Source organism: Varanus komodoensis, unplaced genomic scaffold (assembly GCF_004798865.1).
Source record: "Varanus komodoensis strain SLA01 unplaced genomic scaffold, ASM479886v1 scaffold90, whole genome shotgun sequence".
NCBI classification, from domain to species: domain Eukaryota; kingdom Metazoa; phylum Chordata; class Lepidosauria; order Squamata; family Varanidae; genus Varanus; species Varanus komodoensis.
The window spans coordinates 1,737,339-1,809,427 of NW_025336599.1; positions in this window are offsets into that span (position 1 = coordinate 1,737,339).

Sequence of the window (72,089 nt, forward strand, 5' to 3'; positions counted from 1 at the left end):
TTAGCAAAGGAATCTGTGCATCTGGACCATTTTTCAGATTTGGTTCAGAGGAGAGTCCAGGGGTTTTCTCGGAGGTGCCTCTGTGTTCTTCAGTGAGGAGGTTGCGCACCATGGCCAACGGGGCCATGTTGAAAGCAGTCCAGAGCGCACCTTCAGTTCACATGAGGAAACAGAGATGCCCCAGTACCTCAAGCCCATGTGTCATGTGAAGTGTGTACAGCCCAGGACATGCTCCAAAATCATCAGCCTTGTCCAGACATTCTGTGAAAATGAGCTGTGCTTCCTCAGTGAACAAACTGATATGGGAATTGTTCACGGGAGGCAGGAAACTGTCAAGGTCCGAGTTTGGATCTTTCATTTGTCTGCAGTGAGACCGTTTCTATGTATGGGTGAAGTTGGCTAATAAGCTGGTTTATCCTTTTCACTCTATGGACTGATGTTTTGTTGTTCTTTAGTGTTGTAGTTACTGTTAGTGTTATTTGTACAACTCCCTGGAACCCACTTTGTGGGTAATGGGTGTTACAGATATTTTAAAACAGATTAATTGATCAGGCAATGAAATACCTTTCAATTAATCCAGGAGTAGGGAATAATTCTCCTGCCAAGAGCACACTCCTGCTGGATAATCTGTGGCACTTCATGCTAGTGTATCACTGGTACTACAGTCAGACCTGAGCAGAGCCTGGCCACACCTTTTCTGCAACCCTCCCTTCCTGGTAACTATTTCTCCCCCTCTCCATCCCTCTTCTTTGCCAGCTACTGAGCTGCTGGGGAAGAGAAACTGTTAAAAAAGGGGGTCCTAAACTGATGACTTAAAGGGCTTTCCAAACTTGTGGAAAACACCATGAAATCAAGCTGAAGACTGCAAGTTTCCTACCTCTACTTTAAGTGGCCAAACTGAGGTTCAAATGTCATCAGAGCCAGACTTCCAAGCATGGATCCAACCAAGGGTGCACGAATCCCTGGTCCTCTTGCCCCTCAAACCGCAACCCATCCTGCCCATGCCCAGAAAAAGATTTGGAGATCAATGGAAAGGAGCATAATGTAAGACTCCATTCTGTGAATGGCCAGAAGTGCTTTCTATTTGTACATGAGGCATTTTGGACATAGACATGAAAAACATCATTCACCCGGTTGAACTACTGACCCATCTAGTTCAGTCTTGTTGGCTCTGAATGGCAGGGGTTCTCCAGGGTCCTTCCAAAGTCCTATTGGACAATGGTATGGGCTGCACAGGGGACCTTTTTGCATACAAACCATAGAAGCATAGAAACGGAGTGTGAGAGAAGGGGTCTCCTGGGCCATCCAGTCTGACCCACGGTTCCAGCCGGCTCTGCACATGACATGCCTACCATGTGCACGTCCAGCCCATCCATAGAAACCATGTGCAGAACCAGTGAACAATGGTTCTTTCCCGCACTGTGATTCATCCATACCTGAGCCCATGCTCTGCTCCCACAACTTGCGGAATTGATTCTGATTCATTGTGCAAGAAGAGGGAAGCAGTCAGAGACCGCTTGCAACATGTTCATTTCTTTTTTCTGAAAACCTTTAATGGATGATCCTTTACTGCAAGATATCAGAACATTTTGTCACTACTGGTATATAATAGTAATTCATTCTGCTGAAGCAGCTCACCAACACACAATGTTCAAAGTGATACATTCCAGAAAGACAGGAGGAAACACCAGCTTAATCCAAAACTATTGTGCTACATCAAATCATTTCACATATTTTCAAGAAGGCAATCAACTGAGAAAAGGCACACACACAAATTGATACTGTCCCAAATACCAGTATAGTAATTCATTGTATTAATCCAGAGAAGCAAGATATCGTGGTATAGGAAGCATGATGTTCAACTGTGTTTAAGAGATAAATGCGCACAGGTGCAACCCTAAAATAAAACTGAGGGATGTGCAAACAACCCATTACACATGTCAACCTATTAATTATATTCTAGTCTCTCAGAAACGCAAACACAACTCTAGAATGAGACCTGAAAGCCATGCACACCCAAACAGAACAGTACCAAAGTAACGACTGGACTTACAGAGCGGATGCTTCTTTCCAGAAAACTGCTGGTTCTGCTTGCATGGGGTTTCTGTGTGGATTCCTAAAAGGAACACAAAAGGAATGTTTTGTGCTTTCTTCCTCCTCCTGTTTCCACATTATCTCCTGACCCAGTTCCTCCACTGGTGGGAGCGGGGTGGGCATATGCATGTGTGAGCTTTTCCCAAAATCAGTAATTGATCCGTGGTTATTTTATCACGCAAACTGACACACTGCACACACATTCTGCTTTCAGTGGAATACAGGATCATCAAGGTGTCACGAATATTCTCCGATGGCCAGGAAAAGCAATATCTGACCGAGCACAGAAAGCATGCACAGTTCAATAGTCATTTGGATCATGAATTCAGTCTGTAACCATTCAGCAAAAAAACTGATTTGCACGCAGAGCCTTAATTGGAGCAATGGATTATATGTATATCTTGAATGTTGAAAATCAGATTTCAGCTCAAAGCCATTGTACAAGAATATGTTATCTGAAGAATCACCTCGTCCCACACGTACCTACCTGACCCTGAGGCCCTCTTCCAAGGTCATTTCTCTGGGAGCCCCGTCCAAAGGGAGTGAGGCAGCTGGCAACCAAAACAGGGCCCTTTTCTGTTGTGGAATGAGCTGCCCAAAGAGGTCTGACTGGCACCTACTTTGTATTCTTCCAGGTGTCAGGTGAAGCCTATTTTATTCTCCCAGAAATTTAACAGATTGACTTTTTAACTTCATTTTAAATATTTCATTTTATTCTGTACCACTGCTATGCTTCTATGCTGATTCAAATGAAACAGCAAAACCACAATAGCATCTGTTTATTTATTTAAAGTTTTTATTTGCCATCCAATACCACAGTCTCTGGACAGCTTACAAAAAACAACAACATACCAACAAACGACACACAAGTATAAGTCAATTTCATCCTCTCATTCTCTCTCTGTTAGCATTGGCTAGCCACCCAGATAGTCTCGTATAAAAATGAAATAAATATTTCTGGACAGCTGTTTTCAAAAATCATAGTTAACTATTTCAATTGGAATGTCCATGTGCTGTTTATTCTTTTCTTTTTGATTTGCAGATTTATGTGGAAACAGGACGGAATAGGACTCCAAAGACTCCTAGGTGAAAGAGGCATGGAACAGAATTTGAGCAAGTCATCAATCCATAGAAATGGGGGGGTCTCACAAGTGTCCTCATCTGTTCCCTGCACAAGATTACCCAGCATGCATCGTAATCAGCAGTCACTGGATGAACACCATTGCCATTAAACATGAAAAACTGCTAAGAGTGGTCTGCCTGTGGCCCTCAGGAAACCTGGAGTGGGCAATGGTTGAAAAGCTAAACAAGTTAAGCACCCATTCTCAATACAAGGAATGGCTAAAAAGTAACCCCTCCTTCCCTCACACACACACACACACACACACTCACTCAGAGAGAGAGGGGGGGGATTATTACAGAGCTGTGATGGCCCCCAGAGAAGACTAATGCCAGTCAGGCATCAGACCTGCATGCAAAATGAACTCTGCATTTCATTCATGGAATCCTTCTGTTTTCAGAAAGAGTTGTAAACAGGTTCAAGCAGGCAATTGCTGATAATTTAGAATTCCAGTTCTAACATACAAGAGATTTCTAATGTTTGGGCTATAGAATAATGTCTGATGAAAAATAATCCCCCCAATTACAGCTTGGCGTGAGCAGAGACTGACGCGTGTTCTCTGGGCTATCCTCTGAGTTTCTGTCAGGATGGTAATTGTGTCTTTAGCAGCCCCAAATGTAAATGAAGACCCAGGGGACACATCTGGGGATCCTGCTTCCTCAGCCTTAAACATCTCTCTTAATTTGCACTGCCTGTCAAAAGGCAATGCACTCCAATGTACTAAAAGGAAATGCTCAGAAGCAGCAGGTCAAACAGGTGAGGGGAAAGTGCCATTCGGTGGTGACAGGGAGGTGGAAAGAACAGGAAAAAAAATGGGTTGCAGAAAAATATCACGGAGCCCAGGGTATTTAAATAAGTTGGGGACATATTTCATTATATTTTTACTTCCATGAGCACAGCAGAATTTTCCAATACTTTCTGAAGCAGTCTGTTCTTTTCATTCAATGCGGAAGTTCAGTGCCAAGATGGCGAAAAGAATAAATCCATGCTTGTGCCGTGTGTCATTGTCCTTTTGTTTTCATAATTCTACAGACAACCGAAATGAAAAAAGCAGCCAAGCTCCTTATTTCAATAGCTCAGGCATTGTGAAGGAATGGCACATATGCCCAGTTTGAGTGAATAAGCCATTGCATTCCACCAAACTTGACAGAGCTTTCAAAGCCACCTCACTAAATAAACATGGTGCCTCCACTCTCCAGTGAATACAAGTCTGCACAACTGCCTGCAAATGATGGACCATGGATACTTGATTTTTTCCTTCCCCAAATAAAATTAATGAACGATGTAACAGTACACTTAAAGGACAGCAGGAAAGGACCTAAGCTTCAGGTCTGGAAAGGCCTTCCATGCCCATCATCATACAGGATCTTGTCAAATGGACAATCTGCCCGTCAACTTGTTTCATGATCCTACTAGTGCTCATGTACCTCTGGGATTTACTGGCATGAGAGGTATTTGACCTAGGTATTTATCTCCCTGAGCAGTAACTTACAGCTCCATAACATCACCTTCCTTTTGATAAGGCGGTACTGGTACTCTAGCCATACTTTTTTCAAATTGTATGACATTCTTAAAAGTGCCTCTTTGTTTACATATGTTGTCATGTTTGCTTACCAAGACACACAAATGATACAGTTTGAAGACTCATTTGTTCCATGCCTGATTTCCTCCTCGCATATTTCAGGAGCTAGGAGATCTGGGTTGGCAACTGTCCTGGCGCCCTCTCTCTCTCTTTTCAGATGTACATGCTGTTGTTGTTTATGTAACAGTAAGAAGCATGCTTACAATCCTGTTAAGCGAGCTAAGCCGAGAGAACCTTGGAGCAGGCCCAGGAGGTCTGTGTTCGAGCGCACATTCTGCCGTGATGCTCACTGACTGGGCCCATGTGCCACGGCAAGCATCTGTGGATCAATTCACCCGGCACCTGCTTAGTAGTTGCTCCTGCTCACCCAGCTTGGCAAGAAGGGTTGTCGTCACGGTTCACAAGCCGCCCACATCCCACAAACTGGTGGCCAGGCTTGCATGACACACGACATACCTTTTCCGTGCAAAAGATGCCTTCTTTTCCCTGCTAAGAGGCCCATTAAGATAGACTGATCCAGTTGCTGTGCAAAAACTATGCCGCACTGGCTTGGATAAATGCACAGATTCTGTACCCGTGGTGAACCACATGCCATCTTGATCCTTGTCAGTCTTGGCTGTGAGCAGCTGGCTGGAGGGAGGGAAGGCATGGCTGGGGAGGGGCTCAGGATGCACTGAGTGAATCTTCTGTGCTGCCTTAGGGAGTCAAGAGCATGCCTGCTCCTAAAGGGACCTAATAGCAATTGACAGCTGCCACCAAGAGGGGAACACTCCTGTTATCCCTTTCAGAAGGCTCTTGACAGCACAACCAAAGAACCAGAATGGGGGGGGGGGCATCAGGCCCAACCCCCCGTTCAATGCAGGGCTCCAGCTAGAACATCTCTGACAGGTGGCTGTCCAGCTGCCTCTTGAATGCCTTAGTGTGGGAGATCACCACCTCCCTAGTTCGTTGCTTCTGTTGCAGTGGTGTTCTTCTGATGTCCGGTCAGAATGTGGCTTCCTGTAACTTGAACCCATCACCCCATGTCTGCACTCAGCCAGACTGAGAAGCAATCCTAGCATGAGATCTCAAAATCCCTTCAGAGGATCATTCCAGGACTCCGGAAAGCTTTCTGGGAAGATACCAATTATCTAGAGCCAGTTCAATTCTAGGATCAGGCCCACTTATTCAAGTTTGGTCACCCTTTACTGCGAGCAGACGGGGGGATGCATTTTGGTGCAGCACTTCCAACTTTCCCTGCCCACTGACATCAGGCAGGCGCCAATTTGCATGTTGTCCAACCTCAGCTAGGTGCTCTCCAGTTAACCAGCTTGACTTTCATCAGTATAACTTGGTTCTAGAGACAGCCATTCTGTATCTGTATTTTTTTCTTTATTCTTCCTACCTGTAAGCAGTTTTAGAACGAGCCTACACTCAAGCCTTAAAACAGTTTGCTAGTCATGCCATCTTTCTAGGAAGGGTTCGGAACTGCAATGCCAAGTATAGAGAAGGAAGCTGGGGACTGTCTGGAATCTGTACCAGCACATCACCAAGTCACATCTCACAGAATTCGGTGGTGGAGAAACCATAACAGTTATAACAGTTGAAATGTTTGCTCCATAGTATACAGCTCTATGTTTATAGTGCAGAGACAACCTAACAGCTATTGGATTAAGGTATAATCTGTGCAGCCTCCACACCTTTTGGTGTAAAAACAAAGCATTTACTTTAGGTTTTCATATTCATTTTGCCCAATCTACCTTCATTTTAATGGAAATTATGCGCAGAGGTGATAATACAATGCCATGTGGACTCAATACACTGAAGTTACAAGCAGGAGAAAACTTGGTATCTCTCCCTTGGGATGAAGCAGAGCTTGTTCAACATCCCAATTGCCTCTACAATTGAGACACTTTGTTCAATTCACCTGAAATGTGGCATGCAAGTCTGATGCCTAAAAGGATAGAACAACAGCTGCAAGATTCATATTTGGATGCAAAACATCAAAGTTGCAGGAAGAAACCACAGAATGAAATCTAAGGCAAATGATACTAAATCCCAGTATCATTAAAAGGTAGATAATAATGGAAAGGGTGATTTTAAAAGAAGAACATTTGAAAAAATCAATTCCCCCTCTGATTTGGGTACTATAATAAAAAGTAAGGTTGGAAAATATCTTCTTATTTTGACAGGTTGATACTGCTGCTCTACAGCTATTTACTTTTTACCTGTTCCACTTGGAAAGCAACAAACTCAAAAACAAACTCCAGGACATTCTGCACCTTGCAGAAATGGACACTGTTGAGTTACCTTGGAACATCCAACCAGTCCTTGGAATAGTGATGTGCGAGACAAGTCTAACTTTCTCTCCTACCCATAACCCATGCAGAGGTCAAGAAAAGCACTACTGTGATCAAGGGTACAAGTTTAGAAAGCAAATAAGGCCTGCAGCTCCCAGCATGCACCAGTCAGTCATGTTCAAATGCATCAGGAGTTTCATTTTCTGGCCTCACAATTTCAGGTCACACCACCACATTCACCTTGCCTGAGCATATACAATTGCAAAATAAATAAATAAAAGAACTATTGCTTCCTAAGTAGCTTTCAATTTAGTGCATTATGTGACAAACTATGGCAAAGATAAGGAAGTCACAATTGTTTTGTTCGTTCATCAGCATTTTAAATCAACACATATTTTTCAGTGCAGTGTTTTCTTTCCCATTTCTATTATCAAGATTAATAACTCAACAATGCACAAAAACAGACTGGACTGGGAGAAAGAAGAAAAAAGGCAGGAGGGAGAGAGAAATGACTATGATTTACTTCTTCTGATTACTGTTTTATTTACACAGCTGAGAACATTCTATTTTAATGCTTCATAATTCAGCACTTTTTCCATAACAGAACATTAAAGCAAATCACCCCCTCACTTTAACTATTTCTGCTAAGCTGAACTGTAAAATAACCCAGAGTTCACACACCATCATCATGACATGCCTTTCCCCTGTTCACCTGTGGCAGGTAAGCATCAATCCTGGGTAACCAGGTGGGCCTGGAAAGGACCCTGAGCCTGCATCCTCAGAGGATCTCAACCTCTCTTCCCACAAGGAAGATACGGAGCCCAAAGGTCCAAAGGAGGATTTTAGTCATGAAAAGGTACCATGTGGCACAGGCCCAGTCCCTCGGGGACAGATTCAAGCACTCATGATAGTTCTCATGATAGCAGCTCACTGGCTGCACTCTTCAGTGTTAATTGGCTATTGGGTCATAGGTAATTCCTAAACAAGCTGAAAATAGTAACTCAAACTGTGTCAGTGACCCTGACACGTCTATTCTGTGGCTCAAAATAGAGGATGAAAGCTTGAATGATGCTGGGGCAGCCTTCCCAAACAATCAAGGGATAACCTCAAGGAATGATGGACAAGTGAGAGTCTTTGTTGGAAGATCCATGTTGCATAAGCCCAGGGTTATCGTACCCCAAAGTCAAAATAGGTTTATGAGTAACTGCAAAGTAATTCCACAGAGAGAGAAAGATGGACAACTATAGCTTCCACTTTTAAATCTCCACCTATGGGAGATTCTGCAGGTATGGTATGGCATTGAAAATTCCAAGAATCAATCCAAGATTGATTCAGCTAATGATAAGGAAGATACTAATGCACACAATCCATAAGTGTTTCAGTGAAGAGCCGTACTTTCATGGCAGGTTCTTACCAATACAGAGTTCAACAGGTGAGAGACCAAACTGGAAGGAAAACCCATGTGAAGCACCTCCAATGGTAGGAAATCCAAACAGAGGAGCTCACATGTAAGGATGATAATATTCCTATCAAAGGCTTGCTGCCTGAGCACCAACTTAAAAGCAAAGGTGTGGCTTCTCCTGAAAGGCTCCAAATGAAACCGATCTCCTCCTTTGGTTTGCTACTGTGCTTGGAGTAGTTGCCAGCAATTCCATGGATGTATGAAAAATCTGCTTCAGGTCATTTCTGACCAGAATTTACTCAGTTCACACATACCACCCCAATCAGAATGGAGAAAGAAAATGTTTCAGAACCCCTGTAAAAACTGAAGAGGCAAGCTTTAGGGGGCTTCACAGAAAGAGAGTTCCACAGCTGTGAAATTAGCTTAGCTTTAAGTAGTTGAGTAAAGGAGATATAACAGAGGTCTCTAAAAGAGTATGTGGTGTGGGAAAAGTGGAAAGGGAGGCATTTTTCTTCCTCTCTCAAAATCTGAGGACAAAAGGCCATCCCATGAAGCTGAATGGTGGGAGTTGCAGGGCAGATGAAAGGAAGTACATGGTGTGTCACATCACTCAAGGCTACTGAATGCTTTCCAGGACAAGTTAGAGAGAGGGCCACTTATTCGGATGGGATTAGAGAGGGATTAGATAAATGCCTGGAGGTGCAAGCTATCAATGGCTACTAGTCTTGAGAGGTATACGGGATCTCCAGGATAAGGAGGAGTAGACATAGATCATTTCTGGCCCTTGCATTTTGCCATTATTGCAAAGGGTCTGCCCTTGGTATGAGCCATTTTGATCATGGCTGTTGTGAGAGCTGCTGGGGCTGAGTATATAACTTGGATGAGTTTACATAGGATCAAGCATGAGTTTATAGAAGCCTACCTTTATAACATTTAAACGTATGGAATGGATCCAAAATCTCCTTCCTTGAGGGAATTATTGGACTGAACCGAAAGCTTAGTGTTGGCCTGTCCCAAACAACGGAACACAAAATTTGGCTTATTTTGGAAGCACAATATTGCATGCATGGCTCTTGTCTTTCCAAGTAGGAGACCCAGACCAGGGGTGAGCAAGATGTGGTCCTCCAGATGTTTTGGCTGATACCTCCACAAGCTCTAGCAAGCATAGCCAATGGTGAAAACTGATGAGAGCAGAGAACAAAACAGTGGAGGGCAACATCCTGCCCAGCTGTGAATCAGAGGCTTAGCTTTCCCCCTCTCCTGCAGTGTAAACTGAAAAGCCAGAAAATGGGCCTAAGCCATCTAAGATGAACAAGATCAGCATGGCTAAGAAACAGAACAGAATAACTTATTTTCCCCTATAGATAATCATGCAGAAACAACCTTGATTTTATTATATACACACACACACCTTTAAAAATGGAAAATCAGAGGGGAGCCTTACTGCTATGCACTTAAACATTTTGCCTGTTCCCAGGCAGAAGAGACACAACTTCATTAAGCTTGCTCCTTCAGGAGTTTTACTTACAATCCATATTCATTTTTAAACAATCAATGAAATAATACTTAACTTACATCAGTAAGAAGAAATTCTATTGTTCCCAGATTGCTTGATGGAGAGCATTAGAAAAAGATCAGATCCACTGCCAAACAATTGATCAATACTTCCTTTACTTGATCTCTCTCTCTCTCCCTCTCTCTCTCTCTCTCTCTCTCTCTCTCTCTCTCAAAAACACATGCTTTTCAGAGCAACTTTCTCTACTGACATCTGTCTGTGCTGCAGTTCCCAAGCCATCTTAAATATGCTACTGTTGCTTGAAGAACACCCTAAGGTGTGCAACAACAGCGATCAATCTTCTAACAAGCCACTTATACTATTGGGCATCTCCTTCAGCTTTTGGACTACATACGTCTAGCAAACCATAACATTTGCTGGCCTTATGTCAAGCACGGCGCTGTAGGACTTGCTTCAGATATCAGACTGCAATGTATTGCAACATGTTCCCCCATGCACCATATGGGGCTGGAAATCAAAGTCGTTCAGTGGGAATTCAATTCATCAGCATTAAGCCCCACTGATTCAAGGCACAGACGCTCATTGTGACTAGGTCTGCATCCAGCTAAGAACAAGGATGGGAAAGCAAACGGGGGCAGAACCTGACTACAATCTTACATTGGCCAGTGTTCACACACATATATAAGCACTCGCACACAAATGCGCAGGGGCAGGGAAAGAGAGGCGGAACTGGAGTGGTCACAAATATTTCACATCAACTGAAATCTAAAGCAAACGTGTGGGTTCTGTCTCAGGCAAAATACCTAAGAAATTGGACAGCAGGGTGCCAAAAAGAGGCTTGATATGAGTTGCAAATTTGTTCAGGGTTTTCACACATTCTGATTTAAACAGATGAAGCAGTAACATTATTCATAACATTAAGACAGTCCTTGTTGTGACAGTTTGTACCCTAACCTTACAGCCAGTAGCCCAACCATGAAAACTTATCAAAGCATGGATTCAATTATGCCAAATTAATTTAGACATTAATAATTTTAATAAATGTTCTGGCACTGTTTGTGTGTCAAAATAGTTCCTGGTTCTCAGAAAGCTCCACATGTAGTAAGTCAGATACCTCTGAATAATTCAAGCTCTTCAGCAGTAACTTATTTGAGCAATCCCTTTGAAGCAAGGCAGGAGGAGAACATTAATTATAAGCAGGAAGATGAGCCCATATAATTAATATTTTGATACACTTCACCTGCCTGAATGTTTGCTCTTACAATATTGGCTTGGTATGAAATAAACAACACTTTCCTGACAACTAGTTATCGTAGTTTTAGACAAGATGCTTCAATTTATATAATTAACTTGATCTATTGCTGCATCCCTGTTTATGCTGTATATTCTGCTAATATGCTATCAACGCAATTAGTTGTTTCTTGGCAAAAATGACCAATTTTTTACCAAGCTAGCATTTTTATTGCACTGCTTGTTTTTCCAGAATACCCTTTCATGGCTTGACGAGCAAGATCCAATCGCGTGGAGGGAAGTTAATGGGATGGAGTCTTTGCTGACTTGTTAAATCCTCAGAACTTGAGTTATAGTGCAAATGTTTGGAGATCCACTTCAGTCAAACTTCAAGTAATGAGCATGGTGGAAAGCCAGTCATATGCCATCCCTCCCAGGATATACAGCTCCCAGCTTTTGTTTCAGTGTTAGTGGAGCCCCTTTCCCCCAAGGGACAGCATCGCAGCTTTGCAACTTCTGGACCAAATCATTTTATGTAAAAGTTCCTCATAATTTCATTTTCTCCTCATTTTTGTCAAGTCAATCTGATTCACATATCTCAGACTAATCAGAGATGAGGATACAGATGCCCTTCAGATTTTGTCCTTCTCCAGAGTTTGTGCTTAGCAATATTTAACTTAGAAGAGAGGCAACTAAGGGGGAAACATAGCAAAACCATCTGTGATCAGCTGTGGTGTGGAGAAAGGAGACAGAGCAGAGTCTTTCCCCTGTTATAATACTAGAACCCAGTGGGGCCACCCTATGAAGCTAGTAAGTGGGAGAATCAGTAGAGATAAAAATGCTTCTTCACACAGAATATAATCTATAGAATTTACTCCCATGAGATGCAAGCAGTACTCCCAAGGAGTACATGCATGGAGGAGAGCGTTATCCGTGGCTATTAGTCCTGATGGCTAAATGCCACCTCCAGAATCAGAAGAAGTGTACCTGCTCAAACCAGCTGCTGGGGACCGTGGGCAGGACAGTGTTGTTGTGCTCACACCCTGCTTGTAGGTTTCCCATGGATCACCTGCTCACTTCACGGTGAGCATGCTGGATGAGACTGACCCTTGGTTGCTCCAACAGCATAGCTGTTCTTATGGCTTTATATGATTCCATTCTTATTTGCATAAAAGGGCCAAAATGTGATGAAATTTGCATTTTAGGATGATGTGGAAATGGCATGTTTTAAAATTAAATGTGCATAAATTATATACTTCAATATAAAATGCATGCAAAATATGTAAGTATTCAAAGATATATTCATTACATGAATTTTATTGTACATACAAATTATGGGGGGCATCCAAGCCAACATGCATGCCAGTGGGACTCCCAGTTCTCATGATGGGGAACTCAGTTCTTCAATCAGCCTGGAATGTGTGGAGCGATTCACTTCCAGAAAATGGCAGGGCAGCCGAGCTCATAGCAAGAAGCTGCTCTGATTTCTCACAGACTGGACCAAATGTTTCCCCTGGTTTCCAGGGTTACTTTGGGAGATGCTAGCTTTCTGTAGCACAAGTGGCGAGTCCTGCTCGCAGAGCAGACTGAATGACAGTACAGCAATGATACGAATACTGTCCTCTGTGAGTGTGTGTGGGGGATTATAATTATATTATCAACTGATGTGGATTTAAGAAATAGGGGACTTATGATTGCACACATGCTGAATGGGCATGGACTAGTGTTAGGATGGCGTTAGGATTACAGCAGTTCTCCAGGATTTTAATCAGTGGTTTTTCCAGTTGTACCTGGAAATGTTGGAAATTGAATATGGAACCCTATGCAAGCAAGCCCTCTATCACAAAAGAAACGGGAATGCATGGCAACCAAAGTTGTTCGGACTTGTTGTCTATCAGTCTAACAGCTCATCGTCAATCAATCAACCAAGACAACTTTTAGTTAATACAACATTTCAAAATGTTTTCTTCCTCCACTAATTTGCTAGATTAGGTGTGGCAGTTTGAATATTTCTGTACCTAATTAATAGACACCAGGCATTCTAGAACAGAGTGGAGATGGGTGAAATATTTTTAAATGCTGCTTGACATCTATTTGTTCTCACTACTATTTAATTCCTTTGTTTTGTATTGTAAGCTGTTGCAGATCTTGTCACAAAACAACTGCAAGGAATTCAGAGAAGGCCTTATTATTCTAGGTTTCAACTACTGGCACTTCACTTTCCAACACACAGAGAGAGAATTACTGGGAAATATTCAGTGTCCAATGAAGTCAGACAACTGCTAGTTGCATAAAATTGCTATGATTGATAATAATTCCATTATTCTTATTAGACTGTTACTTTCATATGGACTATGTGTTAGTACCCCAAGTGTTTTATGATTGTATGATCCTGCATTGTATTAAACATGTTATGGTGCACTTTATTGACATCTAAGTGCAAAAATGAATGGAGCTTTGGTCAGGCGATGCTTCTCACATTCCTGCAGAGACTCAGTAAATGAGTAAACACTTGGTTGTCCTTGAGAGAAAACGACGAAAAAGAAGGAACCTTCATGAAGAGAGATGAAATTAAAAACTGATAAGGGTGGTCAAAAACAGTTTACAGGTAGGTCTCTTCTCCTAACATTTAGATTTGCGATCGCAGGGCAGTCCCTTCTCCATGGAACTGGCCGCCTCTTGGTGCACACTATTGCTACTGGCTTTCAGCATTGGTGCAGAATCGATTTCTGAAGTTTTTCCTAATACCCAAATTCCCTGGCTAACAGAGAAGGTTCATTTAAAATTAGCTCAATGCAAAATCAAATTGTGCTCCAATCTATTTAACCCAAACATTAAGAGTTTTGTTTGTTCTGTTCTCAGAGAAACAGTGACGGAAACATTAATTGCTCTCTGAATTCTGCTGGTTTATTTAGCCCCAAGACAATCAATAACGCAGGATATAAAAACACAATCAGCGTTGGCATTCATAAACTATAGCTGAAAAAACCAAGAAAGCAACATGTAATTGGGCTTGCCCAATGATCATCGTGGCAATTTATAACAGGACCTGAGGAGAAAAAGTGCCTTTCAGCAGCTGAACTGTGAATCACAGCTTCATTGCTGCAATGATCTTCAGGAAGTTACCCTTACTAATCATGGCTGAACAATAAAGGGATCTTGTGTCACGGAAACTGAGTGTAACAGACAAAGCGCCCCACGCAGCCTCAGCTTCTAACGGGGAAGGCTGTAAATCACATTGAAGCTGGAACGCATTTCACAGGAAGTAAAAGAGCCAGCCAGCCGAACTGCTAGGAAGCCCACGTGGGATTTTGTGCAGGGAACTTCCGAGGTGCACCAAGAAGCTTCTCATCTAGAAGGTAGTCCATGAACTTTGAGGCATCTTTTTTCCTTTTCCTTTGAAGATCTTAATGCTCATGCTGCTGTGGGGGCGGGGACTGTCCTTGAAGACAATCCAGATACGTCGGTTGGTTCAGAGTAGAGTGGCCAGGATATTAACAGGGACCGGCAGGTCTTCACATGTAACTCCAGTCCTCTATCACTTAAACTGGCTGCCAATTGAAGTCCGGGCCCAATTCAAGGTGCTGGTGATGACCTATGAAGCCCTAAATCAATGTATTTTTTGTATTGTTATATTTAATGGTAATTTATTATGTACTATTGTATTTCAATGTATTTTATCATGTTGTAAGCCGCCCCGAGGTTTCGGCAAGGGGCGGCATAGAAATGTTATAATAATAATAATAATAATAATAATAATAATAATAATAATAATAATAAATGGCTTGGGTCCTGGATACCTGAAGGAGCAGCTTCTTCCCTATGTGCCCTCCTGCCTCTTGGATCTGAGGAGGAGGTCCTGCTCCGGAGCCCTCCTTGAAGGAGGTCAGGAGGGTGGTTACCCCGGGGAGGGCCTTTCCTGTGGCTGCACCCCAACCATGGAATATGCTCCCCAGAGAGGTTCGCCTGGCACCAACGCTCTTTTCTTTTCGGCACAGATGCAAACCTTTTTATTCTCCCATTATTTTAATGTTTAATTGGTTTTAATTGTGATTTTATTGTGAATTGCTGGATGCTGTGCCATTTTTATCTGTGCTTGTTGCAAGCCATCCCGAGGCGCTAGTAATGGGACAGTCTATAAAAGTTATAAATAAATGCTGAGGTCCAGAACGGTTCAGGCCTTCCTGCTGTTAACAGGGGTAGGTCGTCTTGTGGGGTCTCTAGGCACATTTGATAAGTTGAGAGACAGGCCAGGACATCGCCATGAAAGGGCTGCCATGGGAAATCGGTCAAGTCACATGCACAAAGGGACCTGCTCAAAGACACAAGTGGGATCTGAAGGACAGCACATTAAAGAACGCCTTTGAGCTCATGGTTCAAAGTCCCGATTTCTTGCTTCCCTTCTGTTTCTGATGACCTCATGTGCTGCAAAGGAAAGCATTGCTTTGCAATGGTCCTCTACATTCATATCCTAAGAACATCTCTGAGGACTACCTGTGCCCCTGAGGCATTCATGGGAACTGAAGAAAGCAGCAGCTAAAGGCCTGTACACTTTGCCTTGAAGTGCTGCCTGCTACTGCAAAGAACTATGATTGCTGGTGTGTGTGTGTGTGTGTGTGTGTGTGTGTGTGTGTGTGAGAGAGAGGGAGGGAGGGAGGGAGGGAGGGAGGGAGGGAGAGGGGGAAGGAGGGAGGGAGGGAGGTATGGAACCTCAATCTGAGGGCACAGTAGTACCCGAGGACTCCAGAGGGCCTAAAAGTAGAAAAGCAGACAGCTGCATATTTAAAGTACCCTCTGTTTTGGCTCTCAATTTGGCTTATAATTTTCATAACAGAGCAGTAGTTTTGACAATGATATTAGTGCTGCCAGAAACTCCTATTAAGTACGAGTTAGAAATGTGTTTGATCTGTACAGCAAATAAGCATGTGTTAAGTTGTCCACCAAGGCCCTCAGAAATTTCAAGGGGTCTTAAGGGGGAAAATGAGAACAGAAAAATCAAAACATTCAAGGCCAAGGAATTCTGGAGAAGACAGCTACAGCATCCCTACATGTAACTTTGCACTGGAGACAGAACAATTCCTCCAGTCCTGGAGTAGAAATGAGCTGCCCCACCAGGGGAGGCTGCAACGGAGTGTGATTTTCTATGAATGACGTGGTCTCATGATCTGAACGACGATCTTAATAGGGTGGGTTTCTTTTAGGCCATTTCCCCTCTAGACGTGTGCACTGAAATTCCCCCCAGAGAGAGGCACCTCACCTCAGTCCTTGGTGAAAACACTTGTCCTTAGCATGGCATTCAGTGTACAATCAAGCTGAGCTGGCAGGGTTTTACCCCTCTTTTTCTCCCATGAGATCATGATGCTTTGTTGTTTTACTGTCTCTTGATCATAGGGATAATATATGGTACCCAAGCTGTCATGCCCGACTCTCTGTGACCCCACAGGCCACAGGATGCCAGGCTCTCCTGTCCTCCACCATCTCCTGGGGTCCCCCCAACCCCATGCCCACTGCACCAGTGACCCATACCACAAACAGAAACCAAGCAGGCTTAATGTAGAACAATCTACACATATTGAATTCCCTCTCTATTTTCGGTCCCCCGTTTTGAGCTTTTCTTGGAATGCAGGACATACATGTTTGTTTCAGCTGTTGTTCTTTGCAAGAAGCCTTCTCCAACTCCAATTTTAACATTGTTATATATAAACAGCATTTCTCAGCTGTCAGAAGATGGGCAATAATGTCACATCTTTATTAATGTGATCCTATTAAAGCTACTGAAGTGTTTGGTATGTTTGACTTGCCCATGGAGGCAGCATGGGAAAGAAAGAGGGACAACAATGGATTGGGCTGGTCAAGACCTAGCTGGGGATGGGGGAGGAATAATGGCAGAAGTCGTGCTATGGCTGTACTCGTTCTACAAGCCTAGTTGAACTGCCACCACAAATGGAGAAAGCGCTACTCCCCAAAGCCCGGCAGATGCCCCCACCCCCTCACAATAACTTGCTGGAAGGGATGCAGCATCTCAGATGGGGGCATCTTTCAGAGAAGTGTGTAACACAGGCACTGTGTACTCATCTTCCAGCACTTGAGAAGAGCACTCACGGAACACCAAGCTTAAGGCACCCTTGTCCTTCGCTACTTGCCTGGCAGATGCTGGAAGGAGGGAGCTGTCTGCATCCAGAAGCCTGCCATCTTTCCATGTGGGCCTGGCAGGATGGCCAGTCACCTCATCTCTGGCCAGCATGGAAACAAAGCAAGCTGGAGTGCGAGAGCGAGAGAGAGCCTTCCCTCTTCTCCTGCTAACCTGCTTGGTGGAACATTTTTTATTTTAATTTATTTTAGTAGGCTGTTTAGTGGCCAGCAACTGTTCTGGTCCTTATGCAATGCCAGCTTAAGGTCCTCAGCTCTATGATCATTTCATGCTACCAACTTCATTGAGGGCTAAGCCCAGGAACAACCTCTCCCAGGTCGCCTCCTTCCTAGAAGAATATGCTGGAGGCCTGCAGAATTCTTGTAACATCCCTTTACAAATATGTGAGTTGCCAAACAAAACTGGCAGGCATCCAGGTAGTTGCATACATTTTAAGCAGCATAGCCATGTAGATTTCCCCTAAATTACTTCCCAGCCAGCTAGCTACATTCGAAGTTGCCTCTTGTCCATTCTTTTTCCGTGGTGTCCCCCACGCCCCGTCCCGAACACAAACCAGGCACTGAGCTCACCTTCCACAAGTTGCCCTGGCCAGGGCTGGTCCTGATCCGTCAGGCACTCAAGGCAGCTCTGGCAGAGCGAAGGAGCTGCCGGAAGTTGTGCTGGGTAACCCACAGCACAGAGAGGCAAACAGCACCTTGGACAGCACTCCGGCTTTAGGCTGGGAGAGGTCTGCATAAATGGCTTGATGGACAGGTCCTCAGCTCTATGATCATTTCATGCTACCAACTTCATTGAGGGCTAAGCCCAGGAACAACCTCTCCCAGGTCGCCTCCTTCCTAGAAGAATATGCTGGAGGCCTGCAGAATTCTTGTAACATCCCTTTACAAATATGTGAGTTGCCAAACAAAACTGGCAGGCATCCAGGTAGTTGCATACATTTTAAGCAGCATAGCCATGTAGATTTCCCCTAAATTACTTCCCAGCCAGCTAGCTACATTCGAAGTTGCCTCTTGTCCATTCTTTTTCCGTGGTGTCCCCCACGCCCCGTCCCGAACACAAACCAGGCACTGAGCTCACCTTCCACAAGTTGCCCTGGCCAGGGCTGGTCCTGATCCGTCAGGCACTCAAGGCAGCTCTGGCAGAGCGAAGGAGCTGCCGGAAGTTGTGCTGGGTAACCCACAGCACAGAGAGGCAAACAGCACCTTGGACAGCACTCCGGCTTTAGGCTGGGAGAGGTCTGCATAAATGGCTTGATGGACAGACAAGGGACAACCCACAGGGAATGGTTAAGCGAGCTGGTCAGAAGCCCCACTTGGCGTGGGCCACAGCCTTAAAGGGTCAGTGCTCAGTGCTTCAGCTTTAATCAACAGAGGAGCCACAGTGGCTTTGGGATAGTCCTTTTTGGGAGCTTCGTTTGATGGGAGGACTGAATCCTGGGTCTGGGAAGGCATCAGGGGTCCCCAGGGGTCCTCTCTGAAGTGCAGTGACAAATAATTTGTTGAAATCTTTGGGGTGAGGCCACACCTCTGGATTCATGCCCATTACAACAAGTATGGCTTTTTAAAAACAATTTTGGGTAGCCCACTGGCAACCAAAGAATCATGCTATTTATTTAAAATCTAGAGAAACGTATATTTGACACCAAGCAATACCATGCACACCATGAAACCTTACACAAAACCCAAGAGGAATTGTGTGATTCTAACCAGATGCTATTTTTATAGGTAAAGGTTTTCCTCACATATGTGTGCTAGTCACATCCGACTCTAGGGGCGGTGCTCATAGAAACATAGAATAGTAGAGTTGGAAGGGGCCACAAAGGCCATCGGGTCCATCCCCCTGCTGTTGCAGGACACCAAGTCACACCATCCCACTCAGATGGCTGTCCAGTTTCTTTTCGAATGTCTCCAGTGTGGGAGAGCCCACCACCTCTCTAGGCAACAGGTTCCACTGTCATATTGCTCTGACAGTGAGGAAGCTCTTCCTGATGTCCAGCCTGAATCTGGGTTCTTGCAACTTGAATTGATTATTTCGTGTCCTACACTCTGGTATGAGCAAGAAGAGACCTTGACCTTCCTCTTTGTGACAGCCTTTGAGGTACTTATAGAGGGATCTCATGTCCCCCCTCAGTCTTCTCTTCCCAAGGCTGAACATGCCCAGTTCTCTCAGTCTCTCCTCACAGGGCAGTGTTTCCAAACCCTGGGTCATCTCTGTTACAAGCCAAAGAGCCAGCATTACTCAAGGACACTTCTGTGGTCATGTGGCCAGCCTGGCTAAACACCTTTGCACACAAAATGCTGCCTTCTTCCCACCAAAGTGCTACCCATTTCTCTACTTGCATTTGCATGCTTTTGAACGGCTAGGTCAGCAGGAGCTGGGGCAAGTAAGGAAAGCGGCATGTGGAGGATGGAACAAAGAATTGGAACAAAACTCTGCGTGAGATTATTGCATTGCATTGTTTCCATCCTCTTCTCCTCTTGTGAGGAATCCAAGGGAGCCGGTTTATCCTCACTACAACCCTGTGAGGTCAGCTGGGCTGAGAGTGAGTGACTGGCCCAAAGCCACCTAGTGAGTTTCAGGGCAGTGTGGGGACTGAGCAGGAAGTCACACTGGCTCACGGGAGAAGGAACAGTCCTCCTCTCGCCACTGTCTTCACTAGCAGCCATTCCCAACTCTGTTCTGAGGGAGATAAGATGGAAAAGCACTGCCATCCCACCAACCCTGCTGAAAGATTTGATGCTGATCTCCTCTTCCCTCCTCATGCTTTTTCCTTGGTTTTGAGATTATAAGCCTGCAGGCAGTGAATCTCTTGTTAAACTGAATATTTTATAGGTAATTATCTGAGGGCCTTTTTTAGCTGAGCAGCAGCACAATGTATTTCAAGTAAATACATAAATAACATGTCTACCAAAGAATGTGCTAAAGTTCTTGAACAGAATCCTCTGTCAATGGATGCTAACCAAATGAACAGATTTAAAATGCAGGTTTGTGGGGTAGTCCTTAATCTAATTTAAACATGTACTCCTCTCTCTAAATCTGGAAATATTTCTGAGAGGCCAGCCTATAAAATTATAAAACTGCACCTTCAAATTATTCATGAGTTAAGATGCCTGAAATTTCTCTCTACAAAATTGAGATCTCTGTCTCTCAAAAAGCACCATAGTTTGGCTGCAAACACACTCTGGTGTATATACTTGTGTTTCTGGGTGAAAGATGCTTCTATTACTGCAAGGTAATATACTCAGAAGATAGCAGGCAATAATTTGACAAATGAGATGGAGTAAGGATTTCAGCAGGAACCTTTCATTCATTTTTATCTGATTGCAGTGCCATTCTTTGATTTCTTAATTAGTATAGGGTACAGGGATACTGTGAATCAGTCTCTTTTGTACAGTGGAAAACTTCCCAGGGCACCCACACAAATGCCAAGACAGAAAGCATTCCCCACTGAATAATATCAACATTCCGGAGGACCAACCTGGGGATTCATTTGCTGCTCTATTGCCTTTTTAAAAATACTCTCTAGTACCTACATGGATATAACTTATCTTCATAAGCTTGTCTGCAAATGGTACATTAAGTATCATACGGTTTGTGAAACAGATAATTAGAATGTTAAGAAGTTTTATAAGTTATCTTCTCTCTTGGGAAACCAGAAAGTTTTTGCTCTCCATAATAGTCAGAGGCCTCTGGGAAGGCACAGAAGCAGAGGAAAATAGAGCTTAGAATGCAGCTTTATTAAAAGGTGTCATGACTCCAGGACTTCTGGGAAGCAGTTAATTGCACATAGCTAGTACCACAGTGGTGTGGTATTCACACCACGGGCAGTGCCATTTACAGAGGGCAAGCGAATATACTTGGCTTGCCAAAGCTCCCAGGTTCAAAACCTGCCATTGCTAGGCCCAGGCATCAGGGGATGCAGGTGGTATGGCAGACCTCTCCCAGGGACTTTAGGAAGCCCCTGCGAATCAGACAAGAAATCTGGCCTTGATGGACCAATGGGCTTAGCTGGTAGAAGGCAGCTCCCACTGTTCTCAAAAGGAATAATATCCATCAGGTGAAAGAACTCTGGCCATGGCAGTCGAATCAAGAAGTACCGGTGAAGAAAGCCTATCACTAGATTTCTTGCCCGTTCAGTAAAAGTTGCTGCATGGGGCTTTTGGAACGTTTCTGAACTTGTGGGCTGAGATAGAAAAACTGTAGAAGCCTCCTACCGCCGCCACATGCAGCCTGGCAAAACACTCTGAGGGCTTTTTACGGAAATCCATACACTTTTGTCAAAATGCAAACATTAATTTACGCTGCTGTGCCTTTTTACAGGTATGCATTATCGCACATATGCAACCACTGACTAAATTTATATTATTTAGAACACCTTAATACATTACATCATAGTCATCATCTTGCATGCATCTTGGAAACTGCACAGCTTTCCTTGCATATATTTCAAATGTACACATGCTTCAAACACATTTTTCTTTTCTTTTTTCTTTGGTATGTGGAATTAGGGATGTATGAGAGATTCATTTCAGCTTGCTTTCAATCCAGATTTATCCAGTTCACACCTTCCAGACTAAACATGGACAGAGATGGAATCTGCATACCTTTCTAAGACTGCAACGATGGAAAGAACATAAGGAAAGGAGAATGGAAGGGCCCGTCAGAGCAAAGCTGACAGAATTACCTGTTCACACAGAAAAATCCTGCTTCAAGTCTCCACGCGTTCATACATCTCTAGGAAGGGACCATGGGTGGGTGAATCCCCACCTCTCCACCTTAGACGTGAAGCTCAAAGTGTGTGCATTGGTGTGTGAACTTTGATACTAAGTTGCACAAGCAGGTGGGGAAATCCTCAGTGACACATGTGCGTGTGTGGATCACCCCACCTCCCATAACAATGGCCTGCCATAACGTCATTCCACTGGCAGCACTACAGGAAAACCAAGTGGTACAGCAAACCCACACAAATGCATTACAGACCTACTCATGCTGTCACTGATGGTCCTTGTCTCTGAAAATATCTCTGAAAAAATGTCTGCCTTTTGGTCCCTCTTCAAAGAAGGTTCTTGACCATTCGCTCTCACCTTCGCACCTGCAAAACTGTCCACAAAGTGTGAGGCCAAACCTCACCCATCTGTGTTTCACCTGCCCTCTCCTTCCTAGCCTAACCAGCCACAACCCTGGTGGGAGCCACAATCCACATGTCAGCTTCCTTCCAGCACATGCCCAGCCGGCACGAGCAGGGACAGGAGCGCAGGGGTCTGGAAAGCGCTGCCCGACAGCAGCCTGCACTGTAGGAGGCAGCAAGTTGCTACGCAGAGCTCCTTTCATGGCCTTCACCCCAGCCAGCCCCACCACGCACGCGAGGCTTTCCCCATCCTTGAGTGTGCCCCCAGGCCCCTCCCCCCTTGCTCCAAGTGGTGCGGAAGTCAGCTGGGCTTCAGCGGGCTGGCATTTCACCGTATCCTACAGTGCTGGACAAAAATAAGACTGCAGTCAAGTTTAGCATAATGTACAGTTGGTCTAAAATGGCATTATCCCTTTCTTAGTGTGAAATTAATTTGTTCACCAGAGAAAATGAATCATTGGCAAGAGAAAGAAAATTGATTTTTACAACACCTTTCAATTGTTTTACTCTTTGCAGTATTAACCATGTTAAATTCCAGGAATGTTTATGGGCATTATAATCTTGATGTGTTAAGGCACTTGAATAGTTCCCAGGCATTAGTAAGAGAATTATATTAGGATTAGTCCTGTTATCAATCTCAGTATCTGGCACATTGGTAAAGAAATGCCTGTCTTATCCCCACTGAGGCCCCAAACAGAACTTAATTACTGGACACTTACGGGGAGCAGGGGGGACTTCCAGAAAGCAAAATACACTGTGCTTGGCCTGCAGACTTTGAACTCAGTGGGTCTTATCTCCAGCTGGCCACATACAGGCTGGTGTAAACAGCCTTCCCCAGCCTGTAGCCGCAGCCCCCTTAATTCCTGTTTCACGATGACCATTGGCCATACTGGCTGGAGAGCTTTTCCTCCTCATTCTAGAACTATATTGCACAACGAGTGTGTGTGCCATCATTTAATTTTGCAAATTGTAATTTGTTCCTTTGGGGAGTGGAACCTTGGAATATGCAAAAAAAAAAAAAAAGTGCCTTCTTTAATAAGTAATGGACTTACAGAAGTAGGCACAACTGCACTTCCTCTCTTGAAACCTCCTCATCGGTTTCATCTTTTCCATACACGGCATTCTGCATCTCAATAGAGCCCTAGTCTGTAGTTGCTAAAGAACTTGTCAGTTTCATTCTCCAGGTCCGCACCTCCCCAGCGGAGCCCTGTGTGCGCCCTTCGGCAAGCAAAGAGGAAGGCCCCGCTGCGCTGAACAAAGCAGTGTGTGGAGGCATAAAACTGACCGTGATGTCGGAAGGGCAGAATCTGACTCTGCGGACAGGGAGACAAGTGATCATGTGCATTTGTGCAGGATTGCCAATGCTAAAACACCACGCGTGCCGATTTCAAGATCTGGGGGACTGGATGCATTGCTTGGATGGGATGAAGGGAGAGAGAATGGAAACAGTTTTGTTCATTTGAGTCATTACAGATCAAAGCAACTCCAGAAAGGGGGGGGGGGGGAGATGAAATCCTTAGGACTGATGTGAAAAAGCTGTCTTCATCCACCTCATGTATGAGCCTCCACATCTTAGCACAATATTAAACTATGTCCAAGCCTGCCCACTATAAAAGCCAGACGTGAAGCCACTTGACTACTTTGTACTAGTTCTTCACTGAGGCTGAACTATGCGTGTGCCCAACATGGAACCTGAACAAAAGAAGATCCAGTTGGACCCTGGATTCTGTTCAGAGATTGGCTGTAGGAGACCCATGGGTCACACAGGATTGCCCCCATGCCCTGCCCGGGGCCCCTGCTAGCCCTGTCCTCCATAAAGCCAAGCCAAGCCAATCTCTATTTGCACTAGCCATAGGCTTGGCATATAAAATACGAATGTACAGAAGATAACAAACAGAACGCACTAAGGATGAGGCAGAGGATGAGGTGGCTGGCTGGAGTCACTGGGGCGGTGGGCATGGGGTTTGGTGAACCCCGGGGGTGCTGGAGGGCAGGAGAGCCTGGCCTGCTGTGGTCCATGGGGTCGCAGAGAGTTGGGTACGACCTTGCGACTGAGCGGCAACAAGCTAAATTACCTTAAAACATCCCATGATTTATATTAGATACCAGTGCCAAAATTGTTAGATGATCCTGTACACAGTCTCTCAGAACCTGAAGAAGTTAGGGCTCTGAAACAAATGTAGATCTTATTTTAACAGTGCCAGCTAGAATTCTTGCCATTTTCATTGTTATTTGTTTTGATCTGCTAAAAAAGGCTGCATATGTAGGAACAGGTTGGTCTGAAATAGGTAACAGCAGAGGAGTAATCACCTCTGCCCTTAGATTGTTATAGAAATGGCAAAATAATAGTACATGAACTACTGCTTCAATATTGCCATTTCTGTATGGACATAAGCAATTTCCCAAAGAGATGCTTTTAACTGACCCTCAAGTACAGCTTAAAGCAATATATTGAGTCTTGCGTATGTAAAGCTCATCTGCATTTTAGAACTATTAAATTTTGCAGACACAGTGTCAATGTATCAAAGGACCTAAGTGAAAAAAAGACCATACCGTGGACATTTTTTTTTTGCAATAGCCAGATTGTTCTGTTGTTCAATATCTGAGGATGCTGCGACTTCTAGAGAACACCATGGCTTTAGATTTGTTGTTCTTAACAGCCAGGTGATCTTCATGGCCATACTTGGAGAATGCCCTCGGGAATCTTCTTAAATCCTCTTAAGTGTGGGACACCAGTCCAGCATCATCTGCGTACAAAAGGATGGAAATAGATTTTGCAGCCAACTTAGAGGCATGGAATGCTGAAGATGTTAAATTCTTAACGGTTGTCATTTATATATAGATTAAACAAGGCAGAAGCCAGCCAGCTTGCAGCCTCTTTCTGATTCCCATTGTGACAAGCACAGGCCCAGTGAATGGTCCGCCCTCAGCCAGGTGTTGTTGCACAAGCATATAATCAAGAAGTCTTTTATCTATAGTGAGGAGATTTACTTGGCCCCGGGGTCCAGTACAGGAAATTGAGTCAAATGCAGCCCTCGGATTGATAAAAGTTGCATACAATGCACCACCTGGTCTCCAGGCATATTCATCAGTTAAATAAGCTGCAGCAAAGCAGTGATCTACTGTGGATCTACCTAGTCTGAATCCTGCTTGCTCCTCAGCCAGAATAATTTTCAGTTATCCAGTCAGTTAGCTTGTTATAAAGATGCCTTGCATATAGTTTACTAATTACACATAGCAAACTAATTGGGAGGTAATTTGCTGGATTTTACGTGAGGCCTCTTTTAAATATGGAGACAACTACCACAGTATTCCAAGCTTCTGGCAGTTTCCCTGCTGAATCAATAAACATGAATAAAACCACCAGGAGAGGGCCCACCAATTAATAGTGGATTTCAGAATTTCTGGAGGTAGAAAATCAGTGTCTGACAGAGAAGGATGCCTTCTTATCCACTCTCTCCACACCATACTTAATGTTGTACATCTCTGCAGTGTCTCCCCTCATTTCCCTGTCTCCCCTTTAAAGACAAACCGTAGCAGTCTTTGCAACATTTTCTCCTAAGGGAATTGTTCTAGTCCCTTGTTCATCGTTCTAGCCCCTTTTCCTGCACTTTTTCCTGGTCTACACTGTGTCTTTTAGGTACCCCTATTGAAATAAGTGTACAAAGTATTCTAAGTGTGGGCACACACAACAAATTTGTATAAAGGCAGCGTGATACTGGCAGTTTTATTTTCAGTGCCTTTCCTAATTAGATCTAACATAGAATGAAAACGATTTCAAAAGGGCCCCACGGGTCCTGAGGTGGCAGGTCTGTTGATGACACCCAACTATTTGGGATGCTTAAAGCAAAAGGGGATGGTGAAATGCCCCAAGAGGGTGTCTTCAGCCTGCAAGTATAGCTGTGTGGGCAAGAGTAGGCCAAGACGCATGGGGGCAAGACATCCTAATTTCAATAATATGCTTAAAGGAATCTGAGCTAGTGTTGATTGACCAAGGCAAAGATTTTGGGGTTGTAGCAGAGAGCTTCACGAAAATGTTGACCCAATGTACAACTGATGTTCCTCAACCATTTATCAAAGATTGTATTTCTCCTTTTATTCTATTACTAACCCTCTTCAATATTCTTTGGTGAAGAAATTTGTCAAAAGCCTGTGGAAAGTCCAAGCAAAGAGTGATTCATGTTCACTTCTGACTACATATTTATTAGCACATGAAGAACTCTGAGGATACATGAGGCAGCCACCTTACTGAAGCTCAGCAGTCCTCACCTGGTCAATGCTTAGAAGGGAGACAACCTGGAAACAAACTAATAGCTATCCTGAGTTTCACAATGGAAAAAAGATGGGATGTTAACTATATTGACTTGCCAACATTTCTTTTTCCTTCAAGAAAGAAACAGATTGTATAATCTTCCTCTCCATTTTATCCTTACCACAACCTTGTGACAAAGGTTAGGCTAAGAGTCAGTGACTAGTCACTTGGTCTTGGAGCTCAGTGGATAAATTCATGGCCAAGTGGAGAAAAGAACCCAGTTTTCCTGAAATTCTAGCCCAACACTCTCCTCACTGCATTACACTGCCATAGCCATGCAAAAAAAAAAAAAAAAAAAATATGGAGGAAGAACAATATTGTGGAAGCAACACCGATTCTTTCCCAACATGGCTTGTCCTTCTATTTGCTATTTTCAAAGAATATCTGTAATGATGTGCATCAATTTACCAAGAGCAGAAAATAACATGAAATTTCTTTAAAAATCCTTTAAAAATGCATTACATTGCCCATTCTCTAGTCCACATTTACAAAGCAGGAGCCGCCCAGGCTTGAAAACTTGGCAAGGGGCCACATGGCTGGCTCCCAGGTGGACCTGTGCTGAGGCCCATGACCTGGAGAGACCTCCAGAGACCCTGGAGCCAAAGAACTGACAGTTTTGGAGGGGTGCCAGTTTAAAGCCATGACAATACAGTCTCTGCTCTTAAATACCACTTGCAGATTTTTGTTAGAAGATCAGCCATCTCACATTTCAGTTCTTTAATAACTCTGGGAGGAATGCCAGCTGGGCTTGCAAACTTGTTACCTTTCAACTTAGTGATATGAAGAAGAACTTCCTATCTTATCTCTGTTTGCATTTGTGCCTGAGATTTGCTTTCTGAAGATATCCATTCAGGCATTATCTGACCTTTAACTTCCACAATGAAAACAGATGAAAATACTTGATTCCGCTTCCCCAGAATCTCCTTTAGATTCTCCTTTATCTCCATTACCATTCAGCAGTTCCACTGCTTCCCTAGCTGGTTACCTGCTTCTAATATATTGATATAATGCTTTCCTGAGGTCCTTGTTTTGTGATACATTCCTCAAAATGCTTCTGATTCTTTGCTTGCATTTCCTTTGGATATGTTCATGTTTCTTTTTCTTCTCTTCATTTGGGCAAGGCTTCTATTCCCACCCACCCCACAGGACGCCTTGATATGGATTGCAACGGAGCTGCCTTCGGGAACTTGGGGCTATTTTGTTATTACTACATTGATCTTGTTTGATTTTATGTTTTCTAAAACTGTGTGTGTACATGCTATAGTGTGTGCATGTATGTGCATGTGTGTATGTATACACAGTTTAATGTATTAACATTGACATGGGGTTGGATGTATTCCACACAGACTTTATAATCATGCGATTCCTTCTCATCATCCTTTTCTCTTACTCATACTTCTTAACATGCATTAATGGAGTCAGGGAAACATTCTCTACAAGTTTAGGCAGGAAAAAAGGTATAGAAAAGCCATTGGCTTTTCCCTTCTATCCAAAGTCTCAGGATTGTGCCTATAATTGCTTATATAGCTTGGGATCCAAAGAATTGTAACATGAGCAAAAAAACAAAACAAAACAAAAAAAAACAGCTTTTGAAAGAGAAAGGGGCAAAATAGCATATGATTTTCCAAACCTTTATCCAAACTGTCAGCTACAATCTATTTAGATCCATGTGGCTGTTTCTTCTTTGGTTCCTCCCCTTGCCACAAGAGACAGAAACAGTCTAATAGGTTTCAATTCCTGGAACACATCATCTGAATAATCCTACCTTGTCCTCAATAGCTACCGTTTAATGATATCCCCACTCATTTTGCATCACTTAGGGCCAAACTTGGCATTTTTCATCAGACATCAATTGCTAATAACTGAAGTTATTAACTGAATAGCAACAAATTATGGCTGTCATCCTCGTCTATAAGACCAACGGAAAGGGAAATAGTGGTAGTATATAAAAATGTAAACCAAATGTGTACATTCATCCAATAAAAAAATATGGAGAGCATTTTTGTTAACACACTTGATTCCATGCATTTTAAGTAACTGACTTTACTTGGAGTCTGTATTGACACAGGGTATGTCCATTAAAACTTTAAATTGGAGACTGAGCAATTTTAATATTAATGGAGCCTTTATGAGAGTTTAAAAATGAAGTCACAGAATCCTTCTGTTTTGATGCATGAGGGTTAATAACTGTAAACTGCTTTGCAAAGAAGAGACAAATCTAAATTATCTCAACACTTTTTGCAAGATGTTTTCTTACTTTTACAAAAAGCAAAAACCCACACAGCATGATACTCGACCTTCTAAGCAACATGCTAGAAATGAGAACTCCAAAACAAAGAGCTGCATTCCAAGGCACTGCAATTGGGTACCAAGCCTGTTTTTCACTCTCTCATGTAGCCTGGCCTCCGGAGGAATTCTGTGGATTTTCTACAGTATTCAGCTCCTTCCTTACATGTGGGCACGGAATGAAATGGTATTCATCAGTGCCTAGGTTGATGAATGCAGTGCCAAGGCTACATCTTTTGGAAAAGTACACTGGGCCCTCCATCAATGACATACTCAAGGAGCTATTCAGCCCTGCTCCGACAACTGTACCCTTCCCAGAAAGCCAGCCCTACACTGCCCCAGCAACTAAAGCGGAAGCACAAGAAGAGTCTCAGTGAAGAATGAAGCAACCCGGAGACCTGGAAAAAGGCTTCCTCAAAAGTAGGGATAGGCACGTGTGAGTCTTTGCAACTGCTGACATTATCTGTAGCTTTAAATTATATATAAAATTCTCTGTGCCTCATTTCCCATCTTTGATTGACTACAACAAATGAGCAAGTAAGAGTGCAAACAGGAAAAGCACTTTAAAAGAGAATGCAGTGAAATGTACGAATTTCCTCTGCAAAGAGCATGAAATGCATCCATGCATGTTTTAAAGTGAGCATTTAAAAAAGAAATCAGTTTGTAAACGTTCAGATATTTGAGAACGTTTTCATGCTCCTGCTGGGGTTCACCAATGGGGACAGGACGTGCTTAGAGGTGGCTTAGAGGTGTGCTTCCGGTGACTGGGAAGTCGTGGTCCTCTCAGCTGCCTGCTGCCCTGCTGGTTTCTGGAACTACACCAGCCTCTCCATCCCCACTTATTTTACAGCCTGCTATTTGCAGAAATAATGCACATGTTTTGGGGGAAAATGCACAGAAATGTGCACACTGAAACACTAAATAGGCTTTTGGGTGGCCACGAATGCACACACATGGACATGCATGCAGTGAGGAAAAAACCCACCCAAAAAAAGTGTAGAAAATGCACTTTTTTTTGAACGTACAGGAACATCATACAAATTCTCACACATTTAAAAATACTATCTAATGTAGAAACAGGATGAAACAAACTTGATATGGGGGTGGGGAGAATATAACCCAAGTGAACCTGAGTTTGACAGGTTCTTCCACCCGTATTTCTAGCACTATCTACATTTTTAATTTTAAGCATTAATGGTGCCAATCACAGCACTGCCTCAGTAGGAATCTGAGTTTCCCCACTAAGTTGCATGTCTTTCAAGAGGTGTGTGAATTGCATCCTTAGAAAAACTCTCACAAATCAGTGAAATGTAAAAATGCCCTGCCTTGGCTAGCTCACCCCTGAACTTCATTTTATGTTTCATAGAACATAGAAACAGAGCAAGTCAGAAAGGACTTCCTGAGGCCATCTAGGCTGACCCCTGGCTCTAGTCAGTGCCACTCACAACCTACCTACCATGTCCACGTCTAGCCTATCCTTGAACAATGTTTCAGTTCAGGCTTAGAGTTTTGATTAATTTAATAAGTAGAATAAGAAACGGAGATAGACTAAACTGCTTGTTAACCCTTGACCGTTTTAAATGTATGGTACTGCATATTAAGTGTTTACATGTTTAGACTGTTTTTGTATGTAACTTATGTGAACAACAAAACCCCTAATATTGAACTTTAAATGTGCATGTGTTCCAAAAAGGAACACACATTGATTTTATGTAGTGCACAAGTATGCTTATCTTTAATATAGTAATCAATTAAAACAAGATAATTTATCAGCTAAAATTAGTTGGTTGACAGCCTTCTATTTGCAACAACACAGCAATGTGAACTTGCATCACTTTCCACTTTACATAACATTGGAATAGACAGGAGGGAGGTATCCTGTAGTTCTCCCACTAAAAGGCAGAGAGAACACAGCTGTTTCCGGAATCAAATGGACAGCCATTTTTAATGCCCGAAGGCAGTTTGTCCACATGCATTCCTCCTGAAATCTGAATGATAGTAAATGAAACTTCATTTTTGGTTTTGAGCACTGTAGTCATCCAAGGGAAATAAGACACCTAGAATAACAGCACAGAAGGAAGACAGAAGATGCGGGAAAAAAGAAAGAAAGCAGGAAAGGTGTCAACAACAAGAGCCACAGGCCAAATGAAGCATGGATACACTCACATTATAGCATAGCAGACACTTGAGGAGAAACTTCCCTCAGTTGCCACTGTATAGTCCTCTCTCCATGCTGGCACTTACCTATCTTGAGGTCAGCCTCACTTTACCTTCTTATCATGCTGATGAAGTTGATAAAACCAGTTTTACTGAGAGTGTGATCCGAAGCACACAGGGAAAGGCAAGAGGTCGCACAGCTTCCAGGGCTGGCCTGCCAACCATGCTGGCTGGGGAATGTTGAGAGCTGTATGACTTTGCTCTGTGTAAGCCTGCACAGGACTGTGTCCCAAGTCTTCTTAGCTAAGGGAGGCAGGAAACCCTCAGATCAGTTCCATTAAGCAAAGTTAAAGATACAAGCTGAAAACATGCCTCTGTGGAGCGGGGCCTGTTCAAGATAAGCCACCCCTGCTTATCAGGTTTGTAGAAAGGAAGGACTTTCAATTTGTTAGCTTCCCTGTGTGAATTTGGTGGCTTACGGTAAGTTCAGAGGTGCATCTCTGTAACCCACTGTGTGTAAGTAAAGTACGACCAGTGCCCCGGATCAGAGATTCAGCATTTATCTGACATGATCAACTGGTTTATTGTCACTGCATCTAAACAGTAATATCGTCTTCATGCAGAAAAAACAAACTTGAAGACATAGTCACATTAGATTATGTCACCTGAAAGTGATCAATAACCAAGAAATATATAGATGGTTTAGGAATGGTCTCAGGATGGTACCGAGTTGTGATAAAGCATGCAAAAATAACTTGCACCATCATCCTAGCCTCCTCTCTCTTTCCAGTCTAGATGTTTCCTGGGCATTTCTGACTACTTCAAAGCGACTGGCAAGAATCACACCTGCCCAAATCCGTGCCACTGCCTCCCACGTATTTGCCGCTATATTCAGGTTATTCACATGCCAGGAAGCAAGCCGTGTACATCCATCCATCCTAGCTGTGCGGTCAGATCAAATCCAGCATGTCTGAGAGGAGGGAGCTGCTAACCAGTGTCAGACTGTTCCGTACGGTGGCATCTTTTTACTGTATATAATTCCCTCCCTGGGAAATTCCCCTGATAGTGACTTGAATTCTTCTTTTACACCATCATTATCATCTCAGATTTTTAAATGCACTTAACAAAATGCAATGTGTTGAAGGGGGATCATTCCTCAGGCGGAATCCATAAGTGCTGTTACCAAAATTACTTTTTCCATGTCTGTCATGTCAATTCCAGTGAGCGCAAGCATAGGAAGAGCTTAACTTACCTGATTTTATGTGGAGCCAAGCCCAACTTGCTGCCTTCCAGGTCCAGCACAAGGTTTTTTTTATTGTGGAAGGAATAAAGGCTGCACAAGCTTACAAAACAGGAGCACATTTTAATGACAGTCTTCAAATTGCAGCCTTTTGTACTTGAAGGTATTGACTACACAGCTCACCGCCAACTGACAGTGACATTGATGTCACAGCACAAAAGACACATGCTTCCATGAGAACACAATCCTTTTAGGAGCCATTAACTCCTGCTCATCTCCTCCCATCAGTGTTGAATTAGCAGTAGCAATAATGATAATAATTCAGTTCTCGAACCTGAATGCAAGCCAGTGTGTTTATTCCTTCCAGTTTTTGCTTTAAAGTACGCTAAGAAATTCTAGAATTTGCAATCATATTAAAAATGTAAGTGTTGTGCAGCACTATGTTGAAAGCTTTCAAGAATCTTATTTCAATATATGGAGAAAAGTGCATAAGTATAGAAACATGCACAGAAATGCACTTTTTCCCTGTTTGATATGTGCCATTTCCTAATCAGGAGGAGACAAAGAGAGAGGGGGAGAGATTGAAGATGACATTAAGAGCAGAGGTGATATTGCTGAAGGTGATATTGTTGGAGAACTTGGGTTCTCCGGCTGGTTTGCCTGCCAGAAACAAGCCTTAGGGCAGAATCTTATGACCTACCAAGACTGCTTGAGGAGCCATGGGATTATTTGCCCCCTGTCCCCATCCCTGAGTCTCTGCAGTGTCAGAGCTCAGACTATGAAGGCAAGTCCAAAGCCAGCCTGGGTAAAGCCACAGATGAGCCTTGGAGAGGAAGAGGGAGTGCCCAGGGGCAGTGAGCGGGGAAGGCTAAGCCTGCAGGCTCACACCACATCCAAATGCTCCCCAGCCACCTTCTCTCCCTGTCCATGGCACTTCCATATGCTCAAACGTACAGACCCTCCCAACGCACAGGCACCCAAAAGATGTGTCTGGAAGGTAATCACCCCACAGTCCTGGTAAAGCATCCTTCCCCTGCAAGAAAGCCACCTCTGTAGGAAAACCCATCTCTATTTAAGAAGCATTAGAAGGTTTCAGTTGATGGCTAAGATTTGGTTTCACGAAGAAATTGCATGCTGTCCTGTCTCTGCACTCTCGAGCTGATGTGCAAGGTGTTGCCCCAAAGCTGTGCCAGAACCCAAGCAGCCTCATCCTTCCAGTCGAGCATCTTCACCTGCGCTCGCCTGTATCCACCCAATATTTTATCAGTTAACTGGTTTTATCCTTGTTATTATCATTTGTCGGATGCAGTGTGTTGTTTGTTGTATATGGTTGCTTTGTTTTTTGGTTTTTGTAAGCCTCCCAGAGACTTTTAGTATTGCAACGGCATATAACAACTTTAAATAAATAAATATGCACCAGTATTAGGCTAATTCAGTAACACAGCCACTCACGGCCTCAAGAATGAAGGAAGGGCATGATAGAGCTTATGTTTTCCCCCCGGCAGTTTCTCAGAGCAAAGGCCTGGGCAGCATTGGCCACTGCCTCCGACTGTGAGAATCCAAAAGACAGAAATGGGGGAAGCACCATCGCTGCATAATGGGGGTGCCATGCTTGTTCATCCTAGTTTTGCCATCTTTGATTCTAAAGATGCATCCTTCTCTTTTTCCATTTTTTAAAGCCTCAAATCTGAAAAGCTTTACAAACCCCACTATATTAGTTTGCCTCACCTTTGTCAGGCTTTGTATACTCCAAAGGGATTAATACACCTAAAAAATGCAACATATTTTAACACCCCCCTCCACACAGAAGCTAAAGTCCATGGTTGGTTACTCCACTGTACTCACGTTATATGCAAACATGAAACAACAATCCAGAATAAAGCCTAAGATAAAATCACCAGCAAAGAATAAAGCCACTTTAGCACATAAAACCAAACTAAAAGCAGCAGTTGAAAATTATTTGTTAATCATTGGACCCTAAGGAGACCTTCCAAGGACTCTGAGTGAGGTGGGGAGCTACTAAGAAGAGGGTCCTGTGTCTTGTTGCTTCACAGTTGTAAATGAAACTTTCCATAGAGGCATACCTGCTGCCCAGGCTGCAGCCCTTTCCATGCCAGGTGAAGACCTGATTTTCTCAGATCTTTCAGTTTGTTATTGTTTAAACCTGTTTCCAAATTTAAATCTTGGCACAATTGCTGCCTTTTATGTTGGCTTTTTTCATTTTGTGTTTATACTATTTAACTTTTATGTTGGATCATATTGCATTTTATGTTTTTTTAATCAGTCTGAACTGCCCTAGAGATCTTTGACAATTGGATGGTATCAAAAACGTAATAAGTAAAGTGATTCAAATATCAACAGGATGGAGGTAAGGAAGCAGCAGATGTGTATATGCAGTAGAAACCATCATGCTGATCGCAATAAAGATAAGCATGACAAACAATGAGATATCTCCGCACAAAAGCCACAACTAGTGGTACATGCTGAAAACTTGAAAACCCAAATGGGTTTCATTTCTTGACAAATTAATTAGGTAAGGAGTAGCTTTGTCATGTCTGAATTAACTGTACACTTGCTTTTAAGTGACTGCCTGCTAACAGCCAGACCAGTATGGTCCACCTGGAACCAGATGTTTCTCCTAGTCCTTTTTCTAAAGAAACCAGTAGCCATGGATTGTCAGACAGGAAATCTCTAGACATTTTGACTTCAGCTCCTGGAAACCCTTTCCAAAATGACTAGTGGTCAGAAGTGGAGGAAGCTGGAGCTGAAACTTCTGAAGAACGACTTTTTGCCAACCTCTGCAACAGCCATACGGATCGGTAGGAACAGCCCAGGCCCTCCAAGTGCCAACTTGCCTTAACATGCAATTCACAGAAACACAGAAACAGAGCGAGTCAGAAGGGGCCTCCTGGGCCATCTAGTCTGACCCGGGCCAGCCAACTCTGCTTATGACATGCTCACCATGTGCAGGCCAGCCTATCCTTGAACACTCTCCTTGTGGCTTCAACCACCTCCCGTTCCATACCCTTGGGGTCCTAACCGTCAAGAAGTACTTCCTGGCATTCACCCTGAATCTTGGTTCTCTGAGCTTCGCTCCATTGGAGCACGTCCTGCTCTCCACTGAAAAAGGTCATGACCCACCTCTGTGTGGCACCCCCTCACGTACCTATATGTCACCAACAGAGCCCCTTGGGTCTTTTCAGCCTTGAGAAGGGGAGACTCAATTTCCAGTTCAGTGGCTCCCCACAGGGCAAATGATACCTAGTTCAAGACCTAGCATCTACTGACAATAGATACCTTTCTGACACAAGGAAAGCATATGAAATAGAAAATTAGCATGCGTCGAAGACTACAGCTCTTATTATAAGGCTGGCACTAATTTACTGTTTCCTTTCTCTAGTCCCTATCACAGTAACAGTTGGTATATCATAAGCAGAGCCGGCTGGAGCCGAGGGGTCAGACTAGATGGCCCAAAGGGCACCTTCAGACTCACTCTGTTTCTATGCAACAGACCAGAATCAAAGCAGGCACAGGATAAGAGAGGATTCCTTCACTCACAGTTGTGCCAGTCACAAGAAACTGTGATGGCACAAGAAAACAGTGGGGGAACCCGCCCTGGCTATGGAACGTGTTCCCCGGGGCAGTCTACCCATATCCTTCTTTGTTTGCATTCCAGATGCAGCCAAGGCAGCACAGTTCCAGCAGCTTTCCAGGAGTTACTGACAGCTGGGCTACATTGCCTTGGTTTACTGTGTTTCCTTTACAGCAACGTTCCTCATCATCGTCTTGCATTTTGACTGACATTAATTTCATTAGCCTTAAATTATAGTTCACGGGAAGATAGGTATGTTGAAATAATGGACAGCTTGTTTAAAATGCTCCTTCTCTTGAGTGCTTTGCTGATTCATCAATTAAAGTTTTAGTTGGTTGACCTTCAACTTAAACCATGCGAACTCCCAGTTTGGCTGAGTAGAGGTAAAGTGGGAACTCCAAGATAGCCAGTGCAGTGCCACAAGCTTTTCTCCTCTGCTCTCTGCACTTCGTTCCAATTAGCCACCCTCCCTGGACAAGCTCGTGTGTTCCCTTTCGCGATGACGGGAGTGTCATCACCTTGCCAGCCACAGAGAGAGTCTTGAAAACTGGCTTCTCATTGACAACACTTGTCAGCCACCAATTCACCGAAGCCATGAGAGAAATAATTTAACTGCCATCTCAAACAGGGCAACACACCTTTCAGGGCTGGAAAGCCTCGACCTGGCAACTGGCTGCCAGGAAGGAGGGCCGGTTCTTCTTTATGGAAAGGAAGCTCCAGCAAGACTCGGTGAAAGCAAGGCACTATCCAGTGGGGCCACTCATGACCCTTTGGACTTGGAGGACAGCCAGCGTCCTGTCAAGTACAGGGGCCAGGACTGCACCTAAACTTCTCCAGCCCCGCAGAGGGTACAGACAGCCAGTTCTGGAACTGTGCTGTTTGCCCTGCTTGTCGGGAGGAGGGCGAGGCCTCTCCCAGGATTGCAACTTCAGGACCACAGCAAGCTTGGAAAGGAGTGCACTGGCCGTGAGGATGGAAAGAGTGTTCCATGGGTGGAGTCCCACCTCTGACTTTATAAGCACTCTATGTCCAGCTGGACAGTGTTGAACATCCATGGCATGGGGCCCTGTGAGGTCAGTTCCTCTTCCTCTATCTGTAATGACCAATGGATACCATACACTTTTGCTGCACTACACATAATAAGGTAAGACTCATTTTCACAAGAACAGCTGGAGCTGATTTATACTAGATCTAGAAACTGACATGGTTTGTTTGTTTTCTACTCTGGCCAGCAGCTGTTCTCTAGAGTCAAATGACAGAATATGTATTTAGTGTTTATTTATACATGTATTTATAGGCTGCCTATAGCTGCAGAGGCCTTCCTAGGAAGCTTATAGTAGAATATTTCACATCACCTCTGATGTGGTCCCATTTTAGTTACAGAACCTGAGACTTTCTGCATAAAACCATGTAGTCCATCCCCAAATAATGAATCTTCTGCAGTTAACCTTTAAGTTCATAACTGGTCTCTCTTCCTCGCAGTGACTGAATTTAGGCAAAATGCCTTTGAGGAGGAGATGATGTGATAGTATGTATGATAAGTACATGGGCTTGTTTGGTGGCAGGTGTTCCTTAAATATTGTAATGCAATGGAGACAGATGCTCAATTGTGCAAAATCAAAGTCTAGAAAAAGCAGGACATAAGAGTTTAAGAAAGAACTGATTTCAGACTTAGGAATACAGACAATCGGCTATAGGTACCCAGTTATTTGAGCATGCATGTTATGAGAAACCCACCTGGATGAAGGACCTGACAGAGAAGGGCTCTGGCAGGCCAGTCTTTCACAGAAATGGATGGGGTTAACTATCATCAGGGTCCAGGCCATGCAAACAAGGCAGAAGTGCTGGGACTAGACAACAAGACTCATGGCAATACAGAGTTCACACACTGTCAGAACTCAAAAAACAAGTTCAAGCCATCTTCACAAAAGAAAGCCAAGGTTAGGAGCCAAGAATACATTGTAGACCACAGCAAGAGCAAAGTCATAACAGGTAAGAGGTTAATAACCAAGTAAACAACAGAACAAGGAACAAGTACCTTCAGACAGGGGAGCCATGCAGGATTCAGGAGCAACAAGGCTTGGCCGGCAAGGTGAGCCTGCTACTTCTGAGACAGCTTCTGGAGGGGAAAACCACTTCTCAAATGGTTCTTCCCCTAGGGTGGCCAGGTGGTGGCTCATCAAGGCCATATCAGCTGCAGCTGGAACAGGAACTAAGCCTGCAGCTACCAGGGTCATCATACTTGTGCTAGACCAGCTGATGCAGCTCTGGGGCTGCCCAAATCAGTGAGAATGGGCACCAAGATTTAAGAAAGATTCAAAAAATTGGAAAGGGTCCAGAGGAGGGCAATAAAAATGACCCAGGGTTTGGAAACCCTGCCCTGTCAGGAGAGACTGAAAGAATTGGGCATGTTCAGCCTTGGGAAGAGAGGACTGAGGGGGGACATGCTATCCCTCCATAAGTACCTCAAAGGCTGCCACAAAGAGGAAGGTCAAGATCTCTTCTTTCTGATGCCAGAATGTAGGACAGGGGAATAATCAAGTCAAGTTGTGAGATTCAGGCTAGATATCAGGAAAAGCTTCTTCACTGCCAGAGCAACAGTGGAACCAGCTGCCTAGAGAGGTGGTGGGCTCTCCCACACTGGAGACATTCAAGGCTAAATTGGACAGCCATCTGGGTGGGATGGTGTAACCTGGTTTCCTGCCACAGCAGGGGGTTGGGCTCGATGGGCTTCATGGCCCCTTCCAACTCTACTATTCTATAATCCTATGAATGTAACAGAAGTGGAGACAATGAATTTGTCAGAAGTGGAGACAATGAACTTAAGTCCTAAGTAGGAAGGACAGCACACAAAGAAGGAGATTATTCATTTGCTTGTTTATTTTTAATGGAGGAAAAGGTACAGGAAGCAGAACTCTGGAGAAGAAGAGACCAAAGATCTAAGAATGCGCGAATCAGTAAATCTCAAGGTGACAGAGGTTCTCCAGATTCAGTCTCATTCCAACTTGTCTCTATATCAGATTGTAAGCGTGAGGTTTGGGGAGTGGCTCAACAAAAACTCTACATCTTTTCCAAATCAGTGCATCAACGGTTATTTTTTAACAAAATACATGCATTTTTCCTCAATGGGTTAACACCAATCTACCATCAATTAGGATGGAATGACTCGGGAATGTTCTTGCTGCTCAGACAGGTTTAGACTCTCTGTTGAAATGTTAGGCTCTTTTCACTATGCTCTACCTTGCATCTTTTTATGACTTCTTGTGAGCTGCTCGGAGAACTTTGGCTATTGGGTGGTATTGTTGTTATTGTTAGTTGTGAAGTTGTGTCCAACCCATCACGACCGCATGGACAACATTCTTCCAGGCCTTCCCGTCCTCCACCATCCCCCGGAGTCCACCGAAGTTCACACCAACTGCTTCAGTGACTCCATCTACCCACCTCATCCTCTGCTGTCTCCTTCTTCTTTTGTCATCTATTGTTCCCAGCATTAGACTCTTCTCCAGGGAGTCTTTCCTTCTCATTAGGTGGCCAAAGTGTTTGAGTTTCATCTTCAGTATCTGGCCTTCTGAAGAGCAGTCAGGGTTGATCTCCTCTAGGACTGACTGGTTTGATCGCCTTGCAGAGCAAGGGACTCGCAGGAGTCTCCTCCAGCACCACAATTCAAAGGCCTCCATCCTTTTGTGCTCAGCCTTCCTTACGGTCCAGCTTTCACAGCCATACATTGCAACTGGGAAAACCATAGCCTTGATTATACGCACTTTTGTTGGCAGGGTGATGTCTCTGCTTTTTAGTATGCTGTCTAGATTTGCCATAGCTTTCCTCCAAAGGAGCAAGCGTCTTTTAATTTCTTGGCTGCAGTCCCCATCTGCTGTGATCTTGGAGCCCAGGAAAATAAAATCTGTCACTACCTCCATTTCTTCCCCATCTATTTGCCAGGAAGTGAGAGGACTGGATGCCATGATCTTAGTTTTCTTAATGTTGAGTTTCAATTGGGTGGTATAGCAAAGGTTTTATTATCATCAATATGTATTCTGCCATAGTACACATTTCCATTTGCATTTTTCAGGCATATGTTTGTTCATAAATCACACTGCAAGCTCAGAAATGGACAGACTTGGGTCTGTGCTCCCTTCTAGGTCATGTGAGCTGAGTAAATTCCCTGCCAAGAGCCACTGGTGCTTAGATCAGAAGAGCTGCACTAAAACAATGGGTGGGGGGAGCATTGGTTGTCAGGAAAGGACAGCTCATCAACCTTTGGGGAAGAGGAGGCAGGGCCCAAGTTTTCAACTACTAGATGCAGCACCAATTCTTCGAAGGCTGAGAATGTATAGAAGCTCAAATCACTGGGGACTACAAAGACATGGAGCTGGGGTGAAGTAACAACTGGACTAGATATTGAAATCTGGCAAACGAAATTGCAAACACTGCAGCATAGTGCAAAGACCTGAACTAGAAGGTTTGTTCCTACAGTGCATCACAGAGCTCCTGCCAGGTAATCCACACACTTTTTTTTCTTTCTTACTTGCCATTACAACACTCAGTAACGGGCATAATAATTATGAAAGCAAATTGGGCAAATGCCCTGGCAAATGCCAAATTATCTTTAGTATCAACTTTGATCTGCCAGAGGTTTAAAACCAGAGCACGATCCTCAATTTGCAAAGGAAGCCCTATCAGTCTTCCTCTTCTTTAAAGTGACTGTGGATAAATACATGTACTCCAAAGGAGAAAAATTCATAATCCAGGTGAGCAGGATCAATGGCTTACTTTAAAAAAGAAAGACTTGGTGGCATTAAAGTTTCATCAGTTTTTCTGTAATGGTTCAGTTTTGCCCAAGTCTCTAAACTACAGCCATGTGTGTCCTAACATTCTGCTTGCTTGCTAGTTGTGCAGTCGCGTCCGACCCATCGCGACCCCATGGACAACATTCCCCCAGGCCTTCCTGTCCTCCACCGTCCTCCGGAGTCCACTCAAGTTCACACGACTGCCACAGTGACTCCATCCAGCCACCTCCTCCTCTGCCGTCCCCTTCTTCTTTTGCGTTCTGCACAACACTCCGCACAATCATATAAAAAACACAATTCAAATTCCTCTCTTTTCCATGCATTTAACTAAATTAATGCAAAGTTTGCATTTTAACTGAAGTGCTGATATGGAGGGATAGGAAACATGAAGATGGAACACTGAAAAAAGGAGCAGTGCTTTTAAAAATGGACATGTTCATATAAAATAATGACAATTCAAGTTCACTGATGCTGTTCAATCTTTTCAGCAATGACATGGAAGAGGGGTGACCAGTCTGCTGATCAAATTTGCAAAAAATACTAAAATGGGGGCAGCAGCCACAATTGAGGAACAGGAACTCCAGATCGAAAAAGGATCTGGACAGACTATGGAAGTGGACAGGAGACAATAGGATGGCGTTCAATGTGGATAAGTGCAAGGTCTTGCACTTGGGGCATAGGAATAGGTGCCATAAGTACAGGTTAGGGGACAAGTGGCTGGAGAGCAGTGCTTGTGAAAGGGACCTCGGGGTGTCGGTTGACTGCAGGCTGAACATGAGTCAGCAGTGTGATGCGGTGGTCAAGAGGGGGAACGCCATCCTTGGTTGCATAGCCAGAAGTGTGGCTTCTAGATCGAGAGAGGTATTACTACCACTCCATGCGACTCTGGTGTGCCTGCAACTGGAGTATTGTGCTCAATTTTGGGCCCCTCATTACAGGAAGGATATAGCCAGGTTAGAGTCAGTGCAGCGTAGGGCCACAAAGTTGGTGGCCAGTTTGCAGGGGATGCCATATGAGGCCAGACTGAGGGTACTGGGTCTTTTCAGCCTGGAGAAGAGGAGACTCCAAAGGAATCTGTTGGCGACATATAGGTACGTGAGGGGATGTCACATGGAGGTGGGTATAGACCTGTTTTCCCCTGAGAAGGGGGGCAGCACACATTCCAATGAAACAAAGCTGTTCAATATTTATTTATTTATTTAAAACATTTCTATGCCGCCCCATCGCAATAAAGCCTCGGGGCGGCTCACAAAACATCAATAAATAAACCATACAATGAAACCCCAATACAATAAAACCCCAGTGCCATAAAACCTTAATAAAACCTCAGTGCATTCTTGGCTAATTTTTTTTTAAAAAAGCTAGTTAAATAAATAAATTAACAATTAAAATAAGTTTTAAATAAAAAGGTCTTAGCCTGGCACCGAAAAACAAATAACAACGGCGCCAGGCGGACCTCTCTGGGGAGCGCATTCCATAAACGGGGCGCCACCGCAGAGAAAGCCCTCCTCCGGGTACTCACCCTCCTGATGTCATTCACAGATGGTTCCTGGAGAAGGGCATCTGCTGCTGACCTCAAGGGGCGGGAGGGCATATATGGGAGCAAGCGTTCCTTCAAGTATCCAGGTCCCAAGCCGTTTAGGGCTTTATAGGTCATAACCAACACCTTGAATCGGGCCTGGACTTCAATCGGGAGCCAGTGGAGCTGACAGAGAACTGGGGTTATATGAGAACAATGCCCAGTCCCCGTCAGCAACCTGGCAGCTCTATTCTGCACCAATTGAAGTATCCGGACCATCTTCAAGGGTAGCCCCACGTAGAGCGCGTTACAGAAATCTAATCAGGAAGTTACTAGCGCGTGTGTCAATTTTGATGCCAGAAAGTACATCCTGACCTTTAGTACCCCATGGGTATAGAATGGGCTTTCATAGGAGGTGGTTGATGCCCCATTGGTGAGGGTGTTTGAGGATAGGCTGGACATGCACATGGTGGGCATGTCATGAGTAGAGCTGGGGTATAGACTAGATGGCCCTGGAGGCACCTTCTGATTCACTCTGTTTCTATAAGAATCTCAATTTCTTATCCTTAATATTATGGAAATGTCTGGGGAATGCGCAGAACACAGATCTGAGTATTAATTTTAGGGGCTCATGTTTCTACTCCCTGTTAAGCTCCCCCCACACCATTTCAGTGACCAATAGAAACACGGCCCTCATAAGTGCACTGCTGACCCACGGAAGGCGAGCACTGCCAGGGGACCCCTCCACCTATGCAGGCCGGCCTCTCACGCATGCGCTGCCTGGCAATCGTACACTGCCACTCTTGGCAACTGGACATAAGAACCAATCAAATTTCCCCACACACCCCCTTCCGTCGCCATGTTTTGAGTGCCAGGCAACACTCAGCAGGCACCGACCGTCTACACGAGAGGTGTTAGCTTCCCCTCCAGGAATCGCCTGCTCCCTTACTGCTACGCGGCTCCCACTGGCGTGCCTCTCTTGTCACATTCTCTTTTCAATGTACTTTAGAGCAGCACCATCAGCAGTTTACTTTTTTACAGTCCGAAACTGTTGATTAATCATAGCATTTGCTTCTGCACATAATTATCTGGGGTGAGGGGAGAAGAGCACTGACTGTGATTTATATTTTATGATCCATAATAGGAACTGTTACTTCTTTGTCACTTAAAATATTTAGGGCAAAATCAAAATCAATAGCTGCACCATAAGGATAATAAATCATGTCATTTAAGTGCACTGTGTGTCCAGTAACTTTCCCTGATTTCTGCAGGTCGTCCCCTCCTTTTTCGGGCCTCTTCTCCAGCCTCACCTTCATAACAAACCGTCACCTAAGTGCTTTCTCAAGAAACAAGGATGAGCAGAAGCAAAACCTACCAGGTAAGCACCTGGATTTTCATTTTGCTTTGTGAGTGGCAGACTGGAGGCCTCTCAGCGCCTCACATTTAAAAAGCATTCTGCAAGGGGGAAAGTTCACTGATACAGGGAGGGTAAACTCATCCCTCTTACAGATGGATTTAGCTGCAGGTTCCCTTTTATTCTATCAAATCTGCAAAGTATTTCAAACATCTTGTCCCTCTGCTCACTGCGATCATGTCTCACATTTGTTTTGCCTTTTTTCTTTTCTTTTTCTTCTTTGGTATTGTAACAGGGATGTCGCTGACTTGTTTCACGTGAAGACTGTCTTCACCGTCTTGAACAACTCGGCATCGGTGGCCAGACCTAGAACTAAGTGGGGCCAACCATCCTCCACCGAGCAGTGCGATTTGGACTGATCTTGGGTCTTGCCAGGATGTGCCTCTGGGTACTCCAAGCTCCCCTTGGGAATGAGTCAAGGAGATGAGGATGTTTTCACCAGAGCTGCATGGTGGCAGCTGCTGAGCTTGCGGGGCGCAGCCTGGACAGCCACGTCTCTCCCAATTGCCTCTGTCAACTGCAGTTTCTCACAGGTTTTTGCATCTCAGAGTCAGTCTGGAAACGTCCTGCAAACAGCAAGGCCACCAAATGTGTCAGGAGCTTGGTTATGCATTATGCATTTCCCACAGTGCCCCGGACACCGTAGCATCATTTGGGGCACTGCTGAGGGGGAGGGAGGCAAAACAGTAGAGCATATTCAGAGAACATTCTGCCAAGTGGCCGTTTCCCAAGGGCATTTAGGAGAGAGGGGGGCTATGAACTTCCTGGGTGAAACTGTGGCTTGGCTCAGCTTGAAATGTTTCCCCAGCCATTTCTATTTCTGGCTCAGGGTTTTTTGCTGCACGAAGCAGAGTTCAAATACTTCACCATGGCCACTACTTTGAAAAGTTTTGAATCTTCATCTATTCCTGCTGCATAGCAGGGGCGAATTATAGTTCCAGATTCAGAACAGAAAGAGAAAAAAATGAAATACTTGGGGTGGGAAAGAAGAGTTTCCTCTGGTTTCAAAAAGAAGCACAGCAGATTCACTAGGAAAGCCTTTCTGGGGAGCTGGAGTACCATGACAGAATAATGGTTATATGAGCTGGGGACCTAGAAGCCACTACCTGAAGCTTGCTTGGGTCAGGAGTACAACCACGTGCTCTCACACAAGCCACGATGCCCCAAAACTTTAGTGCCCCAATATGGGGGTACTATCCTAGAGGGCTCTGGCAAGATAGAGGCAGTTGGATATTCACATACTTTATATTTTGGCTGAGTGTGATTGAGACATCACTCATATATGATGCACTCAAGCATGCTCAGGCCTACATCGTTGTTTGTCGGGGATGCGCCGTCAAATCATGGCATCATCCAACTTGTGAATGGAAGCCCTCCAAAATCTCCTCTCGATGACATCTCTGCTTAACTGTTCAAAGTGCTGTGGCTTCCTTTATGGAACACATCCAGTCCGTATGAGCAAGCTGTCCCAAGGCTATAAGCGATGGGATGGCATACAAAAATTCTAAATAAATAAATACATGAAATATGTGGTCTTTTCTTCCTCACTGGCTAAGTTCCACCTCCTTTACCAAGGGTGGCATGGCTGCTTGCAGCAGTCGCTGAGAAGCTTGCACAGGCAGAAGTCTTGCACCCATCCTTCATGAGGATGCAGGCAGTTGCTTTGCCACCATGTGTCTGGAGTGTTGGACGAGATGGACCTTTGGTCTGGACCAGCATGGCTTTTCTTAGGTTCTTTTGACTTAGACTTTTCTAGCAAGATGGTCCTCTCCAGGGAGCCTTTTCCTCTCAGCAGCCTCAGTTTTGTCATATTTGCTTCTAGGGATAGCTCTGACTTGATCTGATTCAAGACCCTGTCCAGGGTGTTCACAAAGGACCACATCATTAAATGTTCATCAGGGTGTTCATCAAAGGACCACATCACATAAGTCCCTCCAGTAGCAACCTAGAGCAATCCATGCTTAGTGATGGACTTGTGCTTAGTGACATCCAGGATAAACACAGTGCTGGGAAAAATCAGAGCAAGGGGCTCCGGGAGCTCTCAGCTTTCTCTCACTCTTTTTTCTTTCTTTTTACAATACAGGGAGGGGCACCCAGTGAGTCTGAACACACTGAGGGGCCAGTTTAGGAAGCTGGCTCCTCCTGAAACCTCTCTACCACCCCATAAGGCCTGGGAACCTGTCAGAATCTACTCTTCTAGCACCTGCAGACTTGCCCTCATGCCAAGCTAAGAGGAAGTCCACAAATGGTTGCAGACCCCTGGTTGTGCAGCTGGCCACCTTCCCCATCAGGAGCTCCCACTGGCTGCCATTCCTGCTCACTCCTGCTGGAATTCAGGGATTCCATCAGGAATTCAGGCTCAGGGCCACTGCAATGAGGTCTGGAGTCCAGGGAGCTGAATCCAGGGAAGCTGACGGATTCCCACCCCCAAACAGATTCCTTGCACATCCCTGACTTAGAGCATTATGAATCTCCAGTTCCAAGTTCCCCAGATCCCTAAGCAAGGAGAACCCTTAGGTGCTGAGGTTATGGCGCCTCATCATATTCATCATCGCCGTTATCCTGCATGGTCCTAGAAGGAAAGCTCACCGAGGGGGATGGGATACAGATTTGCAGACTTTGGGCTTTAAAGCATGCAGGCTCATCGATATTTCTCTTACTCCTCAAGAAGAAACAAAAATGTAAACCAAAACATCCATGGTAAAATTCCTATCTAAAGATGTTTGTTTTAAGTGAAACCATATGTACTTTGGGTTGTTTTCTTTTTCGTTAATCGTTGCAAAGGCTTGGGAGCCCCAGCGAGCCGCTCAGGTCTGAAACAAACCTGAACATATTCCATGCACATCGAACACCGTAATTCAAAAAGAAGGTGAAGGAAGAGTGAAAAAGTCTTTTTAAAACATAGAAAAGGTACAGATTCCTTACAGAGCCATATTTCATTTTGCAACCTTAATTCCACAAATAAGCCCTTAAAACCCTTCTGGCTGGCCTTTTGGCCTAATGCAAGTCCTCCCCGGGGAAGCATTTCACACAATTGGCAGAGCAATCCCAGTTTCTCAAGAAATAATTGTTTGTCTGCAACTTTTTTCCCTTTCCTCCACCATTTCAAATTATGCAGCTGTTCTTTGTGAAATGACTACCAGGGTCTTCAATAAACTTTAAACAATCGGGATGGAATGTGGGTTGCAATGCTAACTAAACACATTTTGTGTCAGGAAGACCATTCATTTTAATACCAAATGATAAGGATTAACAACATGTTTTAAATCTTGTTTATATTTAAGCATTTCTAACAGTTTGATTTGTTAGATATTTCACTTTGTTGTTTCTTTTTATGAATTACAGCAATATTAAAATGAGTAGATTAACTTGTAAATTTAAAACCACATAATTCATTTCATGGAATAATGGAATGAGCCAGCTCGTATCTGCTATCGAGCACTTAGCTGCTGGCCTTCAGTGCCCCCCCCCCCCATTTCTCCAACCCTACCAGACTCCCTTCTCCTGGAGAAGCCCTGCACTCCATATTGGGTTGCCAACCCTTGCTGCCTGAACCCCGAAACTCGCTTGCTCTTCCATCTTCTATTCTGCTTATTTTTCAGTAGACCAACTCAGAAGGTACCTCTAGTGAGGTGCTTTGGAGGGGAGGGGAGGAAGGGAAAAGGAGCACAGAATAACTTGTCCTTATCAGAAAATGATGTCTTGGTCTCTCCTCTTCTCTCCGCCAAAGGGTCATTAAAGAGGCAGCGGGTTTCTCTGAGAAGAGATGAAGACGGAGACGGGGAGAGGGAACAGATCTCTCACTCCATCCCCTTCTGCAGCCAAAGTGATGTTTCTCAGCTCAGAAGGGTTCTTCTCAACCTGGGAAGCTCAGAAGGGGTTTGAGCAACATACTGGCCCAGGGATGATCTCTTGGAGAACATGAGATTTCCCTATTAGATTTTGTTTCTATTTACATCTCTGCCAAAGCGCTTTGCTAATGAGGCAGACAAGCAGCACCTGCAACATAATATGGCTGCATGGCGTGTTCCCAGCATCCAGCAGTCCCTTTTCTGGGATTTTGCATTCCACTCCCACCTCCATCCTGTTTTCTGTCCACGTTCTGCCACCACTGAAGATGGTCAGGCTGTTTCCGATCCCTCCATCCTTCTGTGTTTTCCCAAACCATGAGCACTTCTTCAGGGCGGGCATGGTGCTGTTCTGGCAACATACGAATTCAGGTTCAAGGAATATGCTTACTAGCGGTAGATTGATGCCAATCACCTTGCTACTGCAATGATGATTTGCATGTAAGGTCCACCTGTATACCTGACAAAGAAGTCCAACTGTAGAGGTGGTCCAGCAGACAGAGAGGCACAGCAAGTCTAACAACACATCTGGAGACCTGTTTGGGACTATTGGATGTGGTTTTATAAACCAAATAAATAAATGCATAAATATTCGCCATAAGCCTGATTGGTGGCTGCCCCTGCAATGGCAGCTCATGGTACTTGAGATCAGGACAGCTGAGGGAAGATGGACAGAAGACGGGTAGCCAGAGATTTTGCAAATGGAATGATGAACAGACATGGTAGCAGGAATTAGAGGAAGATCAATGTTATGCAGCTGGAACCTAAATATAGAACCTAAACACACACACACACACAGAGAGAGAGAGAGAGAGAGAGAGAGAGAGAGAGAGAGAGAGAGAGCGCGCGCGCGCACTATGTGCATTTTCATGGCATTTTTCTGGTATATACATATTTAGACATTTTTCAAATGTTAATATTTTTTCCAAGAAATTTTACTGAATTTTATTTTACTGAATAAATTTTATTTATTTTGCCTGAAAGACAGAAGAGTTGGCACCAGCCAGAGTCTGGGTGCTGCTGCCGAGAATGCCCACCCACTCCCTGCAAGGCTCTCCTGAAGCCGCTTGCATGGTCCTTCTCCCCACAGCTGGACATTGCTGGACATTGCTTTAAAATTAATTTCATTTGGGGGGGGACAATGTGAGGAGGACACTGCAATCCACACTTAAATTATGCATGTAGGTGTTCCTGTATAAAATTAGATTGTGTTGTGAGACATTCCTTGTTCTTCAGATCAGTGTTAAAAGCAGGTTTCGCCAATTTCCTTTGGCAGAAATGTCAAAGGTATTTTAAGTATACTAAAACCCTAGAAGAGAGATGGGAAACTGCCTTATCTGGCTCACAAGTTTCTTCTGCATGTAAGTATGCAATCCTAGGCATGTTTTGACAGAAGGAAGTCCTACATTCCTTATCATTCTATGGTTAGTCTAGCAGGAGAATGATGGATGTTGTAGGACCTTCTATCTCAACATGCAAAGGATCACTCCTTCAAAGAACTTAAACTGGAAATTTCTTGCACTGAATTTGACATTCTGCATGCAAGAGAACTCTATCACTCAGGATTACGTGTCAACAGATGTCCTGCTTGTTGAACAATATTTTGTCTGATGTCCACATTGCATCTGTCCTTGACCCTGCCTCTGTAGCTCCACCTGATGTTATTCCCAAGACAGCCAGTGTGGTGTAATGGTTAAGAGCACGGGACTGGGACTCAGGCGACCCAGGTTCTAGTCCCCACTCAGACATGCAGCCAACTGGGTGACTTTGGGCCAGTCACAGGCTCTCAGCCTAACCTACCTCACAGGGTTGTTGCTGTGGGGATAAGATGAAAAGTGGAAGGAGAATAGTTATGAAAGCTGCTTTGACCTCATTGGGGGAAAGTGGGATATAAATCTGATGAATGAATGAATGAGACCCTTTTCCATATTGGAAGCCAGACCAAATAGCTTCTTCATCCTTGCTCTATAGAGAGAAAAGGTGTTTCAACAGAAGACAGACCTCTTCTGGCATGTATGGTCTCATTCTGCAGAATACATTCAAACTCTGGACAAGGTCAGGAGTAATGCCCTGTGTCATGACTTGTACTACTAACCCAGACTGCAATAAAATGCATGGGAATTTCTAATTTTTTGGCTCTGGCCTCTTGGCAGAGCAACAGAGGCAGAGGCTGGGGGAGAGGGCTGAGTGGCCAGGGGACTGGCGAAGGCAAGGCAGGAGCTGGGCAGGGGAGCCGGGGCAGGAGCAGCGGAGAGGAAGGGGGCGGGGCCAGAGAGGTGGGAGGGGCCGGGAGGGAGCAGGGGGCGGGGCCACCGGCAAAGGGGCTGATAAGGCCGCACTCAGCCACTGCCAGCCCTTTTGGCTCTGGCCTCTTGGCAGAGCAGCACAGGCAGAGGCTGGGGGAGAGGGCTGAGTGGCCAGGGGACTGGCGAAGGCAAGGCAGGAGCTGGGCAGGGGAGCAGAGGGCCAGGAGCAGCGCAGAGGAAGGGGGCAGGGCCAGGGAGGCGGGAGGGGCCAGGAGGGAGCAGGGGGTGGGGCCACCAGCCGGAGGGGCTGATAAGGCATCGTCTCTTGTCTGCGTCCCTTGACTGTGGCCCGGGCTGCCCTGGGACTCCCTTCCCTGGGACACAGAGGTTGTTTTGTTTTGTTTTGTTTTGTTCTGTTTTGTTTTGTTCTGTTCTGTTTTCTTTTGTTTTGTTTTGTTTTGTTTGTGCTGCGCTGTGCTGTGCTGTGCTTTGTTTTTCTTCCAATTTAAATTAAGTTTATTTCATCCTTGTGTGTGTGTGTGCGAGTGGGTTTTTGTCTAGGAGAACTGGGCGAGTGGGAGGAACTGCAGGACAAACAAGGCGGGGGACCAAGGTAAGGTCTCGGAAGGGATACCGATGGCGGACCAGGAGATGGCCTTGGCGGGAGTCCCGGGTGTTGCTGTGCACTGCGAGAGCTGCGACATGTTCGTCCTTCTCCCCCAGGAGAGGCAGGGCTACACTTGCTCTCAGTGCAAGCTGGTGACCCTGCTAGAAGAGGAGGTGAGGGGCCTGAGGGCCGAGAGAGCTCTCCAGGCCCCCCCGGAGCAGCCCCCCTCTGGACAGAGGGTTGAGGGAGAGGCCACGGGAGGAGCAGCTGTGGAGACATGGAGGTATGTCACCCCCAGGGGGGGAAGCCAGCACGGCCTCCTCCTTCTCCTGGCACCAATCTGGAGCTGGGAAACAGGTTCTCTCCACTTGGGGAAGCTGGGGCTGATGAGGCCTCGGGGGACCAGCAGGACCCCCAACCTGGGACGTCAGGCGGCAAGGGGGCCACTGCAGGAGAGGCGAGGGCCAGGGCACGGCCGCCCACCAGCACCGGGAAGGTACGGTGCCGGGTGATGGTTGTCGGGGACTCCCTGCCGAGGGGCACTGAGGCAGCAGTGTGCCGCCCCAACCTGGAGACAAGGGAGGTTTTTCTGCCTGCCGGGCGCACGCATCCGGCATGTGAAGGACAGAGTGGGGCTTCCTGATCCCTCCGGGGGTCACCAGCCTCTCCTGGTGATCCATGTGGCCAGGCAGGGTGTGGTTGGGACCACCAGGGAAATTGAGGCCTTGGGGAAGACCCTCAGGGAACTGAAGGCCCAGGTGGCCTTCTCGTCGATCTTACCCGTCCGGGGATTTGGGCCAGGAAGGGACAGGAGGGCCTCCGAGGTGAACGACTGGCTTAGGGTGTGGTGCCAGAAGGAACGCTTCGGGTTCCTCGACCGCAGCACTCGGTTTCTTGCCAATGGACTTCTGGCAAGGGATGGGTTACACCTCAAGAGGATGGGGAAAAGGTCCTTTGGAGATGTTCTAGCGAGCTTCATCTGGAAGACTTTAAACTGAGCCGGGGGGAGGGGGGTCAAGCCCCCCAGTAATGTGTCTGCACTGGACAAGTGTGCGGGGAGGATCAGGGCTCTGAGAGCAGGGTTTTAGAGATACTGCAGGGACTGACAGGACTCCTACAGAGAGGGGCCAGGTATCAGGGAGGATGGGAGGAAGGAGGAGGCTGGGAACTCCAAGGAAAGGAAGCAGAAGGAAGGGGTTGAGGTGCACGTACACCAATGCTAGGAGCATGGGTAACAAGCAGGAAGAGCTTGAAGCTCTCCCGGGAATAGGTGGGTATGACCTGGTGGGAATCACAGAAACTTGGTGAGATGAAAGGCAAGTCTGGAATGTGAACATAGAAGGGTATCACGTGTTTAGAAAGGACAGGAAGGGAAAGAGGGGTGGGGGCGTGGCTTGAAACGTCAGGGAAGAGATAGGATGCAGTGAGATAGAATGCAGCACAGATGGGGATTCGGTAGAGGCAGTCTGGGTGAAACTTAGGGGTTTTGACAGGGAAAGAGACCTGACAGTGGGGCTATGTTATCGCCATCTATTGCTGATAGATGAAGTACAGATTAGGGGAGCTCTGGATGTGAGTGATCACTCCATCCTTTGCTTTGAGATCAGGGGACTGGGGATGTGCAGCAGGTCGAGCACTAGAAGCTGGGACTTCAAGAGGGCCAACTTTGGCCAACTGAAGGCCAGACTGGGGAAAGTCTCCTGGGATAGGTTAGTGGAAGGCAAGAGAGTTGAGGAGGGGTGGATAGCACTCAAAAGGGAGGTTTTGGAGGCACAAGCCTTGACGATACCTCTAGTCAGTAAGGTGGGGAGCCAGAGGAGAGTGCCGCCATGGATGCGAAAGGAGGTGGTTAGAGGGATTAGATGAAAGAGGAACCTCTGTAAGAAATGGGTACTGGGGAAAATAGACAAAAGTGTATACTGGGGGGAGGAGGCCCATTGCAGAAGGATTCTTCGCAAGGCTAAGGCTGATTACGAGCTGATACTTGCCAAGAATATCAAGAGCAACAAAAACGGCTTCTTTCAGCATGTAAATAGGAAGACGAAGGGGAGACAAGTGGTGGGACCACTAAATAAGGAGGAAGGAGATCCAGTGACTGATATGAGGGAACAGACACAGATGCTAAATGACTATTTCGCCTCTGTGTTCTCTCCAAAGCAGGACAGGGGATATCCACACAGAAGATGAGATGAGGCTGGGGACTTAGGTGCACAGCTTGGAGTCACACCCCTTGAAGTCGAGGGGCTCCTCAGGGCATTGGACATTACAAAGGCGCCAGGCCCTGACGGGTTACACCCGAAAGTACTTAGAGAGTGGGCAGGGGTTCTCTCACGCCTGCTGGCCTCCATTTTTGAGACCTCGTGGAGAACAGGTGAAGTTCCAGAGGACTGGAGGGTGGCATCAGTGGTCCCAATTATCAAACAGGGTAGTAGAAAGGACATGGGGAATTATAGACCAGTTAGCCTTACGTCCATTCTAGGAAAAAGAATGGAAAGCTCATAATAGAGAGAGATCTAGTGATGCTAGATAGGGAAGGGAGGCTGACAGCCACACAACACGGCTTCTGCAAAAACAGGTCCTGCCAGACAAACCTTGTGGAATTCTATGACAAGGTTTCGAGATGGCTAGATGGAGGGGATGCAGTGGATGCGGTATACCTGGATTTCAGCAGGGCCTATGACAAAGTGCCCCATGATATCCTGGTGGAGAAACTGAGGAGTTTTGGGATACACCAAAGCACTGTCCGGTGGATTAGGGCATGGTTGACTGACCGAAAGCAGAGGGTAACCATTAGTGGGGAATCATCGGGATGGCAGCCAGTGACAAGCGGGGTCCCCCAGGGCTCTGTCCTGGGGCCGATCCTGTTTAATCTTTTCATTAACGACATGGAAGAAGGGGTGAACAGTCTGCTGATCAAATTCGCAGACGACACTTAAACTGGAGCAGTGGCCACAACTGAGGAGCAGGTATTCCGGATCCAAAAGGATCTTTACAGACTATGGAAGTGGGCAGGAGACAACGGGATAGCATTCAATGTGGAGAAATGCAAGGTCTTGCACTTGGGGCATACGAATAGCTGTCATAAGTACAGGTTATGGGACAAGTGGCTGGAGAGCAGCACTTGTGAAAGGGACCTCGGGGTGCTGGTTGACTGCAGGCTAAACATGACTCAGCAGTGTGATGCGGTGGTCAAGCGGGGAACGCCACCCTTGGTTGCATAGCCAGAAGTGTGGCTTCTAGATCAATAGAGGTATTACTACCTCTCTTCACAACTCTAGTGCGCCCGCAACTGGAGTATTGTGCTCAGTTTTGGGCCCTTCATTACAGGAAGGATATAGCCAGGTTGGAGTCAGTGCAGCATAGGGCCACAAGGTTGGTGGCCGGTTTGCAGGGGATGCCGTATGAGGCGAGACTGAGGGAACTGGGTCTCTTCAGCCTGGAGAAGAGGAGACTCAGAGGGGGTCTGTTGGCGACATACAGGTATGTGAGGGGATGTCACATGGAGATGGGTAGAGACCTGTTCTCCCCTGCAGAGGAAGGCAGGACTCGCTCCAACAGAGCAAAGCTCAGGGATCCAAGGTTCTATTTAGACGCCAGGAAGCACTTCCTGAAAGTCAGGACCCCGAGGGTGTGGAATGAGTTTCCATGAGAGGTCGTTGAGGCCCCATTGGTGCGGGTGCTCAAGGATAGGCTGGACATGCACATGGTGGGCATGTCGTGAGCGAACCCGGCTGGTGCCGAAGGTCAGACTAGATGGCCAGGGAGGTCCCTTCTGACTCGCTCTGTTTTCTATGTTTCTATAATGATTTAATGCTGTTCAGTTTGCTTCTTGTCCAACAGGACAGCTCTACGATTCAAAGAGGGGTTGACAGGAAGGAAGGGAAGCAAGAGCTGCCCTCATGAAACATAGAAACAGAGCTAGTTGGAAGGGTCCTTCTGGGCCATCTAGTCTGACCCTGGGCTCCAGCCGGCTCCACTCATGACATGCCCACAATGTGCATGGACACCGAACGCACCCAACATGAATGCAATGCCACCACTGCAAACTATTGTATCAAGGAGCTTGGGATGAAGCATTTGCTCAAGCCACATGATCCTTCCAGGTCGAAAGTGGTGTAATGGTTAAACATTCTGGGCCAGATCCAAATTCCAGTCCCTCTCAGCCTTAGCACTCTCTGGGTGACTTTGGACTCATCACCCTAGCTTACAACATTGTTGTGAGGATAAAAGGGAGAGGAGTCCTTTGTAAATCATGTTGGTTCCTTGAAAGATGAAGAAATGGGGAGGTATAATTGACCAGCTCTTGGGTTATACAGAAGTGCAGAGGAGGATGCAATAATAAAATGATGCAAATAAAGTATATTGATATAATTTCCTGGCAGTAGGATTCTGTATGAATCTCTGTAAGATTCATTCCCATGGGAAGCCTGCTGCACCAATACCCTAATCACTTTCCAGAAACAGAGCATCTCCCTCCCTATGTGCCTGCCCACCCCACAAGATCTGGGTCAGAGGTCCTTCTCCAGGAAGCCCTCCTTGAAGGAGAGTAGGAGAGTGGCTACTCGGATAAGGGTCCTCTCTGCAGTGGCGCCCTGGTTATGGAACATGCTTCCTAGAGAGGTGCACCTGGTGCCGACACTTTATTCATTTTTATTTTTCCATTAAAGACCTAATTCTTATTTTAATTGGGCTTTTATTATAGATGTGATACTGTGCCTTTGTTGTTGGACCGTCCCAAGACTTTTATGTATAGGACAGGATACAGAAGTTTAAAATAAATAAAATAAAAGTTCTAGTTTATTGAGCATTCAGGTAGAGAGAGGAGGAAATACACATTTGAACAGATAGGTAATATACACTGGCTATTGATGCAGGTTCTACTGCATTAAGTTGTTTTCAGTATTATAGATGCCCACCCACCCCTTGAGATCAGCGGGAGAGGCCCTTCTCCGGGAACCCTCCATGAAGGATATCAGGAGGGTAAGTACTTGGAGGAGGGCTTTCTCTGCGGTGTTGCCCAACCTATGGAATGCGGTCCCCATAGAGGTCCGCCTGGTGCCGTCGTTATTTGTTTTTCGGCGCCAGGCGAAGACCTTTTTATTCAAACACTATTTTAATTGTTAATATTATTTATTTTATTTTTTGGGCCAGGTCGACTCATATTATATTGTTTTATACTGTTCTTATTTATTTATTATTGTGAGCAGGCGAATGGGGAGGCATGGAAGCCTTCTAAATAAATAAATAAATAAATAAATAAATAAATAAATAAATAAATAAATAAATAAATAAATAAATAAATAAATAAATAAATAAATAAATAAATATTAGAAATAGAGTTAACTGAATCCCAAGGGGAATCCAAAGAGGAGTCTTTCCTAGCCCTTGTGGCTTCCTTTCCCAGGGAATGAACCTGGAACTTTGGGCATGCAGAGTGTATAAGCTTCAAATGAATATTATGTGCACACGAGCGCCTGCAGTTTTGCTTTCCATCTGATTATTTAGATGGCTACTTTTTTGTATCATTTCCATTTTGTTTTCCATTCCGAGAGCCAAAGGTTATGCTTAATGGGGATGGGGGAACCTCTTGCATATACCCACAGGTTAGGGTCAAACTTGACCTAGCACAAGAGCCCCGTGCTGTCCCTTATCTTTGTTTGAGCAGTGATTTTCCATGTCAGGACTGTTTTGTTTTGCTCTGCTTTGCTTTTTCTCCAAATTCTGCTGGCATTTAAACATAACTGCTCGAAGGGTAAACTGTTGGAAAGAGGAATCTTTGTTTGCTTTAACCCAAGTCTTAAGCGAGTCCACCGGAGTCTGCTGTTGGCATTAGTGGCAGCAGTTGGTCCAGTGCTTATTGCTTCTGAAATTGCCATTTCAGAGGGATAAATACAAAGGACAACTCATTCTATTTGTACAGAAGATTGCGGTAAATTGGGAATATGCAAAACAGCCTGGGTGGCATGCACATTAATAAAACACAGCTGCCAATTTGCAATGGAGCAAGATGTTAGCGTCGAAGAAAATGGTTGACAATTGAAAGTGTAGTTTCCCTCCACTTCTTAGCGCAGGAATTACAAGGAAGGTTGGGTCTTGCTAAATTACTCTCACAATGGCCTTCAGCACTTCAGATTAACAAATCCTGTGCAGGGCACAGCAGAGAGCAGGGAGCCATGCTTCCTGCCATGGGTTCCAGTGAAGCTCCATTTTATGTACTTACTCATTGCTGGGGAGTGCTCTGGGATGTGGCCTGGGTGGCTATGGTCCAATCTTTAGCAAAGACTTCAGAACTAGCATTGCCGTGAGCCTCCCTGGAATGCATCCCTCTTTGCTTTATGGACTTGAGTTCGCCCTACCTTAGAAAGGAAGGAGCCACAGGCCACTTGTGGCAATCTGACTGCACGGCTTCTTTTGCATCTTGTGCAGGAGCACTGAGGTCCAGGTCCTGGCAGGTGCCTGCATGAGCCCATCGCATGCTCACCCAGGAGTCAGGCTCAGGGCTACCAGAAAGCAAGCCAGGGTCTTGGAAGCAGAGCCCAGGGAATCTAGTGGTTTTTGCCTCCAGAATAGACCCTTTGCACATCCCTAGTCAGCCCCACTGAACAGCCCAAGTGCGTTAGGTCTGGAAGCGAGGCAGGGTTACCTGCGTGGTGATCAAAGGAGGAGGAGATCAAGATTGTCCACTATGCAGGAATTTGCTTGCCTATAGGCTGGTTGGGTCCACTTCTACACCAGGTAAGGCCTTGTTGTGTGAAGGGCTTGGACTGCATGCATCAGGCTACTGAAAACACAAGAGAGGCCATGGCATGCAAAAGTCCCAATGCAGCTAGGCAACCTCACAGGGATGTGGGACAGCCAACCCTTTCTGGAGAACAAGACACTATGGAGACACGAGCCTCGCAGCACCTCTCTGTGAGCGACCCTCTTCCTGACTCCTGAACACTGAAGCCTCCTCAGGGGACAAGAAGGTGGGATCGTCTCAGGACAAGGTGTGAAAGACAGCTGCTTCACACTCCCCAAAATCATGTCCCTGCTTTTAGGAACTTTGCTTCTTTGGACAAGGAAACAACCCCCTGCAATCCAGGAGAGATATGTAACAAGCGGGGGGAATGCCCCAGCGAGCATGGGGACTAGCGTGTGACCTAGCGTGGCCTTTGCCCCCAGGTAGGACTCCATCCATGGGGTGAAACTGGGTGACTGCACTCCTGCCAGTGACTCACACACACCTGCTGATAATCTCCCCTCTCCCTCAAGTTAAACTTCATATCTTGCACCAGCACAAGTCCAAACTGGACCACAAGAAGGATCTGCTTGCTCTAACCTGCTTTATTCTATATTGTCTTATTGTTAAACTATCCTGAGACTACAGCAAGGGAAGGTCTAAAAAAGTTTTAAATAAATTAATAAATAAGATTCTTATTTAGTTCAGATTCTTAACTATTCAGCATTTCTTCCCCTCATGGACTGCTTCCCTCCCCTCTTCCATGCATTATCCGTCACTGCAACTTGAGGAAAATAGTTCAGGTGCGATTTGTGGCAGACACTTACGAGTAGTAAGACCAGACTGCATCAAACCGTCGTGGTTCTTCCAAGCTGCTCCAGCAGGAGGACTTTGGGCTTTCCTATCAGCTCTTTGGTTCCACATTCTGCATTACTGATTGTATTCCGTTTCAATAAAGTTATGAATCAGGCTCCCTTATTCTTCCCTCCCTTCTGTGGCAGGCCCAATTTTTTTCCTTATCTAGTTTTTAAAAGAGCAGTAATTAATGAACACACTGGAACTCATGATTAAGCTGGTTACCATAAACACTTAAGAGACCTCCTATGAGCATAGTTCACTCAAGGCATCACAAAAGAAGTACAAACTTGTATTTGATCATCTGTGCATTTTGAAGTTGTTTAAGAGGATAGTAAATTTTACTGCAATTGATTAAAATAATGCTGACAGGAAGACTTCTGGAGAGAGCAAAGACTTATGCTAAGGTTTTGCTGAAAAGGCCCTTTTGTCACCCCATTAGTTTGGCACTGCCTTTTTCTAACTTTGATAACCCAAGCACAATCCGGTGAGCAAATCCCTTTAAATACACACATGCATACACCATATACTTGACCTGTAAAAATCTTCTCTAAATTCTTGCCCAAATATTCTGAACATGTGACAAAGATAAACTCAGTCAAAGCATGTGAGCAATAAAGTTTAAAGACAGCAGAATACAGCTTCTGTTGGGTATCCACTGAGAAAGAGAGAGAGAGAGAGAGAGAGAGAGAGAGAGAGAGAGAGAGAGAGATGGAAATAGAACATGAACCTTGTGTAAAACATGTGCCAAAAAACAGCCACATACAACATTTTTCAGATAATAGAGTTCAGCAACAAAGGAGTAAACTGAAAGTTACTTGTGAAAACAGAATTAAAATTAAATCTATATGAGCTGCAATTTTTGTACACAATTATATGGGGTTTGTTGCCACATAGACATTATGGTACTATAAACTTAACCATTCTAAAAAATATCTTGGGAATATTCTAAGAATACACATCTACATATGCATACTTGGGAGATTATATTCAGTGGAGCTTGTTTCCAGATAAAGATAACCTCTGTTTCTACTTACATAGAAACAGGAATATACTGAGTGGCAAGTGAGCATTTACCTTGACTCAGGTGCCTCAGGCCATACTGAGCTACCACAACCCAAGTTAATGTCTTCATACTGCTTTTTGCTGTGAGAAACACAAGGCAGCTTACATCATTCTCCTGCACTCCACTTTTATCCTCACCATGACAGGTAGGGTAGGCTGAGAGCCAACACCTGGGCCAAAGCCACCCAATGAGCTTCATAGGTGAATGGGGGCTGAAACTGGCTCTCCAAGGACCCGGTCCTGCACACAAACCGGCATACAGCACCAGCTCTCTCAGCTACACACTTGGAACAGCCCAAGGTGCTGAGACTCGTGCCCCCTTCCGCTGTGGGCTCCCTCTAAACATTGGCTAGAATATAAAAGTGTGCGATAGGAAAAGGGGAGGTGGGTGGGGGAGGAACTGGGAAAGTGTAAGTAACCTTGTTAAATAAAACCAAGAAAAATCAAAATAATTTGTTAGAAACAAGAAAAACAGAATAGCTTTGTTCTTGTCTATGGCAGCAATAAAGAAAGAAAAATGCAAAAGATTCTCACCCCTTTCCCAAACAGGATTCCCCCACTACCCTAAAATTTTCATCTGAGAAATGGTCCACAAATTTTGAGTTCAGTTTGGATTCCGCTGCTCTGCTCTCAGGACAAGGCCTCACAGGTAAAGTAGCATGAAATGCATAGTGCTCTGAAACCCAGAGCATTAGAGAAGCTAAGTGTAGCTTACATATGCCTGACTCAAGGAAACTGATTCCTTTATTTACAAATAGTTGTATTCAAGGTGAAGATTTAACATCTCACAAACCAGAGGCTCCCATGAGCATGATAAAACTTCATGCAGCTGGGTCAGTCCCAATTTTTATTCACATAATGGTTCTAAATTGATGCTTGCACCTAAAATTCCATGTAATTATAGGGCTATTTTTGTCTAGTTTGCCTAACACTCAGCTTTGCTGTCAATTTGTTCTTAGGAATTCATGAATACATAAAATAACTCACACATGACAGAGGTTTAGCTGAAAAGCATTTCTTGTTACATACTGTGAGAACTGGCATGTTCAATTTTTAAAAAGCATGATCTAGATGGATGTTAGCAGGGACATTATGCATGATTAATGGCACAAACGTCCTAAAGCATCCTTAAAAGACAAGAGTCACCTGAGCTTACAGCAAGCCAAATTATAAAGCACTGTGGATTGTTCTCAGAAGTCTGTGTTTTTTTCTTTTAAAACACTCACAGGCCACATCTAAATTGAAGGGCTTTAAGAATGGAATAAGAATAAGAATAAGGAAAGGAAAGGAACTTATCCACATAAAGTTTAATGTGAGAATGCCTGATTTAACTGGGTCTATTTAAACTAAGACTTGATTGCCCATTATTGTCATTTGAATAATACCACTGTGCACACAGGCAAAATATGATCAGGTTAACCAAGTCACCAGCCACACAAAGCATCACAACGAAAGGATATATGCGCTTCTCCTGGCTTGGAAAGCATGAGTTTTAAATTAGTCTTTGAAACATGACGAATTTGTCAACAGAAATTCTGGAAGCCATTTAATATTTAAGTGGCCTGCAGCCACAAAATGAGCAGGGCAATTATATCAAGAGCTGAGCCAAAGCTATTTAATCTTATTTCTGCTGTTACTTTTGTTTCCTGAAGTGTTTTCAACAACTCCCTTGAAGTTTTCTCTAATGTTCCATTCCAGTCCTGAGTGCCAAGCACTGTGCTAAGAGAGTCATATGAAAGTCCCACTGGTTTTGTAAAGATTTTAGGGAGTTACAGGAATCCTACATGTAGAGGCACAAATTGTTCTTCCCGGCCCTGGTCCTGTGCCTTTAGCAAGCACCTAGCCCAGGGAATTTCTGGAAATTCAATCCATCCTTCTAGATCGGACCATGGGGTCCATCTACCTCAGCTTATGGTTTTTGCCATCCATCTGGCTATTGCAGATTTCATTTTGTAAAAAATGATCAATTGATCGGTGTCCATCATTGCAACCGGGGGCAGAGAATCCCCCAAGTTAACCATGCCTTGTATGAAAAGGCACTCCTCTTTTCTGTGCCTTGCTTCACTGGACAGACCTGGCTCTCACGTCACTTCCCATACCATCCACCATTATTTCACCTTTATCCTGTGCCTTTTCAACACCAAACCATGTTTTCTACATTAAAATTTGCTGTTGGTCCATCCAATGTAATATTACCTGTGGTAATTGGGGTCAGTGCTGCAGGGTGTCGGAACAAAGATTCCACCGGGCCTTTCTGGAGAGGCCCAGGACTAACGGTGCATGAAAAGAAGATGTTCTGCTACTGAGTGTGGAGTCTACTTTGGGATGCACTCATCAGAAGCTTAGGAGGCAAACCCCGGTCCACTACGGCAATGCACCCCTCCACTCCCTGATGGACAGGCGAAACCTAGAGCATAGCACTCTCTCCAGTGTCCTTCTCCAACCCAGGACCTTGCAGGTGTTCTCTCCTCCCACTATGCTTCCCCTCGGCAAGGTCAACTTGGGCTGATCCTGCAGTGCACCAGGATGGGGAAAACTGATCTAAAACGCCACATCCTGTGATAACATTCCAAGATAAGAGGCCCACTTTGTTACAAGTACCACTGGAAGAATTACCAACAAATGCATTCTAGAATAAACGGACGAGAAGAGTTAACTACAGTAGCACCATGTTTTGATTTATGCAGTACATTGTCTTACCAATAACAAAAATGGTCAGATGCTTAAAAGAATATTCCATAAACCTGCCAATCATTAAATAGTCCAACTGCACTTTTAAGAGTATAATTTCTCCAGAGGGAGAGGCACCTGCTGTGCAACTGTATAATTTCATTTTTCCCTTATGATGCATGCCCAGAATTAATTCTGAGCCATTTCATTCCTTCCCACTTACTTGATCTATTATGTATTTAAATACATTATGTACATTATAGTTCTCCATCTCCTTTTATGAGACAGATTGTCAGAATCAAAAATGCTGTTTTGTTGCTTGTCTCTGGTTGAAAGCCAAATGGAAATCAGACACTGAAGTCTGCAGCACTCAAGTTCTCCCCTCGTCCTTTCACAAAACGCACAAGATCCCCACATTGGAGCCAAGCAACATCTCACAATCCAGCTTTAAATAATAGCATCCCCACAACCCCTTTTTCATTATCCAAATGTCCTTGGCACTGGACAGGGTGTGACTTAGAATATTCATAGCACAGCTTTAATGTTTTTGCTGCCCGTGGTAAACACTGTCCTGCCGCCTGGAGCCTGAGACAAGTGGCCAGTTTCCCCCCATCATTTACAGTCAGTGGGCATGAGAAGCAGTCGTTTCAGTGCCTGTAACACCAAGCCTGCCCTATTTGCACAACTAGAGGAAAGCAGAAGGGAGGGGGCAGGATGATTTGACAGCTCTGCACCCAAGGCCAGCTGGGACACCATGGCCAAGCAGGGCCAGGCCAGTGATCCCACCCCACCTCATCACCTCCCACCCTCTTTTGTCCGAGAGTAGACATGGGCACTGGAGCCCACGGGCTGGGTTAAGAGCCCCAGCAGCCACCCCCCTCATTTTCAAATGGAGTGGACAGGCACGTGCTGGAGGATGCTGGGCACCCCTATCCAGCTGGTCAGCGAGAAGGAGCAGCCTGCAACGACAGCTTTGGCTAGCCGAGCCTGTTGTAACTGGCAGGTCCCCACTAGGCTCCACGTTCCCACTGAGTTCCAGAACAAGTCCCAGACAGACTTAATGTGCGCATCAAGAGAGTCCTTGCGTGGGGCTGTGAGGCTGGAGATCTCTCACTCACCCCTCATGGCAGCACGCAGAGCTCTGGCCCCTCGGCTTTTGTTCTTGCCTACGGCAAGGCAAGTGGGGTGGATGGGCTCAGAAGCCCAGGCTACATGGGAAGAAGGCCAGAACACCTCTGTCTTTCCTCCCGCCCCACTGGACTCTTGCTGGCAGTGCTTCGAGGGGATGCAGGCTCCGAGATCAGAGGCCTGCAGCACATGCATTTGGGTGTCTCTTCTCAGTTGCTGCTTTAATGACCTTTTGAAATGTCCTTATGCATAGTGAGATGCTGGCTGGGCCAGTTTCCGGGAGCTGTGATGCTGTACTTTATCATGGTGCAGGCCATGCTTTATGTGAGCCTCCTGATAAGAATTTTTATGCCAAAGGGCAGATTCACACGCAGACAGACACCAGAATGCCGAGCCCTGGCAGTGGAAGGCATGCTGGCTGATATCTAAGAGCTCAACCAACACAAAGACGCAGCCCTTTCCTGGGACATGTAACGGATGCGATCGCCATCTGTGCTGCAGAACGCAAGGCTTCCTTCCACCCATAGCAAGACTGCTTCCCTCTGAAACTTTTCTCCATCCACCTGCTATGACCTGGAAGTAACCAGGCCATGTTTTGGCAATTAAACACAGAACCGGAGTCTTGCTGGAGGTTAAGGCAGCCAGGAAGAAATGCAAGGAGAAAATTAACTTAAAGAGCAAGGGATAAAAATGCTGTTCTTCCCTCCTTCCTCCTTGCCCCCCTGCCAGGAAAAGAGTGGGGCAGAGCTCCATGACGTGCAGCCGCACTGCAACATGCACCGTGTCCCTGAGATGTGGACATCAACTTTCAAAATACAGCAGGGAAAATTTAGCAGGAAGTCAAAACTTTAGCATAAAACAAGCACAGAAGGGAAGATTGAAAAAATAAATTGGCAGATTGTGCAGTAATGGCAACATTAACCAGCTATATAAATAGAAGACCAGCCAAAGAATTTAAGGATAAATGGAAAGCTTACTATACATGTTTTACTTAACCATTGAGAGAAAAAGTACAATTTACATAAGGATGATCTAGCTGATACTTTTGTTAATCAACTATATGTAGAAGACTGTAAGAATTTTATGTTAAATGGAAAGCCTATAATATGAACTTTATTAGCAACTGAGGTTGTTACTATTTAGTATTACATATACAATGATCAAATTAATACAATTGCTTTATGAATTTAACTTTTTATTATAATATTCTTCTAACTGGGAAAAAAGGAAAAATATTAATTGCTGGTGGGTTTGTGGAAATGTTATACGGTGAATTATTATTTACTTGATACCCATGTTAAAGCATTTTGTAATTTTGTAACCAAGTATTACTAAGTCAAAATTGTAGTTACAAAACTGAAAGAAGTAATAATTATTGATTTTTGAGTAATTTCCCACACTTAGAGCTATATGTAATTTTTGTGTAAGGTCCCTTGGTACTTTTTTTTCCTTTCTTTTTTCATGTGGCTTTACCTCGGTTTGTTTTCCCCCCTTCTTTTTATCTATTATTATTATTATTATTATTATTATTATTATTATTATTATTATTATTGTTTTAAAATCATACAATGAAAAGGCCTGGGACAAGGAGAAAGCATTTCCATGGAGCACAGAACATACAATAAATATGACACCAGGCAAGGGAAGGGAAATTCAGTGGGGTGCTGCAACTGAAATGAAACTATTTCCTGTCTCTTACTTGATGGCAGATTAATCTCAGTTAATTGTATGCCTATTTTTAATTCTTGTTGATCTAAGTGGCATCGGAATGTAGCAAAAGTAAATGGATTTTATCCCATTCACAGATTGGATGAAACTTCCTAATGAATAACCAAGGAGGGGAAATACCAAAGAAGTAACTAAGGAAAAACTAGCAGTGACCGAAAATAAGGTTGTGTTTGACTGCACAGCATAAAAATATTATTTAGCATAAGTAAATTGCCACACTTTCAAAACTGGGCATTGTTCAGTGCCGGCGCAAATTACTTAGCAATTTGTGCAAAAGCAGAAGCACTACTTCAGTTAAGCCTGGAAAGAGGGAAGTCTTTTGCCTTGTACTGAAATTCCTTTAAATGTCCAGATTATATTAACAATGGCCAGCCTGCCCTCAACAGCATGTTTAGGGAGAGTAATTAAGGGTGGAAATGGCAAAGAGAATTTATTACTTCATCAGTGTACTTGGGAATTAGCAGTTCCTGCATCTTAGATTCATGTAGATCACTTGCTTAAAGCACTCTTTGCAATCCATATTGTTTGACAGGTGCTGAAGTATAGAGTGTGGTCACAGTAATTTGAAAGAACAAAACACCTCAGGTGGTGTTGCAAGGAGACAATGAACAAGTGACAGATGAGAGCACTTGTTCTAATCTTAATTACATTATATGCTGCCTCCCAAAGACACAGCAATTCATAAACTTTACCAGGAGTGGCTCATCTGCAAACCGTTTTTAAACACCAGGACAGCAGTTCCCTCACATCCACAATGAAATTAACATTTTGCAAGAAAGAGTAGGATGGAAAAGCGGGCAGACAGAAAGTAGTAGCACCTATTTTGTTGCAATTTATTATTATTATTATTATTATTATTATTATTATTATTAAAACATTTTTATGCCGCCCCATTCGCCGAAGCCTCGGGGCGGCTTACAAACAATTTACTTATGGCCAACACAGTCTTCTGGCCACTAGGAAGCCACTGGGCAACCATAAGAATATTTGGAGTCCCAGCTTCAACTCAGCAAGGTAAGAACTGTGCCTCTGACTCAGACAGCTTTGCTCCACTCTTGCATCCCATGTAGGAAGAGCCACAACTGAAGTTGCAAAAGGGTTTCCTTTTGCCTTATTTTAGGGAATAAACACCCATCTTAGACAAGAATTGGTTACTGAGTAGGGACTTGGTTCGTTTCCATGTCTGAACCCAGGGCCCTGGCTTATTTCTGGTATTCCACAGACTCTCAACCAACTGAAGCTCAAGGTAAGACAACTTAGAAGCTGGGTCTGGCCTGCAGGCTCAATGGCTTTTACAGATGTTGTTCCAGCAGCAGCCATCCTTCTTCCCTCTGCTTGGCAACCAGCACCTCTCCCTACCCAGCTCTTCCCTGATCTGCTCTCCACTCAGACCAGTGTGCCAACAATCACAACTGCTTTGCAAGCAGAGGAGGATACAATGCCTGCCCCCCCCCCCCCCCCCCCCCTTGCTAAAATCTAGGTAGGACTCCATGTGGAAAGTCTAACTAAACCCTTTATACAGAAAACTGATCGTAATGCCCAGACAAGGCAATTGAAAAAACTCCGAAAAGGAACAAAAGATGGAGTGCCTTTTGCATTGGACAAATTAGTCCCACTTTAGTTGGCAAAAACATCTTGAAGGACCATGTGTGTTTCGATAGAGGCTGTTGCAGAACAGTTTGGTGCTAGATAGGTTAATGATTTGGGAGGAGGGGTGCACCCCTGTTTATGTTGTTGATTGTGCTTTGGTAATAAATTAGGTAATATCTCCTCGCAATGTTTTGTTGAAGGCTTGGAGATACTTAGCAGTAACCATGATCAGAAAGGGGTGGAGAACTTCTGAGTAGCAGATGGTATATTGGATAAATACTGAGATGTCCCTTGACTTCCAGTCACCTGTTCAGCCTTCTGATTAATTTAATAAGAATGCCACAGGGATTTCAGGAGCAGTGCTGCAAAGAGAACATTTTCTGTTCTTCTTTGGCCGGAGGATCACAAAATGCGATGAGGCAGCCACTGTACAAGGCAGGCAGCCGAAGGTATCGGAGAAGTTTTACCAGCCTGCTTCTACAGTTTACCAGAGCTAGGCCACTAAATACCCACTAAGAACTGGCACAGAAAGTAGAGAGAGGAAAGGAAAACAAGGATGAGCACAATAAGCAATGGTTTCAGTTTTCATCTGCAACCAAGATCCTCTTTTGCTCAATAAACCATGGCCAACTCAACAAATGGCTTAATGCTATGAGCCTGATGAATTGATCCTGGCTTTTCCCACTCTCAAACCCATAGTTTTAACTAGGGATGGAAGAAACAGCAATGCTTAAGTTGTGGAAATTTTCAGTTCATCTCAATTCACATCTTTTTCCAAGTTATGTTTTGGTTTGTTCGAATGGGAAAATGCAGTCCTGTGTTCAGAAATTTGCAAGAACTTTCATAGAACGTGCATTTATTTAAAGCATTTCTATCCTGCCCTGTCTCAGGGCAGTAATACAATAAAATAAGCAAGATACAGCATCCAGAAATAACATATAAAATCAATCATAAAACAAAATTAACATTTAAAATAATGGGAAAATAAAAAGGTTTTGGGCCTGTTGCCAAAATTAAATAAAACATTGGCGCCAGGTGCACCTTTCTGGGGAACCCATTCGAGATCATGAATGGGATATTTTTGAGAGATTTGTGACCCAAACTGAACATTTCATGCATCGCATGTTCTGAGTTCCAGTGTCACATAATTTACATACCTTTAAAAGTAAAAGTGAAACCTTTGGATTACCTCTTTCTGGAAATGGCAAGGGAGATGGGAAGTTCTCAAATATACCACTATTCTTTTTCCTGTAGCAGTAAACCAGGGATTCCTGCTACATGTGAACTGAACTGAACTAGTGTTTCTGCCACATTGCAACAATCTATGGACTTCCCTGGGAATAATGCATACTCAGCACAGAGGACTTAGCTCTGCCTAACCAGCAAAAGATTGACCTTGGGGAAGGGGGAATCCTACAGTCGTGCAGGGAGACCATCTTGAAGCGCCATTCCTCCATATCTTCATAGTTACGGTAAGATGAACATAGCAACCTTTGACACTTAATTTGTTGAATAAAGATCATTTTAAAAGCTTTCTGTAAGTTTTGTTAGCAATCATTTCATTAGAAAATGCAGGCCACAAGCCATGGTTTATATGCAAAACACTCTACTGAATAACGTGGGCTGGTGAACCCACTAATAACATTACAAGGCAAGAAAAATAAGGTACCAATATTAAATAATCCATCAAGAGCAGAGTTAATTCTCATTACTGTCATGAAGAGACAACATGTTTTGAAGCTACATTGGAAAGTATCTCAGCAAAGATCAAAAACCAGACGGTGGGCTGGGGTGGGGTGGGGGCTTCGTGCCTGAATGAATTCTGAAACATGGAAACAGAGCAACTCAGAAGGTGTCTCCTGGTCCATCTAGTCTGACCCCTGGCTCCAGCCAGCTCCACTCATGACATGCCCACCATGTGCATGTCCAGTCTATCTTTGAACACCCGCACCGATGGGGCCTCAATGACCTCTCGTGGAAGCCCATTCCACACCCTCGGGGTCCTAACTGCCAGGAAGTACTTCCTGGCATCCAAAATGAACCTTGGTTCCCTGAGTTTGCTCCATTAGAATGTGTCCTGCCCTCCACCGCAGGAGGAAACAGGTTTATACCTCTCTTGATCTAGGAGCCATGCTTCTGCCTATGCAACCAAGGGTGGCGTTCCCCCTCTTGACCACCGCTTCACACTGCTGACTCATGTTTAGCCTGCAGTCTAAAATAGCCAGAGGAGCATCCATCCTCACACAGTGGTCACCCATGCGGACTCTTTCCAACAACGGCTCTCCTAGCTGTCCTTTCCAGCCCCTGGGACTCAGCCTGTGATGGCTGGGCAAGGGATGAAGGAAATGGAATTTGGACCTGGTCCCAGCAACATGATTCCACCCCGCCCCCCCAGGTTCATGTTGCATATTTGAAGCTGTGCCTGCCTCAGCCCTTTGCTTGAGTCCCTCCGTGCAATGTAGAAACATGGAAACAGAGCGAGTCAGAAGGGGTCTCCCAGGCCATCTAGTCTGACCTCCGGCACCAGCCGGCTCCGCTCACGACATGCCCACCATGTGGACGCCCAGCCTATCCTTGAACACTCTCACTGATGGGGCTACAACCACCTCCCCTGGAAGTCCATTCCACACCCTCGGGGTCCTAACTGGCAGGAAGTGCTTCCTGGCATCCAAATTGAACCTTGGTTCTCTGAGCTGGGCTCCGTTGGAGTGCGCCATGTCCTCCTCTGCAGGAGAAAACAGGTCTCTACCCATCTCCGTGTGACATCCCCTCACATACCTGTATGTCGCCAACAGATCCCCTCCAACTCTCCTCCAGGCTGAAGAGACCCAGTTCCCTCAGTCTCGCCTCATACCCCATCCCCTGCAAACCAGCCACCAAACTTATGGCCCTACGCTGCACTGACTCTAACCTGGCTATATCCTTCCTGTAATGAGGGGCCCAAAACTGAGCACAATACTCCAGTTGCAGGCACACCAGAGTCGTGTAGAGTGGTAGTAATACCTCTCTTGATCTAGAAGCCACACTTCTGGCTATGCAACCAAGGGTGGCGTTTGCCCTCTTGACCACCGCATCACACTGCTGACTCATGTTTAGCCTGCAGTCAACCAGTACCCCGAGGTCCCTTTCACAAGTGCTGCTCTCCAGCCATTTGTCCCCTAACCTGTACTTATGACACCTATTCCTATGCCCCAAGTGCAAGACCTTGCACTTATCCACATTGAACACCATCCTGTTGCCTCCTGCCCACCTCCATAGCCTGTCCAGATCCTTTTGGATCTGGAGTACCTGCTCCTCAGTTGTGGCCACTGCTTCAGTTTTAGTGTCGTCTGCGAATTTGATTAGCAGACTGTTCACCCCTTCTTCCATGTCGTTAATGAAAAGATTAAACAGGATCGGCCCCAGGACAGAGCCCTGGGGGACCCCGCTTGTCACTGGCCGCCATCCCGATGATTCCCCACTAATGGTTGCCTTCTGCTTTCGGTCAGTCAACCATGCCCTAATCCACCGGACAGTGCTTTGATGTATCCCAAAACTCCTCAGTTTCTCCACCGGGATATCATGGGGCACTTTGTCAAAGGCCTTGCTGAAATCCAGGTATACCACATCCACTGCATCCCCTCTATATAGCCATCGCGAAACCTTGTCATAGAATTCCACAAGGTTTGTCTGGCAGGACCTGTTTTTGCGGAAGCCGTGTTGTGTGGCTGTCAGCCTCCCTTCCCTATCTAGCATCACTAGATCTCTATTATGAACCTTTCCATTGTTTTTCCTACAATGGACGTAAGGCTAACCGGTCTATAATTCCCCATGTCCTTTCTACTACCCTTTTTGAAAATTGGGACCACTGATGCCACCCTCCAGTCCTCTGGAACTTCACCCGTTCTCCACGAGGTCTCAAAAATGGAGGCCAGTGGGTGTGAGAGAACCCCTGCCAACTCTCTAAGTACTCTCGGGTGTCGCCCGTCAGGGCCTGGTGCCTTTGTAATGTCCAATGCCCTGAGGAGCCCCTCGACTTCAAGGGGGGGTGACTGTAATCTGTGCCCCTAAGTCCCCAGCCCCATCTAATCTCCTATGCGGATATCCCCCGTCCTGCTTTGGGGAGAACACAGAGGCAAAATAGTCATTTAGCATCTGTGCCTGTTCCCTCATATCAGTCACTGGATCTCCTTCCTCCTTATTTAGTGGTCCCACCACTTTTCTCCCCTTCCTCTTCCTATTTGCATGCTGAAAGAACCCCTTTTTATTGCTCTTGATATTCTTGGCAAGTTTCAGCTTGTAATCAGTCTTAGCCTTGCGAAGAATCCTTCTGCAACAGGCCTCCTACTCCCAGTATACCCTTTTGTCTGTTTCCCCCAGTACCCATTTCCTATGGAGGTTCCTCTTTCGTCTAATGCCTCTAACCACCTCCTTTAGCATCCATGGCGGTGCTCTCCTCCGCCTCCCCACCTTACTGACTAAAGGTATCGTCAAGGCTTGCGCCTCCAGAACCTCCCTTTTGAGTGTTATCCACCCTTCCTCAACTCACTTAACTTCCAGTAACTTATCCCAGGAGACTTTCCCCAGTCTGGCCTTCAGTTGGCCAAAGTTGGCCCTCTTGAAATCCCAGTATCTAGTGCTCAACCTGCTGCACGTCCCCAGTCCCCTGATCTCAAAGCAAAGGATGGAGTGATAACTCGCATCCAGAGCTCCCCTAATCTGTACTTCACCTATCAGCTCCTCCCTATTGGTCAAGACCAAGTCAAGGATGTTTCCCCCCCTCGTCGCCTCTCGGACCCTCTGTGTGAAAAACCCTCCCTCTATAGCTTCTAGGAAGCAACGTGACCTGGCTGTCACCGCAGAGTGAGTCTCCCAACTAAAATCCGGGAGATTGAAATCTCCCATAATTACTGTGTCTCTCCCCGAGATATCCTTAGAATCTGGCCTGTCAGGACATCATCCAGGGTCTCAAGGTGACCTGGAGGGCGATAACATACCCCCACTGTAAGGTTTCTTTCCCTGTCAAAACCCCTAAGTTTCACCCAGACTGCCTCTACCGAATCCCCATCTGTGCTGCAATCTATCTCACTGCATCCTATCCCTTCCCTGACGTATCAAGCCACGACCCCACTTCTCTTTCCCTTCCTGTCCTTTCTAAACACGTGATACCCTTCTGTGTTCACATTCCTGACTTGCCTTTCATCCCACCAAGTTTCTGTGATTCCTTCCAGATCATACCCTCCTATTCCCAGGAGAGCTTCAAGCTCTTCCTGCTTATTACCCATGCTCCTAGCATTGGTGTACGTGCACCTCAACTCCGTCCCGCCGCTTCCTTTCCTTGGAGTTTCCAGCCTGCTCCTTCCTCCCATCCTCCCTGATACCTGGCCCCTCTCTGTAGGAGTCCTGTCAGTCCCTGCAGTACCTCTAAATCCCTGCTCCCAGAGCCCTGATCCTCCCCGCACACTTGTCCACACGTTCCTGGGGGGCCTGAACCCCCCCCCGGCTCAGTTTAAAGTCTTCCGGACGAAGCTCACTAGAGCATCTCCAAAGGACCTTTTCCCCATCCTCGTGAGGTGTAACCCGTCCCTTGCCAGACGTCCATTGGCAAGAAAACGAGTGCCGTGGTCGGGGAACCCAAAGCGTTCCTTCTGGCACCACACCCTAAGCCAGTTGTTCACCTTGGAGGCCCTCCTGTTCCTTCCTGGCCCAAATCCCCGGACAGGTAAGATCGACGAGAAGGCCACCTGGGCCTTCAGTTCCCTGAGCGTCTTCCCCAAGGCCTCAATTTCCCTGGTGGTCCCAACCACACCCTGCCTGGCCACATCGTTTGTGCCCACATGGAT